Source organism: Neltuma alba, unplaced genomic scaffold, assembly GCF_004799145.2.
Source record: "Neltuma alba isolate B1F8T4 unplaced genomic scaffold, ASM479914v2 tig00003229_pilon, whole genome shotgun sequence".
Lineage (NCBI taxonomy): Eukaryota > Viridiplantae > Streptophyta > Magnoliopsida > Fabales > Fabaceae > Neltuma > Neltuma alba.
The window spans coordinates 1-72089 of NW_021633197.1; the positions used below are offsets into that span (position 1 = coordinate 1).

At 32.0% G+C, this 72089-nt stretch overlaps 6 protein-coding genes and 2 long non-coding RNA genes across 10 annotated transcripts; 3 read left to right on the top strand and 5 right to left on the bottom strand.

Annotated features, from left to right (window-relative positions):
- Positions 1–1458: 1458 nt before the first annotated feature.
- LOC114740999 (WD repeat-containing protein 53) lies at positions 1459–9130 on the bottom strand. Its single transcript, XM_028929260.1, has 11 exons — positions 8971–9130; positions 8378–8474; positions 6946–7007; positions 6700–6756; positions 5390–5449; positions 4536–4592; positions 4026–4068; positions 3496–3573; positions 2517–2838; positions 2296–2449; positions 1459–1937 (listed from the first exon to the last, which is right to left on the bottom strand). The coding sequence occupies exons 1-11, from the start codon at positions 9076–9078 to the stop codon at positions 1848–1850; spliced, it is 1128 nt and encodes a 375-aa protein (XP_028785093.1). The 5' UTR covers positions 9079–9130; the 3' UTR covers positions 1459–1847.
- Positions 9131–16755: 7625 nt separating this feature from the next.
- Positions 16756–17564, bottom strand: LOC114741004 (uncharacterized). 2 transcript variants are annotated; one of them, XR_003739738.1, is made up of 2 exons: positions 17484–17564; positions 16756–17392 (listed from the first exon to the last, which is right to left on the bottom strand). It is a non-coding gene; the product is annotated as an uncharacterized LOC114741004 (long non-coding RNA). The 2 variants fall into 2 exon arrangements; XR_003739739.1 differs by having other exon boundaries at positions 16756–17383; positions 17484–17524.
- A 4969-nt stretch (positions 17565–22533) lies between these two features.
- On the top strand, positions 22534–23215 carry LOC114740998 (uncharacterized). The gene has a single exon (XM_028929258.1). It carries the CDS (start codon positions 22704–22706, stop codon positions 23193–23195), a length of 492 nt encoding a protein of 163 aa, XP_028785091.1. The 5' UTR covers positions 22534–22703; the 3' UTR covers positions 23196–23215.
- Positions 23216–27132: 3917 nt separating this feature from the next.
- Positions 27133–31272, bottom strand: LOC114741002 (WAT1-related protein At3g30340-like). Its single transcript, XM_028929262.1, has 6 exons — positions 31024–31272; positions 30809–30871; positions 30581–30697; positions 29727–30159; positions 28772–28923; positions 27133–27310 (listed from the first exon to the last, which is right to left on the bottom strand). The coding sequence occupies exons 1-6, from the start codon at positions 31203–31205 to the stop codon at positions 27133–27135; spliced, it is 1125 nt and encodes a 374-aa protein (XP_028785095.1). The 5' UTR covers positions 31206–31272.
- A 4584-nt stretch (positions 31273–35856) lies between these two features.
- On the bottom strand, positions 35857–36975 carry LOC114741001 (ethylene-responsive transcription factor ERN2-like). The gene has a single exon (XM_028929261.1). It carries the CDS (start codon positions 36973–36975, stop codon positions 35857–35859), a length of 1119 nt encoding a protein of 372 aa, XP_028785094.1.
- A 5221-nt stretch (positions 36976–42196) lies between these two features.
- Positions 42197–43053, top strand: LOC114741000 (uncharacterized). Its single transcript, XR_003739737.1, has 3 exons — positions 42197–42350; positions 42739–42834; positions 42908–43053. It is a non-coding gene; the product is annotated as an uncharacterized LOC114741000 (long non-coding RNA).
- A 29-nt stretch (positions 43054–43082) lies between these two features.
- On the top strand, positions 43083–46844 carry LOC114741005 (large ribosomal RNA subunit accumulation protein YCED homolog 1, chloroplastic). Its single transcript, XM_028929265.1, has 3 exons — positions 43083–43105; positions 43138–43494; positions 46293–46844. The coding sequence occupies exons 1-3, from the start codon at positions 43083–43085 to the stop codon at positions 46699–46701; spliced, it is 789 nt and encodes a 262-aa protein (XP_028785098.1). The 3' UTR covers positions 46702–46844.
- Positions 46845–63031: 16187 nt separating this feature from the next.
- LOC114741003 (uncharacterized) lies at positions 63032–64123 on the bottom strand. Of its 2 annotated transcripts, XM_028929264.1 has the most exons (2): positions 63534–64121; positions 63032–63497 (listed from the first exon to the last, which is right to left on the bottom strand). In XM_028929264.1, exons 1-2 carry the CDS (start codon positions 63986–63988, stop codon positions 63182–63184), a joined length of 771 nt encoding a protein of 256 aa, XP_028785097.1. In that variant the 5' UTR covers positions 63989–64121; the 3' UTR covers positions 63032–63181. The 2 variants fall into 2 exon arrangements, with proteins under 2 accessions (XP_028785097.1, XP_028785096.1); XM_028929263.1 differs by having other exon boundaries at positions 63032–64123.
- Positions 64124–72089: the final 7966 nt, after the last annotated feature.

Genomic DNA, 72089 nt, shown 5'->3' on the forward strand with positions numbered 1-72089 from the left:
ATTAGCGTGTGATACCAAAGAAATACTCCTCCCGTGTTAAATATAAAACCTTTTTACAGTATAATAGTATATTTACACTATAAATGAGTTTTTATATTTAAAATCGACGAGTATATAATTATCCAAAAAGTCCCTTAACAAATGACTAGTAAATTTTCAAAACAAAATTAATAAGATTCATCCTCATCCTGCAATTCATTATTGGAATTTTTTTTATTATATTATTTTTCCTGGAATATAGTGATTTCTCTTCTTTCTTATTTTGGCAGAAACACACAGATTCTGACATGTAAGCTTCCTGGTAAGTGAAAAGTCGTGAGCTGGATGCTATTTATAAAAATGTATGTTAGTGTTTGTCCTATAATTCAAAGAGGAGGGAAGAAAAAGGACTTGGGACAGAAATGTTGGGAATTTTGCGGGAAGTGAAGCAACTGGTTCAGTTGGGTGGGGTTCATCTATGCTGACAAATCCATGCAAGATCGATATTCACGGGCTAACTGTTTTACAAAATCCAAAAAAAAAAAATTCTACTTCATCATCATATCATACTATAAAACTCAATAACTCAATATGTGGAGCTGATCTACGGAGCCGACTTCAGATTCATTTTACTGTGGCAGAAAAATGGCTTGCTCTCTCGTTCATTCGTTCATGTCCACCTTCGTTGAACTTCTCTTTGCACATTTCTCCCTCCTTGTTTCATGAGGTCTCTCCAAAATGTAACTTCAGCTTACCCCACCCCCCTTCTCCATTGTCCATCATGATGGCATATTTTAGCACGTTGTGTTCACCTAACAAAGCTCTCAAGGCATCAAAATACTAGCCCGTCGTTGATATAAAATACTATTTCACTTAACTAATTTGAATAGATTAAAAAAAATAACTAAAATTATTTGTTAAAAATATGTGTTGGTTTTTCCAAAATAACCTTTCAAGCTATTTGGATTAAAACTATCCTTTGATACAAACTCTTTTAATATGTGCAATCAATAGGGTTGGTTTGCATAAATAAAATGGAGATAAAATAAATGAAAGTCTTATATTTAGAATCAAATTTAATCCTCTGCTAACTCTTATATTAAAAACCGGAAGTTATATAATAGAGCTCTCTCTCATTCTACGCTTCCAATTTTTTTTAATTTTTTTCCTCTTGTTCTATTGTTTGTATTGCTTGTCTTTGTATTATCTCTCTCTAATATTTCTCCACTTCGCCTATTGTTTACAACAGCCATGTTCTTTCAAACACCATGTGGTTCTATAAATTGGTCATGTTTTAATAAACTTGCTTCCCAAAACCATGCCATCCTCACGCACCAAATTTTTTACTTCAATCGTACATTTTCAAAATATCAAAATAGCACAGTTTGGCCGCATCAGCATGTTAATTAAAAAAATTTTCCACCACAATGTCGTAAATATAATTTTGAAAAAAAATCTAAAAGAAACAAATAAAAAATATAACCAAATTATGGGAGCAAAGAACCATAATACAGCACTTAATAATCCTCAACGTGAGGATATCTTCAGTCATTGGTACACAAGGTAATGCAAAATAAATATAAAAGCTGAAAAATTCATCATTGTCATCTATCATATCCTGTACAAACAAGACAACCACCAATCACTGATAATCTCCTATACATCATTGACACAGCTAGAGAACCCTTAAGCAGTAAGCTAAAAATAGGCCAACTAAAATCCCTATAATTTAAGCCGCACTCGCAATGTTAACTCCAGGTTAGGAAGCACCAAGCTATCCTCAGAATAAGTACAACATCGTCACAAACTGTCACAACAAAGTTTTATTTCTTCCGAGATTCGGAGAACCATGATCATCCTGGATTTAGCTATGTTACAGAGTAAACCTTTACTACTTTTGATGTGTCGCACACAATAAGGTTGTTCGTTTCAGCTGGTCGGGTGCACAGCCAATTGACCTGCCAAATATAAATAAAATAAGTGCATAATAGCCACAAGGAGGAATAAGAAAACAGTTTCCAAGAAATTCCAATGAAAATACTACCTCCGGTCTTAAATATAAGAGGTAGGGAGTTTGCTTTGATCTTAAATATAAGACCCTGATTTACTTTGCCCTAAAAATTTATAATTTTTTGTCCAAAGTAACCATATTAATTGCACATATTAAGGGGGTTCCCAATCAAGAGTTAGCTCCAATGTATATGATTAAGAGGGGTAGCTTAGGAAAATCAAAATATATGTGTCACAACCTTAATATCCGCAATTTAATTATCTAAATCTTATATTAAGGACCAGAGGTGGCATAAAAAAACTCACTTTTTCAGGCAGAATGATGTTCAGATATAGGAAATCGCTATTGCTGCTGCTTGATCCAGCATGAAAATAACTAGAACAGTTCCATAACTTCACCGAGCAGTCGTTTCCACCTGATATTATGTACTTCCCTTTCTCTCCAAATAAAGAAAAGGCCCTGAATTTTCTAGTTGTTAGCACAATGAATCAGTCTTTATTACCAGTCACATCAGTGATTTGCTTACACGCAAGAAACAGCTGCCGAATGGCCACCCATTGAGGAATCCAGATGCAGCATCTTTCCACCTTGATCATCCACACTTGTAGTTGAACTGCCATCTTTTGATTTTGACTGAGATCCTTTCCGGGTTTTCAAGGAGCCTTTTGATTTTGGAGCTGCGAGGCCTGATTCAATACTTGTCACACTTACAGAACCATCACCCCTTGCAACAGCACATACCTTGTCTAGTTTATCGAGCATGTCAACCTCTGGAACAGCCACTGCATGAACGAAAGCAGGATTTAAACACTGGCCAAGGCTGCTAGAACTTGTTACGTCGGGCAAACCTGCAGTAAAGAAAAGGCACAATTGCAAAGTCAGTTATCTATTTTACCTCTCTTTTATTTACCCACTTGCATCATAACTTTAGTTAAAATTATTGTTTAGTCCCTATCGTTCTTCAAATTGATCCGTATAATTTAAAAATATATAATCCACTCGCTTATACCTTAAAACTATATAGTGTGTTGCCCGAAACCTAGGGAATGAGCTGTATTGTTCATAATTTGTTAATAGTGCAGCTGGCTCTTGTTACGATATGTTTAATTTAGTCTATATGCCCTGAAGCTTTCATCAGTGGTCCGCTCTACATTTTGCTACTGCAGCCACCACATGCCGTCATACCCCTCATAATATGCATGAGTTGAAGAAGAAAGGATACAAGTGAATAATAAAATTAAATCAACTCAGTTGATATATGATGCTAATTATACAAGTGACTTGTATGAGTTTCCTTCAATCACACTTTTTTGAATTGTCAAAATAGCAATAACCGGCCAAACTAAAAATGGAGATATAAAGACCTAATGAAATTTTTAAACTTCAACAACCAAACTAAACATTGAGGGAAACGTTAAGGACCAAAACAATAATTTAAACTTTCCTTTTCCTAAAGGCATGCAATAGTATATCTGTGCAGGCCTATTTACAGAGAAAGAAGTTACCAAAATCCATAACTTCGCATGAGCGCCCTTTGGAGAAGTCCCACATTAGAAGCTTAGAATCAAGACCTCCACTGATAACTAAAGAAGCACCCAAAAAAAAAGGAATCAGGTCAAAAGCATTATGATATATCAGTAACAAGGGAGAGAGAGCTGGTTAGAGTTAGTTAGTTAGTTAATGGATTAGAGGAGTTAGTCAATGGATCTAGGCCTGAGGGGGTCGGGTTGGGTAGATTGTACTTAGGCTATGAGAATGACACATTTTTGCAATGGTCTATGTGCAACTATAAAAGAGAAGAGCTTAACATAGTGTTTGATACGAACTTCAAGGGCCATTTTCAACTCGAATAGATTTTTGCGCGGGTCAAAAACTGGAATAGATATTTAACCAGTAACTGAAAGCATGATGGCATAATGGACAGACCCGCTATAATTAGTTAACTTCATCCACGATGACAATTGATAAAGTGCACCATGCGGCATGTATAAGATTTGGTTGTAAACAAACATATATAAATAGGATTATAGAAAACCTTCCCAAGATCTCCAAGGAAGAAATTGCACACTGCTGCAAATCTAGCAGCAAACGGTCAAGGTAACATTATAAAATGTTAAAAAAATTAAAATGAAAATAAAAGATGAAAATAAAAGCAAGCGTTGAAATTAAAGAAAATTAAAAAATGGGAACAAAAGAGAAGAGGTGCAAATGAATCAATGGCCCACAGAACATGTTCGACCTTTAAAAATTGGGTTAAAGCCAGTAATGTGATTTAATACTTGTTTCCTACTTACATTTAGTTTCTATTCAGTTTAGATTGAACCCTAGCATATCAGTTGTGATTATCAAAGATTTCAAAGAGTAAACGCTGATCCAACCTCTAGCACTTGCTTTGACCCTATTCAATGTCACCCAAAAAATGGCAGCGAAAGACTACACTAGCGAAAGCATTTTTTTCCCCCCCATGTTCATGCTTAGTTCCATCTAGGGAAGCAACGGAAAAGGACAAGGTTGTATTGTACAAGCAAGTAAAAAAAAAGGATACGCTTGTATGGCCAGATCGCAGTGTTTTATACAAGCATTGTTGGTGAATATCAATTATCTGCCCAAGAGATATCAAGTAACAGTTAAAACGTGAAACACGGTGCAACTCAGCTTTCCATAAATTTAAAAGCAAGCGAGCAATTCAGCTCTGATTTAAAGTCACAACTAATGGAGATCAGAGAAAACTCCCCGAACTCAATTACTCAAAAACAAGATATTGACTAGATCGAAACTTTCTTCAGATATAATTACTATCAGAAGAGAGAGTGTTTACGCTAAACAAGGGACGAAAGGCTGCGTGCATAAGTAATATACTACAGCTAATTAAGAAATCAAATTAATATTCTTCAGTTGAGTCACTGTTTTGGCATCACATACCACATAATCAAATAGTTTGCTGTACAGAACTCAATTTAAATTAAATATCTGATATCATGTACTCTGTAATAAAAACATGACGCGCTAAGAACTTTTACAGTTCAACAGTATAAGATTGATTCTAGAAATTCTTCCTCATATTATATTTGTATTGAAAAGCCTTGAAACAAATACTCCAGATACTTCACTTATGTTATGCCCATTTTTGTTTCCATATCTGATGGCACAACGATGAAGCCATGTAGTCAATGAGATTTGCAGAATGCATTGCTAGATTTATGGTGGTTAATGAAACACCATATCCACTTGGATATCTAATTGTCCCCAAACGGGATACTTTTTTTCCTTTTTTTTTTTTTTGCCATAAATTCCAAAATTGTAACTCTTCCATATTTAATTCAAAGCAAGAATGATAAGTGAAAAGGATATTTCTTGAAAACCAAAAGAAAAGGAAAAAGATGAATAAAAATTAGATACTTTCACTTCACCGCTATCATCTGCAGCAGCAAGAAAGGAAGACTTTGAGTTGCATACAATCTGCGCAGACACAAAAAATTATTCAATTAGAAAGATGGGAAAAGTTGGTAAGTAGACAGAAATTAGTATTATAGACTGGACACAAAATAAAGCTCTGGTATTGAACAAGCAATTAAGTATGAAAAGTTGAAATACCATAGAAAAATAGTAGACTACTGAATCATTGAAGTCACACTGTCATGCTTAGGTCCTTCAAACAATTATTTTTACCAAAAAAAAAAAAAAATCAGCCATTGTTTAGAGTTCAAGTCAAAGACTACACATTTGGTGAGAACAATTTGCCGATTTTGTAAATGTAAAAATGCTTTTATTTCAAGAACTTCCCCAAAAACAAACATTCGTGAACTGATTTAATTTATCCAAAGAGATGGTTGTTGACAGATTGATGCATGGATCAGTGCATAATTTTCAGAAATTTATCTAAACCCCATCTATGAAGTCAGGAAACAGGATTCTCAATAATGATTCATCAAGATTATTGCATAAATTTCAACGATATTTCCTTGAGAGTGAATAAACATAAAATATCAAAATCAATACAAAAGTAAAAGAATTTATTGACTGTCAAAGGGAAAAATGATAACATCAACAAAATGTTAGGAAATGAACTAACACAGACACTAATAAGAAAATAAAAAATCAGAAAGAGAATGGTTGTAAATTCCAATATTTATTATATGTGGAACTACGAAGACAGGTAAGTTTCTTCCAAACAAATTGATAATGAGACAATCTCTTAAAGCTAAAAGCTTAACGTTCTTAAATTTACTTGCGAAAAGAAAACAAATTATTAGAAAGCCAAGAAAAGCAGAAGAAAAGTCTTCTTACAGGTATTATCCCTGAAATTCAAGCCATTATTATTACAATTACTGATAAGTACTAAAGTGATAAAACTTGAACCTTGTTTTCATCTGCAACATCAATAAAGGAAAGATGTTCACAGTTTAACGTCTTCACTCTTTGTCCCAATAGCTTCAGGAAAAACCTTTACACCAGTTGAAATATTTTTCTTTAATTTACAAAAAAGCGTATAGAGCTAAAAAATGTATACAAGTTTTTTTTTTTTTTTTTTTTGGGCCAGAAAAAAAGTATACAAGTTAATGTCAAATAATCTGGCAAATGCACAGACAGATGTGTGTGAACCACTTTCTAGTATACCCATAAACAGGACAAAATTCAACTAATCCGGTAAATGCAGGACATTGTCATAACACCAAACTGAAATACAAGCAATAACATTTAACATCTACCTGATTTATATCCTCTTTATTGTAATTATAGCTCTGCAAAGGCTTCCATGAGGTGGCCTTCAAAAAATATATGCATAATTACATGATAAGTAGACCATTTAAGTAAGAAAACCTTGAAATATGAACGGAATTCAAGAAAGGAAAAAGTCCATGATAATCCAAAAATTTTGCACACATTTTCTATATGGAAAATAGAATTAGAATTGCAGAAACTCAAAGATGATGCAATTCCCATGAAGTAGTTACCAGATTGACATCAAAACACTTGACTTCCTTTCCTGAGGAGACATAAATGATATCTTCATTCCCTGACATGAGCAAAAGGCGTTTTCATAAGATCTAAGAAATATTACCATGTGTCAACAATCCATCAAAAACTTAATACACTGCATGGACTTATATATGATACACCACGCAAAAATCATACCGAAACTGAACTAACACCTTTGTGTGATACCATTTAGATGTGTAGTGGTTGATAGAACATGGCATAGTGAGCTCTTTGTTCAGCATGTTCTTCTAAGTTATAATTAATGAATAATGATGAGGGAGAAGAGAAGAAGAACCTAACTTGTGCAAAATCTGTAAGAAATAACAAAGTGATTGAACCACTGGGGCTAGACTGTCCAAATAGGATCTAAAAAATCCTCAAAAGCAGCAACTTTCATTTTTGTCCATGTTGGTTGCACCACACTGCACCAAATGACAATACCAATGCAGAAGCCATGGGATCGTGTTTGTTGAAGTGTTTGGGTGAATACGTAAGATGATTCTCCCTCTTACAATGCACAAGATGATTGTGAGCAGTCTTAATAAGATTCCGATATTTCTTCTCATTCACTCCATTTTGTTGAGCAGTAGGAGTGCATGAAGAATCATGAAGAATGCTATGTGAAGATAGCACGGTTTGGAATGAGGCAGAAAAATATCCACATGCGTAATCACCACATAAAATATAACAGTACCAAATTGATTGTTGACTTTAGCGCTAACAGATTGAAAATTTGAGAGAGCTTCACAGCAATTTTCATTAAATGTAACCACGTGCAACATGAATATTAGAATATGACTATGGTTAGTTGTATTAGAATTTTCCCCTTTTGAATTAGGTGCTGAGTCAATTAAGTATTCAATTTCGCAAGATTTGAAAATTATAGTAACTATATGTTATGATATTGGAATAAGAAAGAGAGAGGAAGAGAGAGAGAAACAGGCAAGAGAGGATCTGAGGGAGGGAAACAGCAAAATAAAGAGGAAAGATGAGAGAAATAGAGAAGCTACGTGAGAAAAACAGAGCAAACAAACTAATCCATATCATTCATAGTCAGGGTATTACAAATGAGTTTACATCTATTTACAGGCCATAAGACTTCTAACTGTCTCACATTCTTATAACTACCCTCTACCCATTCTGTCATGTTTGTTATTCACTTATTATTGTTCCATAACACCACATCAGCCAATGTGACATGGTGTACCTAAGACGTAAGATGATCTTTCTTGCCACTGATAAGGAATAATCTATAGCAGTACAGGCTAAGATCAGCATAACTAGTTTTTGCTAGCACTATTCACTCAACTGAAGATCAATAACATGCTTTCCAGGGATAAATTCAGAATCATGGTTTCTCAAACTAAAAAGGCTTGATGGATACACAAACAGATCAAAGAGATTCACCTGGCCTGAAACACATGGATGAAATGGGTTCCTCGCTGACATCCATAACCAGCTGGGCTTCTCTGCATCGCATATCAAACCAGCAAAGTCGACCATCCTGTTATATGAGAAACAAGTATAATTTAAAAAAAAAAAAAAAAAAAGAAAATACTACAATTCATATATAGAGCCGCAAAGCAATCCTCAGGATATGCGACAGATAGCATATTAGAAGCAGCATTTTGTTCAATACACAAAAAGAATATAAAGGCGGCAAGTAGCTTGGCTTTAATTTATTACGGACAGTCAAATGTAAACCACATAAAGATTCTCATAATAACAAAGCTAAACCATTTAACTCCCACAAAATCCTATATTTAGCTAGCCTAATGAATGACAAAAGAGACATCAAAAATATTAAATCACGCAAAGCTTCATACAATAAACTTGATATCGAGCATCGAGGAACCAGTAACGAGTTTTTCCCGTTTTAGCTTGCCCATAGAAACAAAATATTTCAAAACATCCCAGAATAAAATATATACACATTCTAAGACTCCTGGAATTAGAGTAAATGGAAGATAAAGTTAAGGGTAAGTTAAGAGAGAAAGTACATCGCCTGAAGTGACGACGACATCTGGTCGGGAGCCTGAAGCGATACAGCATGTAGCAGTGTCCTTGTGACCCCTCAGTCGTCTCGGTTTAGTCTTCTCCGTGGACATCTCTCCCCTCAATCCCGACACTTCACAACTGCCGGCGCCACGGTATGATCATGCCCCCGCCGCTCACCGGCGAGTCCGATCAAATATTCAGCCTCGAAGCGTGGGCTCTACTGGGCCTTCACGATATTGAGCAGGCTAGCCCACGATATAAACTTCACTCTTGGGTTTGAATAGGATAGGGTCTGTGAGGATCTCTGTGGGTTGTAAGCTTAATTATGCTCTTACGGTCCAGGCCGAAAAAATTATGCTCTGACAGTCTTATGAACAAGAATAAGTAAAAAGCCTCAAATTTGCTCTTGATCCAAAAGGATAGTATGGGATTGCAATCCCCTTAGTTTTGTTCTTTCTTTTTTTTTGGGATTTAGCATTCTTTGGTACCCAAAAAAAAAAAAAAGTAAACCTTCATTAACATTCTCATCTTTCTAAATGCATTTGATATTATTTTTTTTAGTTATATTCAGCATTCTAACATAAAATGCACTATATAAATAACATTAGAGTCATAAAAACAATAAAAAAAAGTAAAAGCATGAGTAAAATTACATCAATAAAAAGAATAGAATACTAGGTGCACCTAAGAAATAAGATTAAGGTAAAAAATGAGCATTTATCCCAAAAAAAAAAGGAAATTTTTTTAGTTAAAAGTATCTGAATCAAATATTGGTATTTTTTGTACTCTTCATATCTTTAATATAAAAGTTAATTAGAAATTTAATGTTAGTCCTATATATAAGACTTACTTCACATGTTTATAATTTTTTTTAAATTAACTCTATTGATATTCTCCTAATAATAATCAAGTAAAAGAAAAGGAGAAAGAATTAAGAAAAATGATAACGGTATTTTAGGGGAAAAAATGTATCATACTAACTAATTTAACTAATATCCTTAATCTACTCAAATCAGTTAATTAAGTTATTTAATTGAGGTTCTTTTAATTTTTGGGTATTTTGAAAAATCCAAATATAGTAGAGTATTTGAAATCCTATAGAGTATCCGTATTTTCTGTATATAAAAGCATATAAAATTTTGACAAATATAATTTTCGAATAGAGGCTTCCTACAAGTTCTCCCAAAAACTTGTTAAAAATTCTTTTTAAAAAATCCCCAAAAAATTAAAATTTTCGGGTTTTCCCCGATTCTTTTCTAATAAAGTTACCCCCAATTCTTGAACCTTAATCATAGCCACATAATTCGGAAATAAAAATCATGTTTTAATGTTGACGAAGTGTGCTTGGATCATTTGTCTAATCTGAACATCGATAATCTAAAGATAAATCTGATCGGAAGTTTAGGGTTCCTACTCCAGATGTAGAAAATTTTTTAGGAAAAGTGGTCATTTAGTCCTAATTAAAATTGTTTAACTAATAGTAGTCAATGTTGATAAAATGTTAATATAAGACCCGTTTGACCAAAATTGTTTAACTAATAGTAGTCAATGTTGATAAAATGTTAATATAAGACTCGTTTGATTATTTTTAAAACTTCAATAAAAATATAATGTCAGCCAAAATTTAATGATACCAACTGGACGTGTTAGAAAACTTTCAAAACAATTTTTTGTTTCTTTTAGCATTTTTTGAATTGTAAAATCTATCTTAGCTCTAATCAAGTTTTAAGATTCTTTTTTTCCTCAACCAAACAAAAAGAAGAAGAAAAGAAAAGGCATGGATGCTTCACTGGTTTTAGAAATCACACAATTTTATGGCCTTTTTTTTTTGGGGCCTACAAGTAGCGTTACTAGTTATCAAAAGCAAAGAATTTACCACGGCAAAGGTAAAACGACCATTGTCATATCAACTGTATTGAATCTAATAAGAAGGACTAATATATCATTAGCTAATAAATCAAGATTTAAATCTTTACTGAGAAAAGTACTCAGACTGTCCAAAACAAAATTGTTTATAATACTCTTCCGGTCCTAAATATAATACTTTTTTTGTAGTGTAATTTACACTATAAAAGTAATCTTATATTTAAGACCAGAGGAGTACAAGGACATTTGTGAATGAGGAGAAAAAATCATCATTACCATTCACGTTACCAAGTGCCAAGTCTCGAAATGTCTACTCAGTATCACCCAACAACTGTCGCACATAATAAGAATGATTTTTTTGATTCCTCTGGTCCTCCCTTTTGAAATTTTTCCCTTGATTATGTTTGGATACTTTCCAAACAAACTTCTGAAATATGGAAGTTATGTTATTATATTTAAATTTTCAAAGCTCATACCTGCCCAATTCCTGGAAACATTTTCTTTTTTCACCAGCAACCCGCTAATTACCCTTTTCAATTATATTTAGCACTTTTAAATAAAAATAACATATCACATTGTTTTAAAATTATTCTGGTTATAAATATCTTTAAATGTTATTATTCATGATGAAGAAAATTTTGAAATACATATACTCTAGATTTTAAAATTATTTTCAATCATCCGTCCTGTTTGTTTTCTTTTCCAGCTTATCAAAAAAAATTATTTTCAATCTTTAGCTGCCTGTAGCTTAGTAACATGTAATTATTATTATTTTTTTTAAAGGTAAGAAGTTGCGAGTTGAATTTTGTTCATGATCGCAAGTGGTATGATTTTTCTCTTAGATAAAATGAGTTTAATGCATTGCTAGAGTAAACTCACATTAACTGCAAATTGTTCTAATAATGACACCACCTAGAATCAAAATTTTAGTCTAGCATTGAAATGCTTATATGTAGTGGTATATTTAAATCGTATTAAATATAAGAATAAAGTGCTAAAATATTCTAAAACTACACATTGAGTAATATTTGCACTGAAAAAGTCTATTTGGTTAGAAGAGAGGATGGGAGAAGAGAGGGAAAATAAACCCCTCACCTCATTTGGTTAGAAATTTTAAAGGCGATGGAAGCCAAAATATTCCCCCTTCCCTCCCCTCCTCTTCTCTCTCTCCCCTTATTTAGCTCCCCAAATTGAGAGTTTTTAGAGGGGAGCTAAATTTTTGAACTATCATACCTTTATAGTTTTTTTGACATTCTACTATTACCCTATAAAATATATTATTATAATATTTATTTGAAATAAAAAATATGTTATCTTAAGTGAAAAAATAAAAAATATATAATTATTATAATTAAAAAATTATAATAAAATTTAATTAAAAATTAAAAAATTATTTAAGTAAAAAAATTATAATATTACAAAATTAATTTTTTTATAAATATATTATTTATTAAATATATTTTAAAGCTGAAAAAAAACATAGTCTAAAGAGAATAAAATTTCAATTTTTTTAGGGCATATAAAATTTGTTAATTTGATTATTTCAAATATATTATTATATTAATTAGAATAAAAAATTATCGTACCAAGTTTTTAATGCACATATTAACATGATAAGACTGAATTTTTATTAAATTATATAATTTAAAGTAAGATGTAAATTGATTTATATAATATATCAATAAAAAATATAAACTAATATATAAGAATAAAATGATAAATTGATTATTGCTATCCCTCCCCTTCCTCTCTAAAACCAAATAAGGAATCATTGAATATTCCTCCCTCTCTTCTTTTTTAATCAAATCTTTTTTTTTAATCAAATCAAACAAGGTAAGGTTAAAACTTCTCCCACCTGACCCCCTTCCTTCCCTTTTCTCCCTCAGGATGTGTTTGGTTAGAGGGGAGGGGGAGGAGGGAAAATGAGTCCCTCCCCTCATTTGGTTGAAAATTTTGAAGGAAAGGGAAGCCAAAATGTCCCCTCTCCTCCCCTTCCTCTCCCCATTTTAGCTCCTCTCCAAATTGGGGGTTTTTGGAATGGAGTTAAATTTTTGAACTATTATACCCTTATAGTTTTTTAATATTCCACTTCTACTCATAAAATATATTATTATAATATTTATTTCAAATAAAAAATATATTATCCTAAGTAAAAATAAAAAATATAAATTATTATAATTAAAAAATATATTATAAAAAATTATTTAAAAATAAAAAATTATAATATTATAAAATTAATTGTTTTAATGCACATATTAACATGATAAAACTGAATTTTTATTAAATTATATAATTTAAATTAAGATGTAAATCAATTTATATAATATATCAATAAAAAATATAAACTAATATGTAAAGATAAAATGGTAAATTAATTATTACTATCCCTCCCCTTCTCCCTCCCCCCTACTCTCCCTTCAAACCAAACAGGCCTTTGTTCTCCACTCAAACCAAACAGATCCTAAAAGTTTTTTTCTCTAAAATATTTTGAAAGTTTATTTTCATAATAAAAGCGTCTGATTAATTTTGACTGTTAAATATTTATATTTGATGTGCTTATGCTTACATGGCTTGGGAGAAAATTTAGACAGGTAGCTACTTGCCATCATCCTCCCTGCCTCGTTCTCTCTCCTGAAAATTCTTTCCCGATCCCTTCTCTCCCTCCCAAACCCATAATGCAACATTGATTTGGGCATAAGAACACTTTAAAATTCACACTCACAAAATTCGACACTGACTAAGAACAAGAAAGTAAAGATTATGGTTTGAGTTTGCCTTTTTATATTTTGTCTGGCATGGATAGGAACATTAGAAACGTGAAATTTGCCGAACTTCACTATATTTCATCATGACGCTGGTATTGAGGAGACGATGAACATTGAAGGAATTGATGGGTAAAAACGGCTGGGTGAAACAATTGAGATAAACATAAGCGACAATGAAACAAGCAGGATTAAAGTTAGTGTACTTGAATATTCTCTCCAGATGGTGGATCTTGGTAAGCCATGGAAGACAGATTCTCCGAGGTTGAAGATTATTGTTAGCGTCATTTGATTCAGAGACCCTTTTTAGCAGAGAAGAAATGAAAGTGATGAGATTCGTCATCACATTATGGTTCTCAAACTCTCTCTAACTATCAATCACACTTCCATTCTTCTTCTTTCTCCTTCCATAGAGGCACCCTGCACTTTGATTTGATTTCATACTAGGATGCAAATAGCATGCCCCAAACAATTCGGAGCACCAAGAACTCATAAATTTTCCAATTCACAAATAATTTCTGGGAAAAACCAAAACTTGACAAGAACCCACACTGAGCCTCAGACTCCGCCAATTACCTCGAAAATCAGAGGGCAACAGGTGCGCACAATCTCTCTGTTCAATGATGAATATGGGATGTGGAGCTTGAAGGACTTGGGTGTGATTCGAACGTATAGAGGCACATGAACAGTCAAAATTTTGTGGGTCTATCAGTGAGGCAAAGTAGCGGCGACGACGGTGACATGGGGTTGCTGGGATGTGAATCGCAGAAGAACAAGGTGGGGTTAGCTGGTACAGGTGAGAGCGTTTAGGACGAGACACCCCGCGGGGGGTAAAAGAGGAAGGAGATGATGATGTGTGAACAAGTAGCCACGTGTCTAAATTTTTTTCCCAATTCACCACCATGTCAGCATAAGCAGGTCAAAAAGAAAAATTTAACGGTGAAAATTAACCTCTGCTGATGCCAGGACACTTCTGTTACAAAAATAAATTTTCAGGACATTTTAGAAGGGAAAAACAAATTTCAAATTTGAGTGCTTATTGGTATATATTTCAAAGTGCCTTAGAAAAAATAAAACTCACTCTCGTAACTCACAATGATCTCCCTAATGCTAGGGAAGCAAAATATCTCCCTGATAAGTTAGACTAGCTTTCATTATAATTATCTCAAAATTAATATCTTCATTTATAATTTTTAATTAATTTAAATAATCAAAGCGATTGTGCAAATCTACTATTAAAGTATTCTTCATATGCAGCTAACATCATAAAGTTTTTTTGAGTGGAAAAAAAAAACACTTGAAAGTTTCAAAACAATACAAAAAATATCAGGACTATTACATATTGATAATTTAACAAACATGTTATTCAAGAAAATGGTACAAAAGTATATATAAAGCCTCTAAAATAATGTAAAAATGTCATAACCATTGACTCAACCAACATTAACTATTCGACAAATATTTTGCTCAAAAAAAGAACTGCTCAACAAATAATCTCTATGTGTGTTGAATAGCATTTTTACTCCTTGGCTTCATTTGATACAAAGCATTGAAAATGAGAGATTGGGATTGACATTGTAATTGAAAAAAATCAATAAAATAATATTTGGCATGAGTAATTGCTTATTATATGGGATTAGACAAACCCATAGAGATGAGATTGGGAAATACCACTTCTCTTCATAGTATTCTCTAATCTTACATGTATAAGTTTAGCTAATCTTATATATCAAGCAATCTCTTATACTAAACATTCTTTTAATATTCTTTTTTAATTATAATCTCAATCTCAATCTCTCACTTTTAATACTTCTTACCAAACGCAAGCTAGGGTGTCTTTCACCATGGGATTGATGTAGTGGTTGCACCTGCTCGTTGTCGAAGCTGCTTCTCTCCCGGCCTCCTTGATGTCATCCGCCTTTTTCATTTTCTTTCAGCACATGGCTAGTTTATAATAGCGGTGTCCTTTCTTTTTTTTTTTGGGCCGAAAGTGGTGTCCTTAATTTGGAACTCGTTAACTGCAAAACAAAACCATCAAAAGCCAAAAAAACGACTAAGGAAAATGACAATAATTGAGGAAGGGGCGACTCTGACATCAAAGAGGCATGGCTCTTATGTCGTGCGGAAGACCCTGCAGCGGTACACGGGGATACTATGGGCAAAATCATTATACAACGCATGTGGAGATTCGTTGCTAAACAGTCAACATCAATTAATTGTTATCACAGTATTTTGGTACTATTTCAAAACCTTGGTGTGCACTTTTATTTTTTTGGTTAATACTACCTCGGTCGTAATTATAAAACTCAGTTGATTTATTTAAAAAGATTAAAAAAATAAGTTAAATTAGTTATTTGTAATAAATAAGTATCGTTATTCCTAAAATATCCTTGCTAATTAAGTGTATTGACTAGAACTATCATTATTAGAAGGACTATCTTGAAAAAAAATACAGATAAAATGGATTAGGGTCTTATAATTAAGACCAAACAAAAAGTCAAATTGGGTCTTATATTAAAGACCGGAGGTAGTATATAAATTTATCTCAAAAAATTTTATTCAGAAATTCCAAGAGTTGAAATTTTTTTACAAGTTATTTTGTTTCAAAAATTTAAAATTGTAACAATTTTATCCTCCTACCATCAAATATATAAAAAAATAATGTTAATTATTAAAATAATGATCTAACTAATGATATTTTTAACGCCAAATGACAATATTACTGTGATTTTAAGTTTTTAAGACAAATTTATTGTAAAAATACTTTTAAATAGCCAGTGCAATAAAAACTTTCCGAACACGTTAGCGTCACTCTTTTTTCATTGGCGAGTTTGCCCAGTTGACTTGACCATCCTCATGTTTTTACACTATTTTTACACCGTTTTCAACACTCATGGTCCTTTTAATACGCAGAAAAATACTCTACGGTTAACTGTACGCCTTCATTTACACCTTTAGTCATGAATCCATACCCAAGCCTCTTTTAATTAAGGATAACATAAAATAATAGACGGCAGGACTTTCTACATTCTTCCAGCAACCACCAACACCCCGTATTCACTGTTCACTTTCCGCTTCAGCTGAATCACGACTCAGAGTTCAGTTCAAAAATTCAAGAAGCCCAGAATCAAAACCAGAAACTACTAATCTACATTGAAGTTATCAATTAATCATCTTCGCATCACCAGAAAATTATCAAGAAGCTGCTTCAGATTCTAGGTCCAATTCATCGCAAACAAGGGCAGGGGAATGAACAGAACAGAGTTACTGTAGAATCACTGAAAATCTTAACCAAAGAGCATCTGTGATCGAGGCCAAAACCAACATATTTATACAAACCTGGGGAGAGACAATATACACAGATCGAAAAGAGAAACTCGAAAAAAATCAAGCAAAAGAAAAAAGAAAGAAAAATGGAGGAGAAAATCGAGAAGAAAAAAGCACGAACAAGCGACACGATATTGTCAAACACGCTTCAACAAAACAAAATTTAGAAGCTCTACATCGAATTCAAAGAAAGAATCGAGTCAGTGCGGCGCAGGAGCCAGAAGCCCAGGGCGAGAAGAAGTAAATGGAAGACTATGGAGGATGAGGAAACGAACCCGCCGAGGAACAGGGGCAGAGCGGAATACTTGCTCCACGACCCTCGCCAGCACCGCCGTGTACTCCTCTAGCACCTCCGCCACGATCGCCACCAGTATCATCTCTTCCGATTACCTCTCAGAAAATGCTAATCCAAAAAACACGAGACAGTTCGGGTACAAATCGAAGCCGGCACAGCCAGAAGCTGTAGAAACTGAGCACTCAATCAGAGACGAGTCACAAGCAATGAGGAAGATGAGGTTCAAATTTATAGAATCTTGACCCGATCCGACCACACGTCTTACTTCTCAACTTGCTGTGTCTCCGCCTACCAGCGGCGCCACCATGGAGTCGCAATATTGTGAAACCGTGCAAATGAAGCTGGTATTGCAGATTTCAGTGTGCTGAAACCTAATTTAATGCTTCTGAAACTAAAATTTAATAAATTTGATTCTTGGCCAGCGTACGTAGTTTTCTGGTTCCGGGCTTATCTTCTTTCATGATATTTAATTTACTTTAATGTTTAAATATTCAGAGATGTTAGTGAATTAGTACTTCAATCCATATCGTTTCTAAAACTCATTTGGTTCAAAATACAAGTTACTTAAAAAATAATTTATATTTTTTTATTAATATTGTTCCTGCAATTATATATATATTTGGATGTAATTCTTTATATTTTTCTATTCCTTCATAATCTTATTTAGTTTGGGTAAAATTGAAAAAAAAAATAATTGGAAACAGATTTAAATGAGTTAATATTAATTAGTTAAAATGATTTATGTAGTCAAATATATTATGTAATAACCTTCAGAAAATTGGATAATTTTTAATGTTGGTTGTTTGGTTGTGCCGCGTTGCGACGGTGGGGATAGATATGCATGGGCTATTTGACTTTCTAGCATGTTCGCTTGTGAATGAATGAATGATGATGATAGTGATCAGTGGGCCAGATGATGATTTGGACGTTATCCAGGAATTGTTAAAATTTAAATATAAGATAGAGTACTGAAGGTAGTTACATCGAATGAGACAAAATCTTTTCAATTAAGGTTGCTAATTTTAATTCTTATAGAATGAGAAGGAAATCATAATAAGAATATTTATTATAATTAAATAATAAGGAATAGATTTGAGATTATTTTTATTGTAGCACAATCACAAAAGGCGAAGAATTCCCAACCTAAATTGGCGAACGTTAAAAAACAATGGTTTAAAATGTTAGTTAAAAATAATAAATGGCTAAAATATATACATATTTTTTTAATTATATTCTTGTTTGTAAAGAAAGTATATAAGAGATAATGAGTGAAAATTTATTATAAATAGATAATAAATGACATATATTTAATGAGAATAAAAATAAAAAGACTAATTTAAAATTCTCGATAAAAAGGATTTATTTTTGAAATATAAAGTCACCATTATGAGAAAGATTGTTTCTTATAAAAAAGAATTGAGGGAATAGTTAATATTGTTGAATGGACAAAATTTATGTATGATCGCTTACTAATATGTTTTGGAATTTGTTGGCAAAAAACTCTTTTAGAGTTTGTATATCACACATGGAAAAAGGGACCTTAACGGGTGAACATCTAGCTTGATTTACGGCATGGATAAAAGGGCGGAGAGTATAGTAAAAAAGATTATGAAAAATTACAACTGACGCTAAAATATCACTGTACGTAATTAAACATCTTTATCCTCTCTTTTTTTCCATAGTTCACACCTTTATCATATCTTTCACAGAAAGTTTTTTATTTTCATAACTCAATTTACCCATTAGAAAACGGTGTAAAATGATAGTAACTAGATAATAATTATTTGTGTAAACTCAGTGGTTTCGGCAAGTTATTTGAATGAAAGGGACAAAAGCTTTCAGTTTAGTGCGTAGAATGATATTTCACAATTATATATAAAAAGATAATACTTCTTCCCTGTTTAATATAAAACCTACTTATGAAGTTAGTGTTTAGTAATAAGTGTAAGATGTACTTTTTTATATTTATTAATTTTTTAAAATTATTTCATTGATACTCCCTAAGCTATAATTGAATAGGAGAGGCAAGAAAAATATTAAGAAAGATTATTAGAATATTTTAAAATAAAATACATATCATATATATTATAATTAACTAATTTATTTATTTTTTAATTTAATCAAATTAGTTAAATAAATTTTATGTTAAAGACAGGAAGAATAGTTTAAATATGAAATTAAAAATTAAATTGTTGGAATCCATGCAAAAATGCCTCTCTTCTCCAAGAAAGCAAAAAAGTACTTCCCTTTAATTTGGATAAAGATTCTTATGGAAAAGTGATGCAAAAAATTTTAGGTGGAGCCTACATGTGTACGAGTGGCCTCTTCTTTTATTCTTACGCGATGATTCTTTGAAATTGAAATCATGTAAATTAATTTCAAAATAAAAGTGAAATAAAAGGAGAATTGAGTGAAATAATGCACCTGGTACATTTTTTTTGGTATTATTCACTTTTTATTTTGTTAAGAATCTAATCTAATTAAACTTGAAATGCATATCTATAGTTCATTGATCGAAATACAATACCAAATAAAATAAAAAAAACTATGATATAATAGTGCACTCAAAATTGAATTTACTAAATCAAATTTAATTTCGAAAAAATGAAACCAGATCAAGTATTCAAATAATTAATCCCAAATAATCAAATCGCAGTGCCCACAAAATAAACCATTATTTTGTCTTTCTATGTAATTTATGTACTAATAAACATTATACTATTTTTTGGTCCTTAATATAACAATTAGATAACTAATCTAGTAGTATTCAGGTAACTAGTTAAGTTAATTATTTGTAACAAATGTGTGTTAAAAAATCATGTTTAATCATATACATCGGAAATACTTTTTAGTACAGGAACTCCTTACAATTAATAGGGATATTTTGAAAAAAAATTATATATTTGGAAGGCAAAATAAATTGATGTCTTATATTTAGAATCAAATTTAAATATCCAATTCACTTTTATATTAAAGACAAGAGATAACACATCGTACCATGGGTTTAGTAGTTAAAAAGTTGAACACTCACCAAAAAGAGAGGTTCAATTCTTGAGATTGTCATGGTGCCTAGAGATGTCCCCCTTCCTAAAATTTTATTAGGGAAAAAAAAGATAGGAGGCAGTGTAATATTACTTCGGGTTCTAATTATAAGACTTAGTTGACTAATTTGAGAAGATTAAAAAAGTAAGTTAAGTTAGTTATTTGTAATAAATAGGTATTATCTTTTCTAAAATATCCTTGCAAATCAAGTATATTGGCTAGAACTATTATTATTAGAAGGACTATCTTAGGAGAAAATATATAAATATGAGAGATAAAGTGGATTAAAATCTTACATTTAAGACCAAAATAAAAATCAAATAAGGTCTTATATTAAGCACCGGAGGCAATAATATATTAACTAATGAAAGCGAGTGCATGTACACAAATCTTAAATGAATTATATGAATATTGAATAACATAATTTCTATAGATTGTCATAAATTATGGATTTATGCTTTACACAAAGACTTCACTATTTATAGTTTATGATTATTTTAATATTTTATAATAATTTATCCCTATTAATTATTCATACAAATTGTTGTCATCAATTTATAACTAATAATTAGTACAAGGCCTTAATTATTTGATGATGAGCATGCAAATTGCAATCATTCATATTGGGAGAGCAACATGTGGTGCTATCATTTGATCAAGATTCACACACACACACAGAGATATAGTACAATGATAACTTAATAAGTGTAAAAACCATTACTCTTGGTGTGTTTAATTTTGTATTAGAAAAAGTGTGTTTATTTAATTTGAATGATTCCGATGTTATCTTTTTTTTTTTTTGCCAGCTATGTTATCTTGTTGAGTCATTTGAAGTTATTATTAATTAATTCCCATAATGCATGTCTCTGTCATCATTATTCTAATCATGCACCTATAACGTGTCTAACGTGATAGTGAGTGGATTCAGCTCAGATCACCTCCACAGCTCTGGGCGCGGGGCCTGGGAAGTGTCTTCATCTTAGCCGTCAGATTTATCTCATGGTTGGTAGAGTGATTGGAGTAAAATTAATTTACAGGAGCCTGCCAAAGCAGGAAAAAATGGAGGGATTTCAAAGCATTGTCTTCTTGATGGCTAATAATCTTGTTACTTCTCTGGGCTAAACCTCAAAAATTTTAATTTGTTATAATTTATTTTTGCTTATCTAAGTTTCTCTTTATCTTATTAAAGCTCGTTTCCATGATAATTTTTTGACTAAAATTACTTTATTATATTTCATTAATAACGATTGTTTAAAATAAGTCGTTTAGACCCATTTTAGCAATTATAATAAATTATTTTATAATTTTTAAATTAAGATTATAGTAATATTTTACTCTAGTTTCTTTTTCATCATTTTATCCAACCAAAGATTAATTCACCTGTCAAATTAAACACTCTTTATGTTTATTCTGTATCAGCTAGGACTTCCTGTTCAGTATTTCTCTTCTTTCCTTTCCTTTTTATTTTTTCAAACAGATTCTTCCAATTAAATGGGCCATTATTAGCTATAATTAGAAGGACAAAGGTGGAAGAAAAAGAAATCGTACCAAATGAGGTTCTCTGTCTTCAACTTCAATTTGATATCAATATATTAAGCAAATTATTCACAAGTCATGAATAAAATAGTTTACTGCCCAAACTCTAAATAATTTGTAAAACATGCATATTAATTTCAAAAAAAGTTGGAGTTTCTCTGTAATTAAATTAATTTTTAGCACACCAATGATTAAAGAAGAGAGAGACCACAACAATTGTCACATGGCAAACGCTCAAGTGTGTGTGTGTGTGTGTGTGTGTGTGTATATGGAATTAACTGGAGGTTAAAATTAAAGTAACATTAATTGGGACTGGCCGGGTGAGATTAAACTAAAAGATTTACGCAATAATCAAGCGTTATGTACAATTAGTGGTTTTAGTAGTTAAATACTTAATCTAATATTTCAATTCTTTGATTTCTAAGATTTAATTACAACGTTTAAGTTCAAAAAGACGAGCCTCAATCACGTAGAATATGTCTCTACTTTGGAGGAGGTCATGAACAGATTAGAGATAAATTACATTCTTACATGAGATTAATTTTGATAATATTTAATAATGATTAAAAACGATGATGAAGAAGTTGGGCCAAAAAAGGACGATGAAGAAGAATTTAATATTTATTTCACCAATTAATGCTCTTTTTTTAAAATTATTTATTACTTCGACAAGCATAAGAGTCACAAAAGAATATGAGTTAAACTCTTCCTCAAGCAATTCCTGGACCCTTTTTCCTTCTTTGGAATAAATCACAGATCGATCCTTGAATTGACATAGAAGTAATTCCATCATCAACTTTATTCCCAGCCACTTATTTAATGTACTGTCACACACATTCATTTGAATTTCACCTCAAAACCCAATTGTAGAGAAGAAGAACAAAATTCTCATTCCTTACAATTAAATATGCCTTCATCACAATCATCAAGTCTCAACCCAGAAGCTGAGAAGCATAAACAGCTTGATAAAGATATTAGAGAGATGGTCACTTCCATCACCAGCCGTGTCGCTAATTTTCACAAATCAGGTCATTATAAAGAAGAAGATGATGATGATGATGGTGTTAGGATCATAACCCTTGCCGGCACCAACGACGGCGCCACCTTGAAAACCGAAGTTGACAACAATATTCCGATGGCCAGCCATCACTCGGGGAAGCAGACAGAAGAGGAGGAATTGAGCACTTATGTGAACAGCAATTTTCAGGCAGTCAACAATTCAATCATGTTTAGCGGAAGCTACCAAGCCCATGATCCCGGTGTGAACATCGAGATCTCGGATTTTACTGAGCCGGCCGGCCACCATAAGGCCGAGAAGCACGGTAAGAAGGGGAAGAAGAAGAAAGAAAAAGAAGGATCCAAAAGTGACAGTGATCATCATTCTGGACATTCTGATTGAGATATAAGTCTAATTCATCACCTAAGGGAAAGTAGAGTGTCAAAGTATTAATAATTACTACTATATGTCCTTTTGTTTCATTAAATTTTTGAACGCATTGTATTACTTTAGGATCCAATCAGAAAAAATGGCTTGTGGGTGATTGTTTATGCATACATTTTAAGATGTGAGTGAGGTTTTCATCGATGTTAAGCATGATTGTGATTGAACACCATATCAAGAATATTATATCGAAGGTAAACATTGTAACATCATTGTCATAATGTATTTCTATATTCTTATTTTTATCATTGATGTTATCCCCAGAAATCTTTATTCTTTTTATGTATAAAATTCACACACACACACACGGGGATAATTTTGATTCTATATACGTATAATTAATATGGAGGAGGAGTTGCCATTAGCTTTAATCAGTGATGAAATGGGATGGCTCATATTGTGCTTATTAGAACGAAGCACATGAGTACTTTAATTCGTGGGGAGCCATAGCCCCGTGTATTTGGTCAAACTTTAGTTATAAACCCAAAAAACTAAGTACATCGATCAGCTCTTGTTGGAAGGCATCTCCGACCACTTCATTAGAATCAACAAAAGGTGGTTATGTAATACATTCATTTGAAAATAAAATTAAAAAAATTCATATTTATTCTTATTTAAAACATAAATTACACATTGGGAAATGAAAAAAAATTAAAGAAAATTGCATCAAACTTTAAATAGAAGTAATAATTTTGAAAAAAAGATAATGAATATCTTTGGTGACTTGGAATAAGGAACACTCTTTTCTCTGAGTTGAAAAGTAAAAAAGTGAAGTTCCTTATGTATTCAAAAAGCCTCATAAGAAATTATACTCCCTCACATCCTGAATATAAGATTGTAATAAATGTACATTGGTTTTTCTAAAATACTTCCTTTGGTTATTATCTCATTGATCGAAACTGCCTTTCATTTTCATATATGTAATTAATGAAGATAGTTTGAAAAAAAATTATAAATTTGAGAAATAAAGTAGATTAAGGTCTTATATTTAAGACCAAAACAAACATCCAAACTAACTCCTATATTAAAAACTGAAAAGAGTGATATCTATATCTTACGAAATAATTAGGATGAAATTAGTGCTAATTAACACGTCAGCATTATTACATTGTCATATACAGATGACAAATTAAAGATTATATTCCCATTCCATGTTGGTTGTGTTATCATGAATATATATACTTTTGACTTTATAAAATCACTTTTCACTTTACACCTAACGCATGTATTATATATATTATTTTGAATTAGGTATCTTTGCATTTCTGGCCATTTGCCGTCTCTTACACTAATTCCCACTCCTAAATGTAACAGATCAACCCAATTATGGTCATTTTGGGACTCCATATATGCCAACGACGAATCATGAGAATAATGCATCAAATAATTATCACAATCCACAAAAGGCTTTTTTTTTGGTTGTTGTTGTGTTTGTTTTGTGAGTGTGTGTGTGTGTGAGCCCACAAAAAATTTTCCTACAGTGTTTAGGATGAGAATCCATCAAGAAGGAATCGTTTTTCACACAATGCACGTGGCAAGTATATTTTTCGCTTCATTGAAGATATGCTGGTGGTTTATAGTGTTGTCATGCATTAATTAAAATCTCTCTTTGAAGATATTTATTAGTTTTCACCAAAATTACGCTTTAACCAATTATTTTTATATTGTTTTGATTAAAATAACATTTTGACCAAGCTCTAACACAAAACCAAACACACATTAATCAAACGAAGAACTCCAATAATTGGAAGTCATTTGTTCAATTAGTTTGTATCCTTTGTCTCAACATTGTTGGAGACCCTCCAAAAACTCATATGAGATCCCTGTTCATGAGAAGTTCGATACACATAAGCTCAGATGAGATACAAGGCAAAAATCCTAATTTCTTGAGGGGAAAAAAAGTCCAATTGTCATTTTCATTTCTTATGAAATTGTCACAGGTTGTTTGTACTTTTTTTTGAAAAAATAAAATTAGAGGGACAGGTACTAACTGTCTGAAATTATATTACAATTGATATTGGACCTGTGTCTATCTTTTAACTTACAGGAAAGTTTTTATGCCACGAAGCGGCCATCAGAAGTTGCTTATGCCTTTTAATTCACTGACGTATCTAGTTTAAGGCAATATTCGCTTTGCTTCTAAGTCTCCCTTTGAATTAATGCAGAGAAGTGCATAGAAAAAGGAAAAATAGTAAATACTCTTCCGATCCTTTATATAAGAACTAACTAGGGAGTTGATATTTGCCCTACATATAAGACTTATTTCACATTTTTATCAATTATTCTTTTCAAATTAGTCCTATTGATATTCTCATAACAATAATCAAGTAAGAGAGGGAGGAAGGGAATTAAGGAAGATTCTTAGGGTATTCTTTTAAAAAAATCATATTAACTAATTTAACTAACATCTATTCAAACTATTTAATTAGGTTTTATATAAAAAATCGGAGGATTTCTACATATTTAGTATAAGGAGAGATTTGAAATAAAAATTGAAGATGATGCTGAATTTACCGGTGAGAGAGCTCCAGAGAAGTTTGCTAAAAAAGAAACTTCTCATGTAGAGGAAAGATAAATGGAAATCCAGTATGTGAATGAGATCTAAGAAAAATATATAGAAGTCTTAAATCAAGAAATTAATTACCAATGAGTTCTTTAAATTTAAGATATTACTAATACTTCACAAGGGATTTGAGAGCAATTTTTTTTTTTAAAAAAAAACGATGTGAAACTACTCAAACGTCCTTTGGCCATATTAATCCTCCCCCTCGTCACTGGTTTAACTATCATTGCCAACCAGTCACAAGTTGACATTTGTATTGTTGAAAATGATTTATGAGTAACCAAACATTTAAATATATTAATATTCAATAAAACATTAAAACTGGTCAAACTGACAGCTTCAACATGATCAAAGGGTCTTTGGGTAATTTCATATTATTTTCAAATTCTTTGAGACCTATTAATAATAATAGTGCCGTTTCAGAACATTTAAGAAGCCAAATAAACATCATAGAACCATAGATAGCCTACCTACGTCAGTAGAAAAAGACCCAAGCACGAAGTAGAATGAAAATAAGAATTAAAAACACATTGCCTTTCCACGACTGTTGAATAATGCATCATTTTATGTATTTTATATTTTATATTATAATACCAATTAATATTGATCGATATTTAAATAGATGTATAAAAATAATATGTCGCCAATATATCAAAATGTTAATAAAAATTTTGAACAAGTTGTACTATTTTTTTTTTTGAACTTAGAGCTCAAGTTATTTTAGACTTGAGACTAATTTCTATTGCGCATAGGACATTAAAGTTAAAATCCTCCCAGCAAATATTTTTTTGGGATTTGAACTCATTTTTTTTCTTTACGAGGGTGTGACAGCTTATTATATCAACTAACAGCTTGTTGTTAGTAAGGTGTACTATTTTTTTTTGCCCAGCACGAATCACACTATCTTCTTTCTCCTCTCTTTTTTTGGGTTCCTTTCCTTGTCACTAACCAAACGCATCATGAATAGACTCTAAAGTCACTTTGGCTAATCTAAAATTTAAATAAAGGTTTGCGTAAAACAGATTCCAAAACTAGAATTATTATGCAACTTTTCAACGTTGATACCAATCACCAATACAAAACTGAAATTACATTCCAAAATAAACACACGTACATATATCTTACTGTTGAACCGAGTAAATATATATATATATATATATATATATATGATTCCGTTTACAACAATAATATTTATGAAAAAATAATTGAGAAGGAAGACGCAGACGGATGAAACCGTGTTGCCATTATTGATTCTCAATTTAAACACTAAATGAGGAGGCTTCAAAGTTTTTATGATATTGATGAAATGGAACACATTAAATTTAATGAACATTAAGAACAACGTGAGTCACAGGAGACAGTGATTTGTTGTTGAATTGGTGGGTCTTGTTCTTTGATTTCTTCAGCTTCTTGGACGACGACCAGCTTCGTCTTCTTATTCTGCATCTCCTTTTGCTTTCCCCACAGAAGAATATATAACCCCAGCATCACCAGAATGGATCCCAATACACTGCATGTATATAATTATCACGATGATTACACCTCACTAAGTCTTTATATTCATCATTGTTTGATCAGATCAACAAAATGATCACTAAATAGCCTACACGTACAAAACTTAATTTCTCACTTGCTTTTATCAACAACTCTTTCTGTTATAAAAAAATAATTGTTATTTTAGAGTTCTAATGCTCCGTTCGTTAAGAGCTAATTGGAGGGTCAAATTTGATTTTAAATATAAAATTTCAACTCATACTCTCTCTCTCTCTCTCTCATATTTATTATTATTTTAAAGCTAATTTATTTAACTTATAAATTGATATAAATGTTATATGGGGGTGTTTGAGGGAAATGATATCACATTTGTTACAATTAACTAATTTATTTGACTTTCTCAGTTTATTCAAATTAATTAAGTAGCTCTTCTATTAGGGCTGGATGGAGTATTGGATTTATTCCCTTCACCCATATCCTCATTCAAACTCTCTATCATATGTTTCATTCTGTTTCTAAACAATTGCATGGTATATTTTAGTTCATATGGAGTAATGTTTTGCATTAATTAATGATCTCTAAACCTCAAATGATGACAAAAGAATTATTTCCGCCTATTTTAATATAAGAGTTAGTTGATTTGGATAATTAATAATTAGGTGATTATAAGAAATGTGACATGATCTCCTTGAAATACTTTTGTGTAATATTAGACACAAAATTAATTGAGGTCTTCTATTTATTTGTGTCATAGGTTGTTCTGAGCTCTAGGAGTGTTCAATTTGTTCCATCCTAGTCACCCCGTCTCGGTCCCGGTGAGTTCAGGACGGGACAAAAACAGGACGGGATGAGACAGGATGTGGGACGGGGTTATCTTGTCCCGTCCTGTCCTGAGGTTTTTTTTTCCCTTTTAAAAATTATTTATTAATAATTATTATTAGATTATTCAATTTACTTATTAATAATAACTCTTATTTTTATGGTGACTTGTAGCTCTTAAATTGTAGTGTTATCTCAATAAAATCTCCTTCCTCAATAAAATAATTCATAAAGTCATTATATAGTGTTTTTTTTATGGTATTTTTTTTACAGTATTGTTTTTACACTTTTTTTTATACTATATAATTGAGCTTTCTACATAATATTTTTTTTATAATGTTTTTATCTTTAGAAGCCCAATAAAAAATAAGTATTATAACATAAAAAAATTCATATAAAAAATTATTTAAAAAATTCATATAAAAAATTATAGTATTGTTTTAAAAAAAAAAGGAAGCGGGATGTCCCGATCCCGTCCTTGTCCAGAATCAGGACAGGACAGGACACGAATCCCTGTCCCGTCCTTGTTCACTGGGACAAGACCGGGACGGCCCTATCCCGATCCCGTCCTGTCCCGTGAACACCCCAACTGAGGTAAGAGAGAATGGTAGAATGTACACGTTTTGAATGTTTATATGCATGAAAGCATAGAAGTTACCTTCCAAGATGAAGCTGTTCATGCAAGAGAGGGACATCGATCATGGCAGCCATAATCTGCACAAGAGGGCTGAAAGCTGCAGTGAAGACTGGACCCCTTTTCTTCACACACCATGACATTCCCACGAAGCACAATCCTGATCCTACCATTCCCTGCATGCATTTTCAGACTTGTCTTAGGAACTAGATTGCACAGATTTTGAAGGATCAAAGTGAAATAAAAATATTTCTTAGGGGTCAACTTTCAAATTGGTCCTTCTGCAAATGATGGAACAAAACAGAGCTTTTGGTCCAGAAATTATGTTCCGATGAGATTCATGAAGAAAAAAAGCAAGAATCTGTGACACATAGATATCTCACTTCACTGCACATTTGGTCCTAATGAAATCTTATTCATGTTACTAAATTCCTGTCGCTTCATTTCCCAAGATCCTTGTGAGATGCTTGTTATTCTTTCTTTATTTTCTTTTTCCCTTTCCTTTTCCTTTTCCTTTTCCTTGCAAGATTCTCAAAATCAGAACAACAGCAGCCTGCAGCCTTAAAAAGTTCCATCCCTATTTTTAAGCCACCAGCCATCATGTGAGTTATAGTTATTTTCTTTGGATATTGTTTAAATTTATTTCAGACTATTTAAATTTCATTCTTTCTTATTTTATAATTCAAATATTTTATTTATCAGTTGATGGTCCTGTAGACTGTGTACCGGATTCATGTTCTTCATTTCTCAACCAAAAACTAGAATATCAGTTTTCTCTCAGCTATTTACATTCAGGCACTCAGAAACAAGATAACGGGGAAAAAAAGCATAAATGTAAGTGGGATTTCTCATCTTATCTTTTTTTCCCCTTTAAATTCCTTTCAAATGCAAAATCTATATTTTCTTCTATGAATTCAAATGATTTGAATTGATATTTAACATGGGTCTTCAGATATACATAAGATAGAGAAGAACTTACAGAAAACAGAACAGTGACGATTTGCATCTTTCCCTTGAGAACCCACATGGACAAGTTCCTTCCAGTGGCTAAGCTAAGAACAGCAGATTGAATGGCCCCAAAGAAGGTCATTATGGCTGTACTAGAATACTGACAAGGGAACCTTTTGCTTATTTTTGATTGCACAATAAACCATGAAGACCAAAACAGTGTTCCCAGGATCAAAGCTATAACACCAAGGGTCCATTTCCCAGGGCTCACAGATGAAGCAACCAACTTTACAGCAGAACTCGTTGATATTGGTGCTGATGATGCAGAAGAATCATAGTGAGAATCAAAACTGAACAATGGCTTCCCTTTGTACAGTGTCAACATCAGTGCTCCTCCAATGCACACCACTGTTCCTAGGATCTTTGCTCTCCCACTGTTGCATTTTATGTTCACACGCTCCAACCTGTGGAATACATATATATATTTATATATACCATCAGCAACACAGCAGATAACCAGGTTGATATTCTGCATTTGGGGTGGGTTACTTGTCAAGCATCGATACTTTGGAGAATGGAGTGTTATATGTGTTCGATGTGACATGACGATATTCTGTCTGTCGTGCCATGTATGTTTATTAGAATTTGAATCTTGATTTTTAAGAAATTAATGGCCGAATTCATTTAATTGATGAATTCTTCAATGTGCACGGATCCTACACTAAATTCGATTTTCTACATTCACGTATTCTAAGACATGTTTGTACTCTATGAATGCACTATATGGATTTTCTTTTTGTGGAAGTTAGAAATCTGAAGTGGTTCTACACATATTGTATCTTTGTCCATATGAAAAAAACACCTATCAAATTTGTATATACATACCCAAATGGCAATGCCATGAGGAATGTGATCACAGGAACCATGTTGATAAAGGCACAAGCAAAGGTAGCAGAAGTATATTGAATTCCCAGGAGGAAAAAATATTGTGTAACTGATGTCCTACAATAATATCAACCTCAACATTCATGTGTAATTCCAAAGTAAAAGAGAAGATAGGGTTAAAAGAGAAATCAAAGGAAGAAACAAAACTTGGGATTAAAAATAACGAACCCAACAATGGCACTGAGAAAGAGGTAACATAAAATTCTAAATGTGAGCCTTGGCCTGCCATTTCTGCAACAGTGAACAAAAATGGTTAAAAGTTATAAGATCTGTCATATGATCATTCATCATAAATGGAAAGTTCCTATAACTATATAATTCGGAGTTCTAAAATTAGAAACAAAGGCTACCACATCTAGGATTGAAAGGGCCTACATATATACCTTTCCCAAAAGTAGCCGATCGGTGCCAGAAAAATACTAGAAGTAATCAACCTGTAAGTGATGAAAACCAAATGATTCATTCCCTCTTGAAGGGATTTCTTGAGCAGAATATTCACTACTGCAAAAGCAAAATCGATAGCTATCATTGCTAGAAAAGGCTTCCATTCATCAGAGCTGCTCATGATTTCAGCAAATGATGAAATTAAGCTCAGAAGAATTCTTAGAGCTGGGGAAGAAGTGTGAAGAGCTTCAAACCCCTTTTGTTTTTCTCAGAAAGAAAAAACATAAAGCTCTTATGTTTGCAGTAGAACACAGAGCTAGGCTTAGGCATATATAAATAATATTCTAGAATAAGTGCCAAGAAAGCAAGATTAAATTCTGCAAATCACATCAAGCCGCTTTAAGCAACCAGCTTTGACATTAGTTTAATGGTTATGCTCTTTTCTTTTGCTTTCTTTTGACTGATATATCCTGTTCAACAGAAGCAGACTATTCCAGAATAGTTTCTCCCATAAAGAATATATACGTTTTAATGAAATTTAACTAATTCTTGGTCTGATATTTTAGGCCACGAGTTCTATTTTAAGAAATCATATAGGCTGGAATATGGTTATGTTCTTCATGTTTTGTTCCTGATTAATTATTCCCATCGAGGGGAAAATAAGTTTTTTGTGATGGGTGAGAGGCATCTTTTGAGTGGAATTATAGAGAAGAAATTGTGCTTCTCTTCCTGTCGTGTGCATGGAATCTAATACTTCATATCTTTTGAAGCAGAGTGAGGGATATAGCTAGCTGCAACCTCACATATCTGATCTGATACCTGAAAAGCCAGAACAAAGTATCAAATCTAACCGCAATTTGATGAAAAGTTTGAGAAACAAGGACGAGAGAAATTAACGAGAGAATTTAGTGATGCGAAGTATTGAAAAGTTCTTCTTTTCAACACATGGGGTTACCCTATAGCCCTAGAATTTTGGAGTTCTAAAACTTGAGCCCTGAGAAACACCAGCAAGGTGGTTATTTTGTAGATGTCCTACTGAGAAATCCCATAGTTTTAGTTCATCTAGGGAAAATTATAATTATAAATCATGACGACCCAAGCCGCGGTTTTCATGACAATTGGTGAAATAATCCTCAAGACTACTTATATATATAACATTGATTATGTAAACTATCGTAGAATCCTAACAGCAATGATAATAACCATAGTAATCAAATATGTTTACCGATGGTTTAATAATCGCCTTAGGACTTGTACTAACGATAGTTGTTCTTAGTACAAGTTCTAATAAAGACAAATGACAATTATTAATAATCATCCGTGAGATTTTTTAAGGTGTCGTCCATCGAGATTTGAATTGCTGATTTCGAAGAGTTCAATCCTTAGTAACTCAGTGATTTTTAATTAGTGCGTTGTTTCTTTCTTTCACTCCAAAATTAACGTTAAACCTAAATGATTTGAATGCATAAAGTTGGCCAGAGATTATGAAGCCATGGCCTGGCCTACATGTGTCCTTGTGCTCAGAAACGATGCTATGGAAGATATCTTGATTGAGAATTAAAGCCACAAATTTTGCAACTTTTTGCATTTTAAGCTCAAGATTGACATATTAACCGTCTATGTCCTTGGCTTTTTGGCACAGGTTCCTAACTTCCCAGCTTTTTCTTCAACTATACTTGCACTACAATTCATTCACTTATTACCACCAACACATCAACTATTAATTGCATTATTCTTTTTGAATATTTATGAGTTCTTATGAAAAACCAGAACCATTCATTCTTAACTTGACTAATATCAGCGTTATAAATTAAAGTAGCTTTCTTTTTGCCTTCCAAAGCATTTGATAGCTAGGGTGCAATTTTGATTCTCGTGATCCAAGAAAATAGAAATCTTATTCATCTTGCAGACACAAAACTGAATGAATACGATATATATCTGAGGAGAAATTAAAAGGGAGAAAACCTAAAATCGAGGAGAATCCAAATCTAACTTCTTGCACAAAAACAAATAATCTTTCATGAAAAATCAGACAATCTTTTCCCATATAAAATATAGTCCATTAGCTTTGTTGGGGATAGGGCATCGGACACTAGACAGCTTCTCTCTAGAAGTACTGAATTTGGGAATGTAAGCTATGATGAGGTTTTGATTTAGCACTCCTCCGATACTAAATATAAGACTTTACACTACAAAGTGGGTTTTATATTTAGCATAGGAGAAGTATTAACTTTCTTCTGAGGTTCTCAGTTGTCATTGTCCATTTTTCTTTTTCTTCACATGAGCATAATTGAGGAGTACAAAATCTCGCACCCCGCCTGGAAAATTTCCCTTTTCTTCAAGTGGATACACATGTAGATTTTAGTTTGAGTTTTCATCTTTATCCAATGTTTTTAACAAAGCCTCACTCTAATACCATTTCTTAGACTCTAATTATGAAAGCATAACTAATTACAAAGGCATGTAAATCTCATTCCATATATAATAAGAGAATCGTTATAATCGAACCAATACAATCATGCTAGCAAAGAACTTCATTTTTTTTGCGCGAGTAGCAAGAACAGTAAAATACAAGTGGAATAGAAAAGGACAAAGAACAAAGGAATAATTCAAATATATACAAAAGACTAATTAAGGACAATGAAAACTATTAGACTTCAGTAATATTGGGTGTTAAATTCTCTTACAAGCCTCAAGAAACTTTTTCCCATGATTGAAATCAGTAGAGCTTGACCCAATAACTGGAATATATATTGTATTGCAGGATCGTTAGCTAAATCACAATCTTAACCGTAAGATCAGGCCAACAATACGATTTTGTAGAAGGGAATTAGCTTTACCCTTCCTTCCAAAGCAACTAATTTCAATGTTTTATTTGAATTTTGATGATCCAATAAAATATAGATGAAATAAAGTAAGTTCGAAAATGCACAAAAGTCTCCCCCATTGTGACCCTAGATTGTGCCTCTCATAAAATTTGTCTTGATGGACCCTATATGTCCTAGAAATACACTCCCACCACTTTATTAATTGGCCTTTAACCCCATCCTATTTCCTCAAAGATCTTGTCACATCTCACCCAAAGCCAGACAGCCAAAGCAAGTTTCTTTTGAGAAATCAATTGTTGTACGTGTGGGGACCAGTTACATGAATTCGTGGACAAGAAATTTGTCTAAATCTAGGATGTTCTACTTTGGAATAAATAGTAAAGTGAAGCATCTTCCAGAGACGTTTTGGTATTTTTGGCAGTGCAATCATATTCCTCCACCCCACTTTTAGATTTATGCATTTGAAGTGGGACCTACTGTTTAGAGCCATAGAAGTGTTCATCAGTATTCTTTGTTTATAATAATCACAAGTGTTGAATTTTGAGTTCGAGTAAAGTTGAAGCCAAAATGATTCAAACTATAACCATTATATTCTATTGCCACAGGTTTTCCCATTGCTAGGAGCTTAATTATTTCCCTGTTCATGCTCTGTAGCAGCTTTTTTACTTTGAGTTTGAAAGCAAATATATGTTTTTGCCATCTCGACAAAATTTATTAGACTCTCGCCGAAGATGATAAACACGTGTGAATAAATGAAATTGGATTTGGATGTTAAAGTTTTAAAATGTTACATCTAAAATCTCAAATTTAAGATCTTTTGTTTGGGTTATAAAAAATTTTAAATTCTGATACTTAGGTTATAGAGTGAGGATTTGAAATTGTAAAGAATTAAAATAATAAAGTCAACTTAGATTTAGATCAAATTCAAATCCATGAATTTTTATCTACTCAAATAATGGATTAGTCCCAAACCCAAATCCGAATCTAAATAGTCCCTTATCCAAACCCAACGTTAAAGTATTCAAAAGTTTTATGAACTCCAACCCTCCTTATATCACAAGTTCATGTTAAATATTATTTATCCTCATTAATTTGAATTGGAATCGTATTAAGTCATTCATGCTTCATGTCCTAGTTATATCAAAAGTTCATATGAGTTATTCATACTCCCATCATATTCTGTCAAAAGGAATTATTGTAGGCAGGAATAATGTTTAATTAATCAACAGCAATTTATTTGCTTTGAGAGTATCGGTAATCGCCATTCAATATATAGAAAGATAAGAAGGTACGTGTAGTGTAGTGACCATACATTGAATCGATAAATAACTACTAGAATAAATAATTACCAGAATAAATGCATATCATTGCACCCACTACTTCTTTCGGAGCTCATTATGAAAATTTTCGTGGGATACACAAGAATAAGCTTTACGGAGCACATAAATATAGTTTTTGACATGAAAGATTTATGACTTGCACATACATTAAAATTATAAAAATAAAAATAAGGGTTACATGCACCAATGTCAGAAATCAAAAACTCAAAACACACAATATTCGCTAAAGCAGAAAACTGATTATTTGTCGATTATCTTGTGATCTAGTGGTATGGAAACTTTCTTATAAATGAAAAGTTGTGAGTTCAATTCCACTTGTAACAAACCTTAAGCTGTTAATGCCTCAATTTGGGTGGATAATATTCTATCACAAATAATATTTGTGACAAAAATTGCAAAAATTTTCTTATCGCAAATTATTTGCGAAGGAGTCAAGAATTCTTTCAAATTTCCATTGCAAATTGCCTATTTTTATTCTAGTGATTCCCTTCTATATAACGAATCTGAATTTGAATGCACAAAGAAAGGTCTTCTATATATATATATATATGTATGTATGTATGTATTAAAATAATCTGACTTTAAAAGAATGATTATTATTTGAAGACGAAGAACAATCAATATACATACAGCTTAATTCCTTTGACTTCTAAAATTAAAACAATCAACCGAATTCAGACGACATAAAAAGCAAAGGATCCCACGCACCATTATTATTCGAACTAAACCAACTACCATTATTGTCACACTGCACAAGAACTTGCTGCTGCTGATGATCTGTTGTTGTCCATAACCCTTCGGCGAATCCTCCAATTTGAGCATTACTTCTGCTATTTGAAGCCCCATGATTATCAGAATACATAATCATATTTTGGTTATTACAATCAGAGTATCCTAAGACTACTGATCTATCTGAATCATGTTCTCTCTGGTCGATGTTAATAAGGTTATTCTTGTCTCCCACATCGACGTCAGAATACATCATACTCATCGTAGACTGATCAATAACGTTGACCCCAGATAGTGGCCACATTGGAGAATTACTTGAAGATGCAAACAAACTATTATTTTCAGGAACTTGGTTCATGATCTGTGTAGGACCTGTAGGCCAAGGCAATTCATAGTTATTACCTGTCTCGTTGTTATTGGACCATGAATTCATTAAGGGCACCGAAGAATCATTTGCTGCTATAGGAACCCCATGATGGTGATCTGAGATGAAGATATTACTACTATTATCAGTGTGAATATTCTTCGCACCTTTGCTTGTGCTTGGTGAAGACGTGCTTGAAAATCCAGGATTATTATTAGGGTTTACAAATCCCGTGAAGACTAAGCTATGATTATTAGATAATTGAGAAGGAAGTCTGACTTCTCCCTTGTCATTAAGTAGCTTGGCCTTGAGGGCTCCGAGGAGGTCATGATCACCTCCGGTGTCCTCGAACGAGAAGGGCTCGAGATTCTCCGGCTTGTAGCTGAAACTGCCACCGTGTTGGGTGGCGCCGCTGCCGCCGCCAGGGGCAGAAGGATCCGGCAAGTCGAAGTTGGTGCGAGCGTTGGCGCCGCGCAAAGCACGCGCGGCTGTGTCGTAGGCGCGAGCTGCGTCCTCGGCTGTGTCGAATGTTCCAAGCCAAAGACGGACCTTCTGAAAGGAGTCTTTGATTTCAGCCACCCACCGTCCGGACGGCCTTTGACGAACTCCGACGAACCGGTGGTGGCCTCTGGATGATGATTTCTTTCTTCCCTTCATGTTCCTATTATTTTCTTCAGCTGATGCTGCCATGTTGTTTCTTGATCAAGCTTAGTTGTGGGGTGTGTGCGTATATAAGCCTAAAGATGGAACTTTTTAGGCTTAAGGCTTACGAGGTTTGTTTAATGGAGCGTAGGTGTTCTTCGCCCAGCTGGACCAGATAAGAACATGTCAAAGGTTAGAGATTTAATTAATTATTCTATGACAATGTGCGTGTTCTTTCAATATCTAGATATATTCATCCTTCTTTTAATTTAATTTATCTCGTTTTGTTAACATTGTTGTTGGATTTCGTTTTAAATCTGAAAGTTCAGGCAATGGTTGTGAGACAAAGTTTTATGTTCTGAATTTCTTTATTAATTATTAAAATTGTCGGACCCAGTATATATATATGATGAAAAGATGTTTAGTTAGAATATGTGTGTGTGTGTGCGCGCGCGCCCTCTATTATTAGCTCTCTTTTATTATTGCTAAATTGTATCTTGAAATCATTTAATCCCCCCCCCCCTTTTTTTCTTTTGGGCTTGGTACAAGATCGTAGTTGATATGTGTCAAAATTTTCGCACGCATGTATAATGATTAAGTGATAAATTGTCCGTTCAAAAAGCATCGGTAGTTAAACTGAAATAAAATGAAAATGACAATATGATTACAAGAGATAAGAATTTGTATATAAAAAATGAAATTAAAAGTTTAACTAATAAAACAATTCTCTTACTTAATGGATATATAAAATTGGAATAACATCGCTATTGCAGGCGGTGTTGTGGATATCGACATGAAGCTAAGGTGTATTAACAAAAGACACACAACATAGTGACATTGGTATATAATTAATTAATGTAAGATATTGATGATTGCTTCGTGCTTATGACGCGACAATTGTAATGATCATAGAAGTTTGTCTTGTTTTTGTTGTATGCATCCAATTAAAATATTAATGGTGACTCCATTTGAAAAACAAAATTATTATCTGCCATCAAGAAGACAACTAAGAGTACATATAAATAAATAAGAATAAAACGAAACTTAATTAGCCGGGAGTGATATTAATGCTTAGCTCAAACGTCATTATGAAATAATTTAATTAAGAATGAGAATGCGGTCTGCGGATTAAGATTAGATGAAGCTTTTTCTTTGACCTTCTCTAATTTTATTTCCTTCACTTTTATTTTGTCATCCATTATTATTATTGGATGATAAATGTTAAAATAAAGGCAAATAAAAGTAGATTTTTAATCCTTCAACTTCACATGCTATTTCTATGATTTTATAAGGTAGAGATAGAAGATATTTTTTAGTCCTATTTATAAGTCATGCTATTAAATTTTAACATAAATGTATTACTTTATCCCTAATTTATTATTACGTAGATAGTCAATTTGTTGGAAAACATATATACTAACTAAGAATAAATTTGAAAATTTGTTAAATTAAGGGAGAATTAATGAGGTTTAAAATTTTTGTTAGTTATAATGAAAACATATTGGAAGTAACTTATAATTCATAAATAGGACTAGAAGAGTATTTGACTTTGATCTCTTAATTTTATAAAGTATTTTTTTTACCCTAATGCCATTAATAAAAAGGTGCTGCTGAAAGTTTAAAGAGAGAAATTACAATGAGGTCATAAAAAAAAGAACATAATTACAATAAAAGAAGAAGAGAGGTTCTAGAAGTTGTTATGTTTTACTTTAAAACTTGTTATTACAAGCTGTTTTGGTTGTTATTAAAATTTTTTAGTAATTATTTTTCTTGGTTAGGACCTTATCGTAATTCTTCCAAATTTAAATGCTAACAAAACACCCTCAAATAACATGTTAAATTTAATTTTTAAAATATTAATAATTATTATAAAAATTTATTATTCGAGGCTAACTTTATTATGATTAAAGAATTAAAGAGATTAGCCCTTTTTAAAATTAAAGATCAAACTGAAAAAATACGTAACGTTAGAGAATTAAACATGTACCTTTGCCTAAAATGAATGGAGCATCGAGACGGAATTATAGGAGGGTCTCCCATAGAAACCGAGAGCTACGTTGTCTGTCTTTTTATTATTCATCTGTCGTCATCCCATATCCAACGTTTTCATTTCCTTTTCAGTGGGTGGCTGTTTCTTCTTAATCTCTTTGTTTTTGACTAAAGCATCTTCCCATGTTTACACTATACTAAAACATTAAACTTGTGGTTTTGTTTTGCTAAAATTTTAAAATAGAGCTTGCTCTACCAGATATCATGTAGAAAAAGAGGAAGAAAAAAACAATGCTCCAAGATTACCAAGGCAAGAACAAACTTAATTTTTAAATTATTTATTAAAATTAATAAATTAATTTTCTTATTGAGTGATAATTATAAAATTATTTTTTATTTTGGATTATACATTTATTAAAATAAAAAATTATTAACAACATAAGAATAAAACCCAAGTAATGTGGGAATCAGCCGAAGGTGTTATTTTGCATTGGGCTGGATTGGGCTCAAATTCTAAGCAACACATTTTCAAACCCAATCCAAGTCCCACCAGATTGGGTTGAAGTCCAACTTGCATACCCTCCTGCTCATGAGCATGATAAAGACTGAAATTTCAATAAATATTCAAATTATATTATAAAATTTAAATCTATGTTCTTGTAGCTCCAATGGGTTAATACAATCTTTGATCTTTCAAGTTTAAAACTATAGATTTTGGTCCCTTAAGACGTAAAATAGTTTAGGCTTTTATTAAGTTATCAAATCTAATGTTTTAAATGGAAAGAACCTTGAAGAACCAAGACCTATGGTTTGAAATTTGAGAGACCAAAATCAAAAGAAGGGCAAATTTGAGAGATAAAAAATTATATTAACCTTATATATATTTCTCCTTTTTCTCCCTAAACTCCCTTTTTAAATTTTAAAAAATAAATTCAAACCCCCCAACAGTGTATTGTAGGGGGCCAATGGTAATACCCTTTCATGATGAAACCACTTTACCAGCATTTTATCTCTGAATTGATCTTAGTTTTCTTGAAAAGTGCTAGGTTCTATGTTTGAGAGAGACAATTAACTTTAGTTATAAAACCCCCGGATTTTGACCTAGTGACCACAGTATCAATGTTCTAAAAATAATTATTACTATTTCTGTCCTAATTATAAGATATCATTTGTAAAAGTACAAACAAAGTCTTATAATTAAAACCAGAGGTAGTATTATTTTTGGAGTATATGAAAATGACTAAAAAATAAATGTTCTACCATATTATATTACCAAGCTTGTCTTTCTTACAAAGTTGGAAATGTTGGCAGCTTCCATAACTGGGAGGTATGGCTTGTAATCTTCAATGAATTAGAGGGTGAGCGAGAGAGGACAATAAATTTTGGATCCCTGTGGCAAACAAGCAAAACAGATGGAATAATAGAGAAAGTATACCTTAAATTTTTGAAAGAAAGATTCAACCTTACTTACACAGTTGCTTAGAAATCAAGTTTTATCCTTCATAATCAATCAACAACCAGTCGCCTAATGCCTTTGCCACTCTACCTTCCATCCACTCCCAACCACTAAACTTGCATGTAAACTCAATCAAATTCTTCTCTTTAATTCTACTCTTTGTTCTCATCTATAAATTGCAGATCAATGACTCTGTTTCTGGGGCAAACAAGACCGTTTCAGACTGGATTTTTAGTATCTTCCTTTTACTATCAGTCAAATTTTCTTCCCTGCCTTGCATCACATGGATGCCAAGCATGGCACCGTGGAGAAGAGAAAACCTTCTTGCTTTGTGGTAGCTCTCTGCCCTTGTCTTGTTTGCTTCATTCTGTTACTCATTGCATTGTCTATTCTTCTCATTGTGAAATTCCATTTCTTTTGCCGTACTCCTATTTTGCATTCCTTGCTTCACAGAAAAGGCTGTTGATTCCCCATTATAGGTTTTTCAGAAAGGTTAATATCTTTGAGTTTCATGGAATTTGCTAGTGTGTTAGTGGAGGTGGTATAGATTCTGGGAATGTGGACAATAATAGCGTTCAATGATGTTGGTGGTAATATATAACTGCAACTTCTGATAGGTTATGCAAGGTGATTGAACCATCAAAAATCAACAAATTATGAAGAAGTTTCTGTCCTGAATATGATATGTACATTGTTCATTTGAAGACTCCAGAGAAAATGACAGAGAAGGAAATGGAAGCTCCTCAGCTTGATTTGTTTGATCAGATGAGAAGTTTAGGTGTGAAGCAAATCGTGGGAGCTCATCAGGGACTTACAGGGGAAATAACACCTAGAAATGTACTTACTTGTTATTCGTCAGTAACGAGGTTGTCATATAAATAACAGGATTTAAATATTTTGGGTTATGAATGAAATTCTTGCCAACCATATCAATATTAAGGGTCATAACAAGTTTGCTGTTGAAATTTCAAGAGGTGGGAAGGATGATATGCCTAAGGAGTTAGGTCAAAAGATGAAATTGGACGACAAGTCTGAGGTATCCAATGTGTTATGTTTGATGAGGTTGATGTTAAAGTGTGTCATCATTTGGAAGGCCTCGCCAATATGCTTGGACATATCTATACTTTACTCTGTTGCAGACTAAGTATCAACTCGGTTTGAGAAAGATCACCGTTCATTATGTCTGGTCTTTAAGCATCGTCCATGCTGAAACTCAAATCAATACAGCTGATTATTCTTGGAGATTTTCAATGTATCTGGGAATGTTTCAGTGTAGTTTCAATATACCTGTCCAGTTCTTAATGTAGGATCTAATTGAGAAGTTGATATTAATTTTTATATATAAGATATATTTTACATATTCGTCAATTTTTTTCTCAAATTAATCCTATTGATATTTTCTGGAAAATAATCAAGTAGAAGAGAGGAAGAGGAAATTAAGGAAGATGGTTAGGGTTTTTTTTTTTAAAAAAATCAGATTAACTAATTTAATTTACTTAAATTAATTAATTAGTGTATATATATATATAAAGTTTGAGTTGGAAACAAACTTAGAAATTTAATTTGGGCCGTTTAATTTTTCACACGAATTTATTAAAAAAATAACGTAATGTGAAAAAATTTTAATTATAAATTTTAAAAATTATAATTATAAATATAAAATTATAAATATATCCATAAAATATATAATGGATTATGTTGGCAAAAAAAAAGGGATTATGCTATTTAGTATAGCCACGTATTTTTTGGATTTCATGAGAGTCCATTATAGCTATTCATTTACAATCTATAGTTAACTGTTAATTATTGATTAATAATTTTTTCGGATGATTTGGGGACGTTTTAAACGACGTCGTTCTGTGCGGCCGACAGGATGAAGAGGAGGTAGACGGCAAGGGCCATTCTTTATCCCCGACTTTCTCAGTGCTATCGCCTCCGGTCTCTGCTGTCTCTGCCTGCGACGTGCTAGCTTGGTCATGTAAGTTATTTTATCTGAACTATCTCCCTACAGATCCCAATCATAGAATCCTAGTACTTTTCTTCGCTTATTGTTACTGCCTTTCGACAGCTGCTTTGCTAGTTTCACAAATTTTCTTCCACTTCCATTATTCGAAGAGCACAAAAAGGCTCCCTCTGTTTTTGCCCTTTGGACTCTCGCTCTGTTTTGTTTTGTCTTCACCATAACTTTTGTGGTTTTTTGTTTTCACTTGGGTTTGTTGCATTGTCCTGATTGAATTCCTTGTTTTAAAGGGAATACTTTTGCTTACCTGTTTTTTAAGTTGTTGCTAATTAATTGTACTATTTGTCATTCTCACTTAGTCACGGCACCTTGTGGCGACTAATTTTCACTTTTTGATTTCCTGTAGAATTCGTTGCCTGTTTTCTGCTTGACATAAGTTCAAATCGTGTGAGCTATCTTGCATGGTCGCAGAGAAAGCTGCGGTCTTCGTCATATCTTGAAGGTGCAATTTGACATCATTCCTCTTGTTTTTTGTACAATTTTCTGAATACTGTATGACATTTTTTATGGTTTAGGTCTTACCTTCACTGAAACGAGAAACTAAAATGTCGCTTGTATTCCCATCGTCCTCTACTGCAGCTTGGCATTTTACTCGATGTAAAATATATAATTTGGATTTCCATAAGAAATCTTCATATGTTTCATACACTCCCTTGCAACATAGAACGGTTCTGTGTTGTACGACCGAAAATGTCCTTCCCAACATCAGAAATGTACGAAGTATTCTTCGTAAGTATGCTTTTAGATGCAAGGGAGCTCGTAATGAATCATTTACTCAAGAAAGCACAATATCCTTGGATTTAGATGATGAAGAAGACCTTGAAGATACAGGGTCACCATGGGAAGGTGCAGTTATATACAAGAGAAATTCGTCAATTTCTCATCTTGAGTACTGCACTACCTTGGAAAGATTAGGTCTAGGGAAACTTTCAACTGATATCTCTAAATCTAGGGCTTCTGTTATGGGATTGCGTGTTACAAAAGCTGTGAAGGACTATCCACATGGGACGCCCGTTCAGATCTCCATAGATGTGACCAGAAAGAAAAAAAAGTTGAGGCTTGATGGGATTGTAAAATCTGTCATCACTCTTGGTTGTAATAGGTATTGCCTTCTTGAACTCATCCTGTTTTTATACAAATATGAGGGTTTTACTTGTATGTTTGCCATCTCCGATTTACTCTGTTATAAATATGTTTTTTCAGGTCTTAAAAGCTTAGTGTCTATACTCTATTGAAATTGTATATTTGCTTCTCTCTGCTGCTCGGACCTTCTTCATTTTAGTAAAGTTCTTTTATGCATCATGGAGCATACTTGATTAACTGAATGGTGATTCCATTCCAGCCTTTATGCAGTGGGAATGAGGATTCCTTAGTCTGGTGTGAAAAATCAACTTGGGATTATGATTCGATTCTGGCCTTGATTTTTGGGGGATTGAAATGTGAGCAAGAATGGTCATTGAAGTCCTTTGTAGATTATGTCAAAATTTATTCTGCATTCTGAGCTTAACATTAGGTGTTTAGATAATATATTTGGCCTCCTGCCCTTGCTCAATCTCTCCTTTTTTAACTTTTTAACTTCAGGCAATAAACCACAAAGGCAATTCAGTTTAGGTAATTATAAATAAAACGAAAATTTTGTTTATTTTCTTAGTTTAAGAAAAAACTCTTGAATAAAGTGGCAACATAGTTTATATCCAATTTGGTCTATTAATCATTTTTGAAAAATTTTCTTTTATTTTGCAAGTCAGTTTAAGAATTACAAGAGATTGCTTAGGATGACGTTCTCTGTGTGTGCGCGCGTGCGCGCGTCTTTGTTTGATCCTTTTGGAAAAGTGCAACTTCAATTGGTGTGATTTTAATCATCATATGTCTTGAAGATATCTTCAATTTCTCATGCCAAGATCAAAGGTTAGATTGAGGAAGGAGTGTTTGTAATTATTGGTGGGGGAAAATAAGGTATTAGCCAACTTTTGTGTCTCATAGAATGATAGAGTTATATTTTTAACCATTTGTGGTTAGGTATATATTATTTGGCCTATCAGTAGTGCTGGTAAGATATTTTTTTTTTTTTTATTTTTTTTTAAAGTAAGCTTAAGAATTATAAGAATGGCTTGGGATGATGTTCGACATATGTCTTTGTTTCTTCTTTGATTTTTGACAAATGTCTTGGAAGTTATCTTCAATCTCTCACGCCATTAACAGAGGCTAGATTCAGGAAGTTGTATTGACGTTGAAAAAGCCAAGGTATTAGCCTACTTTAGTGGGCTATAGGATTGATAGAGTTATGGTTTTTTTTTTTTTTTAAATAAAAAAAGAATACACTAGAGTTATGTTTTAAACCTCTGGTTTGCTGCCTCTGTTTTTTGTGTTTCTCAGGTGGATTTGATGACACTGTTAACAACTTCTTTTTCTAAATTCTTTTCAGTAATAACTTTTTCGAATGCTTTTTTGCACTACCTCATGAAACATACAACTCTTGCACTGATTCATTGTAAATTACGATTAGATGATTCAGTTGGTTGTTTGTCTGTCAATGAGAACTGGAATAATAGTGCTGAAAAATGCAACAAGCTATGGTTCTACTTTTCAATTGGTAATGTTACTGGATATTATATTTAGGTATTAGGCATATGGATGTCTTATTTTATTCCCTGGCAAGTCACGGTGCTGGTTTAAGTTTAGCAGCTGACGCTGGGAACCTTGAAGCATATAAATTTTAAACCTGTAGAAAGGTTTTAGGCGTGAGTACTTTTTCTTTGTTTCATTACTTGTATTTTTTTCACTTTTCTCCTTTTTTGGGGTCAAAGATGGGTGTAACTAAAATTCATTGACACCCCATGCAAGCTCAAACTGACGTGAACAAGGTGATCAGCAGCTGGCTACTAACCCATGAAATTTTGAAATTTTTTAGGAATTTGAAATCTTTCAAGTGGCAACAATGAATAATAATGCTTCCCTTCCGATCATAGTGCATGCAATACCCTTGAAGAAGTTTTAAATCCTGAAATTTGTTGGCCCCCTCTGTTTCGTTTGGCTTGACATCTTCCTGGCTTCTCAACATGTTATGCAATTTTTCTTGGGGTCTAATGGTTCATTCTCAACATTTTATATTCTCTTTGTGGTCTCCTGTTACTGCTTTTAATGAAAATTCAGGTAAATCTTAGTTTTTATATTGTTTGAGCACACTATCTTCTCTAGTTTTAATACATCCTGAAGCAGCTTTCTGATCTCCATATATGAATACATATTTATTCGACCCGCGTCTCCTACCCCTGAACTGAACAGATGTGGTTGGTTCGTTTATAAAACCTTTGATTTCATACACCCTTAACCAGGTAATGGACAAGGCAACTGTGAAGTCAATTCCGCAAGTCTATATTCCCTCCACCAAAACAAATACTCTGAACTTGGTCAAGGCTAACTCTTCATTGGGTTGTAACAATATTGTAAAGACTTGGATGGTTGAAATAAACATGAGTCTGCACGATTTGATAAGTTATTTTCCCTCGAGTGACTGAAAGCTGCGTAACGTAACTGTCTTGTATGTTGTAGAGTTTACTGATTGACCAAGACCGGCCTAGATAATCACACCAATCATTTCATCATGTCGCCAAAAGAGCAAAAAAATAGGCTCGAATTGTAGATTGAAGAAGATACGAAAAGATAAAGAGAGAAGACCATGTGTTTGCTTGTGGTAGATTAACCTCGTACGAGTACAGCTATGAAATATATCAGGTTCTAGTTTCTTAATGTTCCACAAATTCATTGAATGTATATTAAGCAGCAGAGCCCTGGAGTATTTTATCATTGGCGCGGTGAACTGCATAAACTATTTTCTGTACTTCCTCTCTGCTTCCTCTTTCATCAAATAGCTTGTTTGAATGTATTGTTCAATTGAAGGTGTGGTCAGCCAGCCGCTGAGGGTATATTCTCTGAATTCTGCCTCTTGCTCACTGATGAACCGGTCGCTGAACCAGAGACTATTGACTTGGGTGTTTTATATGGGAAAGACATTTACAACGATGATAAAGAAGATGATGACGAGGATGATGACAATGATGCGTTGATTGACTTAGATGATCGGCTGCATTTTCCTCCTGAAAAGAAAGAAATTGACATTTCTAAGAACATAAGAGACAGGATACATCTTGAGATTACCATTAATGCTATCTGTGATCCCAGATGTAAAGGGTTGTGCCTGAAATGTGGTACGAATCTGAATACTAGCAGTTGCAATTGTAGCAGAGAGGAAACTAAAGAAAAAGGCTTAGGCCCTCTTGGGAATTTGAAAGAGCAGTTGCAGCGATAAGGTAGGTGGAAGCTTGTGTTTCACTTTGTAAGTTTTTTTAATTAATCTTTGAAGATAATGTCATTAGTTATTCTGGAGAAATTTCTATAATGAATAGAAATTAATGCAGTTTTCCATTAATACATAGGAGGGGTTCGGTACTTTATTTCAACTTCTTGAGTATAGATGGATTTATTTAATATAACTCATGTTTGGAATGGGAACTAAAACTGTCATGAAAAGAATATAAAATGTCCGAATGTTATCCGGAATACAATAAAATGGAATGAAGGGCGTTGCGTGAAGATAGAAGGAAAAAGACTTGTTATTGTTTTTCTTTTCTCTTAGTTCACAACATATGAGAGAGATGAATCAGATGTTATAAAATTTGATTAAAAAAGATAAGCTTATAACAATGAAGCTCAGGGAACAGTTACTATATCAACTAATGAATTGTAATGCCGTTTGAACTCAAGCTCTTAATATCAACAACAGTTAGCCAAGAGCTCATATTGTAATGATTTTAACAATTTGAGAAGTGTTTAATAAATATTGACACTGCCAAGAACTCGTGAAATACTAGTAGTTTAAGAGTAATTCTTAATATAAGTCACTTGCTCATTTGTTGGTAACAAAGTCCATTTTCACATATCAAGGAATGTATTAAATTGAGATTTTTCAATTTTATTCTCATTAATAATTCCCTTCTTTCTCTCTATATATTTGCAAATCATTATCATATTTCTCCTTTCTTTTTCTCTTTCCAATGAGAATTAAATAAGAGTAAAAATTTTTAAAAAAATAAATATACTATAAGTGACTATATTTAGGGCATAGTGATATTTTATTTAAATATGAAAACCTTGCTTAAATACTAATAATTCATCCAACGTCACATTCAAGTGAGCTTTCTGAATTATTGGCCAAAAAAGAGGAAGCTTGATGAATCACAAACAAATTTTAGAGACAGCCTCCGGTCATAATCAAAGTTGGGAAGTTTTCATCCATATCCATGCAAACTAGCCCACCCGTGCGCCTTTATTTTATGTTTTCAAACTTTTATAAGATATATTTCTCCCCGGGATGCTTTAAATAATTTTATAAACTGGTCAACACGGTACCGCCATTAATGATCAGCCTCGTTTGACTAATGAAAAGGAAATTAGAGTGTAATTTTCGTTTTGACTATGACATGTACTTTAAAAATACCATCTCTGAAAATAAGTTTTATAATTAGGATAGTATATGTTAATGATATATATATATATGCATATATTTTTGTGGAATCCTGAGAACTTACAAAGACAAGGACATACTTTTAAGTTCAGATAGCGTTTACAAATATACTTACAGATCACCCACCAACAAGATCCTCACATTATCAGTGGAATCGAATTCACTATTTTGTAAATTATAAGTTGACTCCTTACCAACTAGATCACTCTTGTTTGATTCAAATGCACTTTTAATTTAGTTTTATACAAAGTATCTATACTTCAATTATTTATTTCGCTCCATAAGTTTAATGTTATTTTTAAAGACTGTTTTTTTATTTTAATTCTTTTTATATTAGTTTGCTTACTTTACAAACTTTATTTTATACTAATATTATTTTTTCTATGGCCCGGAAAAAATTGGTTTTCATATACCTGTGACACTTTTCCCCCAATTCCCCTAGGATCAACAAGATTCTCTACGCATACGTGTGTCTATATCTTATTATTACCTATATATAAACAAGAGAGAAAGATAACACTTTTTTTTTATTTTAAATTTATTTCCAAGAGAAGTCTAATTGAAGAAATTTGGAGAGAAACAAAAAAAAAAACTTCAATTTGGTGCCTTTACAAATTACGAGGCCTATCTCTTATACTTACTTTGTACAGTATAAAATTACTTAAAATAAATTAAATCAAATACTCCCTAGACCTCCAAAGAAGCCAAATTAATGTGTAATGGAAGATAAACACCGTCATGCTCACTGTTAGGATAGGATTCGCACAGTATAAGTTCAATTTTCAATTGCCCAAATTTTAAATTTTCAATTGATATTTTTAATAAAAGTATTTTTTAAAAAAACTAGTATTTAAAAGATTATCTTTATTTTAAATTTTATACATATTAAAATATTTTTAAAAAAAATTAAATCTACAAACGTTCAGGCATATTTGATATATGAGCACAACAACTCTCCCTGATTAACAGTGCTATCTCTGTTATAAATCATTGAGACCCATTCAACATACAAAGGATCCCCATCTAGTTTACATAATATATTAAATAAATGTTTGTATAATGCTTTTTTTTTATTAATAAAGTTAATGTCAAGCATAAACCCATATACACTTCCCTTGTTATTAAAATGTCGGCACTCTATATCTTCTTTTTTTATTTTGACCCAAAGTCAACACTCAATATCAAAAGAAGATTTTTTTTTTCTCCCCAAAAAAACAACCTGTTTGTTACTTCATGTCTTTGTTTGTCATGTGAATTTTTTTGACCAACAGTCTGAAATGTTTTCACTTTATAAAAAAATGAGAAATATATATAATGCCTATATATTTCTGATATTGTTACTTAATAACTTTTTCTAAGATTATAACAGACATTCGCCACTTCCAAAATCATATTTTTGTTTGTTTCCTTTTAGATAACTTATTAACTTGACACACCCACGTGTACATATATATTGTGTCATGAAAATAGACAAAAATTATGTTAAATTTCTTAGAATCATCATGTCGATTATTCCAATCAGATTTAGCCATGTGTCTTGTCTTTCCCATCTCAGCATTAACGTAAACCCCAGTGTCTCTCTCAAACTACTTTTAGCCCTCTAAAATTTCTTTATAACCTCCATATATAAAAGAGCTAGTTTGATTTGTAAATAAAACAGAGAACTAGTTTCATCATTTGCTTGCCTTTTTTCTTTCAATAGATTATTTATGGTTTTATTTGCAAATGCCTTAAAGGTTTTTTCTCGGTCGGTAATTTCTTTTTTTTTAAATATCTATATATTTTATTATTATATGAATATTAAACTAAATTGACGTCAACGAAACACATTTAACTTCACATGTCGACATAGAGTTTGAACGTGAAGATGCGTATGCTGATTTTGTTAGATACAGTTTCACGAAACAATGGATAAACAAATATAAAACGTATCATCACAAGACACAGTTTTATCTCGAAAAAACATTTCCTTTAAAGAAGGGTTCAAATGAGTGAATGCCTATAAAGAAGGGTAAAAAAAAAAAAAAGCTCATACACATTTTGAGAATTCATTGTCTAACTCAAATAATTATTAATCCACAAGAAAATAAAAAAAAATGTAGCTGCATCTTTTGAGAAAGAATATAGCCATGCTTTAGGTACTTTGAGGAACAAGCATAAATTGTCGTTTAGAGAAAGATTTCTAGCTGACATTCAATTTCTAAGGAGCCGGCCTAAAAACCTTAGGAACTATGAAATAGAAATTAGAGTGAGGAAACTTGAAAATGTGGAAAATATAATTAGCTAAAACCCTAGAAAAAAAATTTGTTTCTAGAATTCTTGATAAAGAAAAGATTTCTCAATGAATTGGTCATATTCTTACAACATGAAAGTATTCTATCAAAAAAATAGAAAGTGAAAGTAATTGTTTGTCGATCAAAAGAAAATTTTTATTCGTAACTTGAAAATAACGACTTGCCTAGTATTCAAATAGAAAAAATTTCCAACATTCTATGAAAGATAAGATGTCATCTATATCTAAATTAAATCAAAATGTTAAATAATATCCTTAGAAACTTATATATTTAAAATAATATATCCAATGAATTTTACACGACAATAAGATTTAATAGATAGAATTTAATTTATTTAAAAGTCACTTCATATTAAAAAAATCCTAAGTGAAAAAGATGAAACTGAATTTCATCTCAAATATGCATCTTGTAACTTGAAACAAACCATCTTTAATCCTACTAATAGTCTTCTTCCATACACTATTCCTGTTCATGGCCTTCAATTCTATTCAGTATTCGCAATAACAACTCAAATTTTATAAGGAGAATATAGTACTCAAACTGAATCATTATTAAACAACCATACGAAATACTGTTCCATCAAAAAACGTAAGAACTAAGGAGAAGTTGAGAAAGCTAATAGAAAGAAATCAATTAAAACGCCATTCTCTTTTGGTCTCTTCTAGTGGCTTAGCCTCTTCTTCTTTCACGCAGGGTGCCCCTCAATTATATTGAAAACCCAAATTTGACCAAAAACAAAACAAAAAAAGAAATCCTCATCAGAATTCATTCATGGTATGATCTTCCGAGCGAAGCAACGGCATAAGCCCATAATTTCAGATCATCTTTCATCTCTGCTTCATTGCTCATATCCTCAGGAATTTTCATTTTCAATGGCTTCTCTACTTTCTTCTTCCAGTCCAGAAAGTCCCATGTTTCAGAAAGGTAAGGTCTCTGAATATATCTCTCATCAATCTCTTCTTCTTCTTCCTCTTTCTTCCCCAACCTCTTCAACCCAGGAATGATCGAAGCCAATGTCGAGTGCCTATCTTCTTCTTTGAAGATAAAACCCAGATCCTTGAACCCTTCCACTTCTTCTAATTCAAGCTCTCTTATGCTCATGTGCTTTCTTATCTTTCTTGACCTCTTCTTTGGTGAGATCATGGAGTTTGAATCTTCGGTTATATCCTTCTTCGTTGGAAAAGGGTCTGGCAAATGAACTGGAAGAACAGAAGTTGGAGAGAAAGAGTCAAGCATCTTGAAGCTACTCTCGCTCATTGACCTAGAATCCATGGCTGGAATGGTCAAAACCTTGAAATCAGAAGATTCATCTTCAGTTTGTTCTTGATCTTTGTTTGTTCCTTCAGGATATTTTATTCCTGTGATAACTAAATGCTGGAACCAGAGAGAATCGTATAGCTCAAGAACCTTCTTGTCAGCTTTCATGGTCACAGCAAAAAGATAAGCACCTGATGAAAACTAATACTGGTCAGAATATGAATATCAAGAGTTGGCGTGTTAAGATTGTATATATGTGTGTGTATATGTATATATCGCTAGGTTTGATATTACTATACTACCCTTAATCTCTGTGAGATTACCGGATATATGTGGAAGGTCAACCAACACGACGCTACAGTGTGAATAGAAACAGGATTAAATCATTGGTTTCATCGTTTGACCACTGCGGCTAAATGAATAAAGAAAGGAAGAGTCCTCAGAAAGGAAGAGGCCAAGGAGGATGAATGAATTCGTTATAGAAAAAATTAGGTACTGTGTACTACCTCCGGTACTTAATATAAGACCTTGTTTGACTTTTAGTTTGGTTCTAATTATAAGACCCCAATCTATTTTGTCTTTCATATTTATGCATTTTTTTTCTAAGATAGTCCTTTTAATAATGATAGTTCTAACCAACACACTTAATTAGCAAGGATATTTTAGGAATGACAACACTTATTTGTTACAAATAACTAACTTAACTTATTTTCTTAATCTCTTCAAATTAGTCAACTGGGTGTTATAATTAGGACCGGAGGTAGTATATTATAATAAATCAACCCCATTAAATATATAATTTATGATAAGTTTCATACATAATTTTAGTACTGATATTAATAATTAGTTATGCATAAATTACTCATATAAAAAGATTAATATTTTGAGAATATAGAAATATTACAATAATTATATATCAAGTTTCAAGTTCTCCAATCATGTATAATCATATGTATTATTTTTAAATTATTAACATTTAATTATAAACTCGCCTGAAAATAATTAGAATATATGGTCATGAGTAATTGGAAAGCTATAATGGATATAAGAAAGGATTAAAGTGCATCCAGTACTTCAAAATATTTTCTTATGTGCATTTAACATTCTAAAATATTTTGTGGTACATCTAACAACCTGAAATATGGTTTTAGGTGTGTCCAGTATTGTGGAGTATTTTTTAGTACATCCAGTACTTTAAAATATTTTTTTAAGTGAATCTAGCAACCAAAAATATTTTCTAGTACATCTAGCTCTAAGACAAAAAAAATACTTTGCACCTAAAAATTACCTCAAGATACTTGATACACCACAAAATATTTCGAGGTGGTAGATGCATGAACTTAGCCTATAAGAAACTTCACCTGAGTATTTTCCATAAAAATATTTGTATGATATAGAGATAATGCTTATTTAATATAATGAATTATCATGGATTTTACTGGAGATTTATTATTCATTTACGTTTTTTATTTCAAAACTAATATTAACCATGATCCAATTAGTTGAATGATAAGATAGATATAATATATCAAAATTTTATACCATTTAAATTATTTGAATTTTAATTTATTTATATTCGTTATATGCTTTTTTTTTTACTTTATTTTGAACAAATTAAAATATTACAGATCATTCAGTTCTATTTTTTCATCTTTCAATTTTCCAAATTAATAATAAAGGTTTACTTGTACAATAAATACTAAAGATTTAACAAAATATGAAAATATTGAAAATTGATCCCAAAAATAAAATATTGAAAATTTAGTTTGTCAGTTGAATCTAGTCGAAGTTTTAAAAAGCAAATTATAATTTAAAAAATTTGAAAGAAATAATGGAAGAAAATTTCTTAGGATTCAAATAATTTAATCACAATAAATGTGTTCAAGATATATACAGAACCTTAAAAACGTAAAATACAAAATCGATATACAATTGCACGCACGCATGCGCGCATAAGTGAATTCTCATATAGTGATATAGCCACCTGAAAATCGGACAAAGTTTTCTTTTCTTAAAAAGACAAATAGACAACATACTGAGGTGAGCATTTTCATAATTTATAACTTCATCTATATTAAGTATATTAAAAATATCAAATGTAAAGTTAATGTTATGATTCAAATGTTATGTGAAAATCCAGCATAATATAAAAACAAACCACGTATATTATTTTTTTTACATAAATATACAAACAAATAAAATAATGAAGTGCAACAAATTTAATATGAAATTTATATTTCCTTTGATATTTGTTTACTCATATTAAATCAATTCATTTCAATTTTAAATTTATATTAAAAAATAATATCAAATTAAATTAAACTTGAATATAAAAATTAAAAAAAATTATAGCTCCAATTGTTATTAATTGAGGGTGCTACTTGTTAAAAAATTAGAATATCACTTTTAGAATCTGTTTACGATTGTTCTTTTTATAAATGGTATAGAAAATTATTCTGATTTACTTAGCATTTTGTTTGGGCATCAAAGGCAAAAAAATCAATGGAAGAAATTTGATTACATTCCAGATGATATCAAGGTAAAATATCTTATCGTGTTCTTTTATTTAACGTGAAATAAAAAGAAAATGGACGGAGGCACAATAAATAGGTTCAATGTTCCTAAATAATTAATACAAATATATACAAAATAATTAAAATGTGTGAACTAGATTTAGATGTCATGAACTAGCTAGAAATAAGAAGATACTACAAAGCTCATGATATTGTTCATAAATAATTAAAATAAATAAACATGCATGTATGTTAAATATAACTAAAGCCATCCTCACTAGCAGAACTATTCTTAACCAGAATAATGATATAATACTTTTAATTAATATAGAAGGATGACTTAACATGGACAGGTGCTTGTGTCTTGATAATACGGTATGGAAGCGCTTGAGTCAATGAAAAATGAATACGCATATTACTGAAAAAATAGATCCGCCCATTTGAGAAAGAAGAACAAGTCAAGTCAACTTAAACTAGTTCATTAAATTAAATAATTTTTTAAAATCTAAATATATTTTTATTAAGTTATTTTCTTGGTTGTTAGTTAAAAAAAAGGTTCATTAACTAATAATACCTTCAGTCCTTAATATAAGAAATTGTTTGACTTTTATTTTGATCTTAAATATAAGACTCCAAATTAGTTAATACACTCAATTAGCAACGATATTTTAGCAAAAATAACACATTTATTACAAATAACTAATTTAACTTCTTTTTTTAATTTTCTCAAATTAGTCAACTAGATCTTATAATTAAGACCAGAGGTAGTATAAGTTAATGTGCATGTATGTGTGCATTATGCTTGAATGTAATTTTCAAAATTAACTCTTACATGTTACATTGATTAAGAAAGGACACACAATAAACACAGTTAAACGTTCCTAAATAATTAAAATAAATAAGCATGCTATGCTTGAGTGTTAATATATATTTAGATTATTAGGATAACCATTAGACGCAAATATAGTTATGTGAACAACTTAATCAAGAAGAAAATTATCTATCATTGTCATCGTCTCATGCATATTCAAATAATTGTCTATTTCCTTAATCATTCATCCTTATCTATGTGCGTTTTTTGGTTTAATTATGAAAAAGTCAAAAGTATTAAATTTAATCCATCTGTGTCCTAAAAAAATTGAAGTGTGTCCAAACAAATTTAATTTAATTATGAGCATTATTTTTCTATCAAGGTTGAATTATTGTCAACTTTGTCCTTTCAACTTGTCTTTCATTGCTCGTGTGTTCTAAGGTCTATCTCGGAGTGCAAGAATATATCACAACCATTAGAATTTTTTAAATTTAAATTATTTAAAATTTTATAAAATTATTATTATTATTTTACTTAAAAATACATAAATTAATTTAATTTGAACAGTTCATGGTTGTAGTAAAATTAAGTGAGAAAAATTTATTTTATGATAATAGTCTACAGTTATTAACCATTCAAATCAAAATTTAACTTTTTAAATTTATTTATATATTTATATATAAAATTATAATAATATTTTTATGAAATGTTAAATCTGTACTATTAAAATTTTAATCCAACAATAAGCGACGCGAAAAAGAGGACAGGAGAAAGGATCCACTTTCAAAAGGGTAACAAATACACATACGGCATCATTTTAGGAGGAAAGGGGGACAATAAAAATAATGTAAGCAGAAATTAAAATTTAACTTAGGTGGAAGGAAAAGAATAAATGGAGAAAATTAAATTTTTTTAAAAAATGCTAATTTTCCTCAAAAACGGAAATTTAGCATCTTCTAATTAAATCAACAAGGAAATCAATGCTTCACATTTAATCTTCAGTAAAATATAATTACAAATATTAATCCACATGGCGATTAGGAAATTAAAAATATTTGCAATTTCACCCCCACCCTCCTCATTATTTATACTTTTTTCCACAATTATCAACAATTCAAATAATTTCTAATAAATCCAAATTAAATATAAATCATCAAAGGTCAAAAAGCAGAGCATATGGTCCATTTCTAGCTACCAAATGACTCCTAATATTTTGCATGATCATCCGGTTAGTTTTACATTCAATACTTTGTATGCTTGGTTTATACACTACTTATTGTCATGTACAGGGTGGTCGAGATATGAGAGTGGCAGAACACAACAGAAAAAACCAGAGAGCAGTTTCATCTCGACATTGACTATGTCTCCAGCAACGTTTAGTACAGTACAATCAACGAGTTGTGCATCTTGTCGTCCTTAGTACAATTCAACAAATAAAACACTTTCAAAACCTTCGTGTAAAAAATCAATAAATCATAAGGCACCGAACCGTGAACTACTTGCTCTGTTTCAAGGCCCTGAGGGAAGCACAAGTTTTAAGCACAGAACACAAAGGAAACTCATAAGGCACCAGGTGCTTCCTGAGGATGATCGTGCCGTAAAAAATCAAAAAGCAAAACATTCCAAGTCATCAAATCATTGTATTCCATCTCTTCAAAGACCAACCATTCACTTATAAGGCCGTATTTGGAGCACATGTCCATAAGAGCAGTTTCGACCACAGTTCCACAATCACAACCCATTTTGATCATGAGAGCATGGACTAGATAACACAGAACAAGCACCCGAAACAGGGGTGAACGTATAGACGTCAATGTCGGAACGCACATGGCGCATACGATGAAAGATTGCCCGGGCTGTGACAGGATTTAAAGTTCAGGAAGGCAACTATGAAGCATTTCGTCGAACACATGCGCATCCTCATCCTGAAAATGTATGGCCTTGACGATGGGGATTGTACCGGGTAAATTAAACCAGCATTTTGAGGGATAAAGTGTGGACAATCAAATGAACATACGAAGCCAAACAAAGTTGCTACCACCGATGAAGTCAAACTCCTCTTTCCCAAATGCTTACAATTACACACTAGAGTAAGAATTTTGGAGTTGGTTTCCTTGTTGGTTGGGTTGGTTTACACTTTACAGATGCTCTGTTCTTGTACAAGCAAGTTCAGCTAATCGATATGAATAAAGAGCAAAAGCTGTCAAACAGGCAAGTAAATCAAGCACCAAAGATAAACCAGCTAATCGATATGAAGAATATTCAAGCTACTACAACCCTATTCAATGGTTTAAGGCCAAACAAGGAACCTTTTAAGAACTTCCGTTGGGTACAATACAGATCATGTATAATGACTAAATTTAAACAGGCCAAGGCACTAACTCACAGCAGACAAAAGACCAACCAACAAAGTATGCAATTGACACCAATCAAAAGGCATAATAAAATTTTCAGTTTTTTGGGGGCGACTAACTAATTGCACAATAAATCCAAATGTTCGCAAGTTAACGATATACAACGTAGAGCCGCATTAGGGTGCTTAGGGCGAAAAAACCGGGAAAAGGTATTACGGTGCACAATGCATTAAAGGTTAAGGGTTGGGGTTAAGGTCTCCTTTTGATATAATTAAGGGTAAAAGTACAAATTCACTTCAATACCCCTAATCTTTCTAGTGGTGCAATTTTACTGTGATTTTTTTTTTGGGTGAAATTTTACCAAAGATTAAGGGTGAAATTACACTAAAAAAAAGATTATGAGTAAAATTGTACCTAAAAAAATCATGAGTATAATTGCACCAGTAAAACATCAGGGTATTGTGTGCACCTAAGGTTGTTCAAATAGGCCTTTCCTAATTGACTTGTCCAGGTCCCAACCATATTGGGATGGGACGGACCCGCCTCAAAAATTTTTTTGAAATGGGACAAAAATTGAGATTGGGACAAGGCGAAACAGAAGACAGGGCCGTCCCGTCTTGGTAGTATTATTTTTTTATTTTTTTATCATATTATAATTACTAAATGTTAAAAATACAAAATGTTTAAGGCATGTGTTATACAAAATATTTATATTTGTAGCTTTCAAGACATATGTAGTTGAATGATTATTATTTACTTAAAGTTTTTATAGTTGTTTATAATTTTTGAAATAATGAAAATGAATTTTAGAGTTATTATGTTACTGATTATTATTTATTTGGACTTTTTTTTAACAAGAGCTAAGTCCAAAGAAATAAAAAAGAAAAAAAAATGCTTTCAAAAGGACTAAGCCCAAAGAACTAAAATAAAAGGAGAAAAACAACCAAAATCTATTGTAATAGATCTAACAACAAAACAAAAAATATTTTTAAAAAAAACAAAATAAGATGTTCTTATCTTGTCTCGATTCCGTCCTATCCTGTCCTTATCAGGACCGAGACAACATCGGGACGGGATTGGACACAAAACAGGATTTCCTGTCCTATCCCTATTCAAGACAGGATCAAGATGGGCAGGATCAAGATGGGCTTATCCCAATCTTGTCCCGTCCCATGAACAGCCCTAGATGTACTTAGAGCCGGGAATCAGGGCCAGCCCTTCAGGGCTGGCGGGCTTAAAAGGGCCGGCCCTCCAGGGCTGAAATTTTAAAAATACTCCAATTTGCTAAGCCCGGCCCTTAAGCTACAGGGTCAGGGCCGGCCCGCGGGCTTTTGGCCCGTTTAAGGAAAAATACTATTTTTTTATATTTATCAAATTTTTTTATAAAAATATAAAAATAAACCAATGAAATTATTAATAAAAGACATAAATATGAATAAAATTAAATCACAAATATAAAATATCATCATATATAAATATTCATCAACATCTAAGAACATGTAAAACATTCATTAACAAGATAACAATATCTAAAAGTTTATCTATAATGCAATTGTGCAATAAATAAACACTATCATTAATCTTTTGAAACTTCATCATCACTATAATTAATTACTTTTCTTCATAAGTATGCTTTTCTTTCGTAACAAAAATATCAAGTTTTTCTTCTTTATAAGAATTTTATTTTTGAATTTTGCAATCTAACTATTATTTTACTTTAATGTGAGAAACATTGTTGTTGAAACTCATGAATTTCTAATTCAAATTATAGAATCACAAGTTATATAAGTATAAAAATATTCTATTATCAAATATATATATATAGTTTAAAATATCAACGCATATAATATAAATCAAATCATTATTAAAGTCTAAATTAACCGATTTTTTAAAAATTTAATTGGATAAATTATTGTCTAAAACTAAATTTAATTTTAAAATGATAATAATAACTAAATATTTGAAATATTATTAACAATGTAAAAAATTAATAACATTAATATTATATAAAAAAATTTAAAAAATAAAAAAAATTATAAAAGACTTAAATGGCCGGCCCTTTTAAGCCCTCGGCCCTCCAGGGCCAGCCCTCCAGGGCTTGTTTCTCATTTTAAGAGAAAAATATCAAGCCCGGCCCTCGTAATTTCAGGGCCTAAACGGGCCGGCCCGATGGGCTCGGCCCGTTTTCCCGCTCTAGATGTACTTGAGAAATAAGATTAGGGCTAACCCTATAATTAAAAGAAAGAGCACATTAAGAATGTTTTTGTTGAATACTATTTTTTGTTATATAATGTGACTTTAACGTTTTCAACTTTTAGGGTGGTGAATAAATTATTTTAATTGGGGAACGTTTCCCAATTTTTCCAATATTCAATGATTTTATCTTCGAAAAAATATTTAAAAAAAAAGACGACAACAACAATACAAATTACAAAATAATTGTAAAAACAAGACTATTATGTTTAAATAGTGATTATTGCGGGAAAATCATGAGCGCCTATATTATCCACATGGCAATCACCATCTTTTGACTTTTTTTTCTTTTCTTTTTTTTTCTTTTTAAGTAAAAGCACCATATTTTGTACTTTAAATTGACTTTGGAGTTGTGGCCTTGTTATTGGATTGGCTTTTCATAATTTTACTTTTTCATGAAAGAATTTATTCCTGCAGGCTGCAGCAAAAGAAAATGGACCATCACATCTTTATTCCCTTCCTATCACTGCTTGCCTCCACCAATATTCCAGCAATTCTGTGATTCCATTTTGTGCCATTTAACTTCTCTCTTGTTGCCCTCGTCATTTTTAACGACAATCATAATACTATCACTGCGACGTTTACAACAACCCCGAATTTTATAAAAATAGTTTAGAGTTTGAGATAACTTGCATTTTCGAATTAAAAACATTCATATTCGAATATTTTAAAAATTGAACTTATTTTGACAATGATAACAAATAGTTAACCATATTGTGTTAAAAAAAGGTTTAGTAAGTTGTATAAGGTTCACATTAATTATTCTAGACTCTGCAAACGGCCCCACCCCAAACACCCACATACACACATTACATTTTGTGACCATGGAGACTAATCCTATGTTTGAGGAAAAGAAAATTAAGTGGAAAATAATATTAAGAGGTAAAACTCGTTAAAGTAGTAATTTTTGAACTATTTTTGAAAAAAAATTTTAGTATCTACTCTCTTCTTTTTCTTTTATTTTTCCCACCATTCAAGTATAGCCTAAAGAATTCAAGAGCAATAGTGGATTTTACTTAATTAAGTTATTAGATACACAAAAATTAGAATTCAAAGGCCACATCACTTAGGACTTATTTGAAACCGTGATAAAAGCTTTCAAAAGCAATCTTTCAATTATGATTTATAAAATATGGGGCGAAAGGGAAAAAATACCTATGAACAATTACCATATGTGCAGCTGGCACCATAAACAAACCGTAGGTCAAAATATGCTTATGATGATTTCAAAAGGACTCTATTTTACCACAGCCATTAGACCCAAAAACTGTCTGCCGATTTTGAGCTGTGGGTCCTATTTTCCCGTCCATGTGTCATCTAGGCTGGCTTGTAACATTGTGTGGTTGAAGGGTTTGACCAAAATGAAACGGTAAGGTGGCAAAGCTGAGTGTATGCATGGCAGGGAAGTCGTATTATTTTTATGCTCCCAACTCAATAAAAATTACTCTTAAAATACTCTTAATTATTTAAAAAAATACAATCAACTCCTTGTCTTTTCTTAATTAAATATGTAATTTTACTGTTCAAGTTTAGCACTTCAACGGTCCAAAACCGCATTGACATTGCCAACCTACCTTCAATTTTCACGAAGCTTGTATCTTCATCTTCTTCAATTTCCATGGCAACAGCGTCATCTCCAATCACTGCCACTGACCTTATGATCGAGCCAAAGTGGTCAAGGAGTTCGACAAATCCCAAGTCAGAGTCAAAGGCCTCATCGACTCTGGTATCTCCATCATCCCTCCTTTCTTTGTGTTCCCTCTTGACTTTCGATCCCACCTCAAACCTTGTCCTAGAAGTGAGTCCAAAATCCCAACCATCGACCTCTCTGGCATTGTCAACAACGACTCCCCCGATCGCCGCTCTGCTGTCGTGGACCAAATACGCTCTGCCGCCTCCACAGTTGGCTTCTTTCAGATCATCAACCACGGCATCCCCTTGGAAGTCCTCAACTGTACAATCTCCTCCGCCAAGGCGTTCCACGAGCAACTGACGGAGATCAAGGCGTGACTGTACTACAGGGTGCTGATGACTGGCGTGAACTTCATATCATATGTAGATTTGTACAGTTCACAAGTTGCAAGCTGGAGGGACACACTGCAAGTACAGCTAAACCCTCCCGTGGATGCCTTCTGATCAGATAAAAATAATACGACTTCCTGCCACACGTACACTCAGCTTTGCCACCTTACACTTTTATTCTGGTCAAACCTTTCAACCACACAGTGTTACAAACTAGCCTAGATGACACATGTACGGAAAAAAGGACCCACAGCTCAAAATCGACGGACGTTTTCTGGATCTAATGGCTATGGTAAAATAGAGCCTTTTTGAAATCATCATGAGTATATTTGGACCCACAGTATATTTATGGTGTCAGCTGCACATATGGTAATTGTTCATGGTTACTTTTGCCATTTCGTCCTAAAATATAGGATAAGTATATAAGAAAAATTTTATTCTAACTTATATGAAAATGCTCACAAGCATTTATCAAAATTTATACCCCAACAGCTTGAACTGGCAAACCATCTTTATTAATTTAGCCCATTGAGGTATGAATAACGCGCGAAACTAATTATGGTATTTTGTTATTATAGGATGTCATAATATTTATTAATTATTTAATTTAGTCCATTGAGGTATGACCTCATGTGGACTAGAGCACGCAACTACCCCTCATAAGGGAGGATTTTATAATGCCACGGTGACCACATGCCACTGGATATAATATAATTTTATGAAACATAGGGGATAAATAATGAGTACTCCCTCCATTCCTTATTATAAAAAACGAATAACCGAATTACGTTGATAAAAAAAGCAGTTAAAATTAGTTAAGAACAATCAATGTATAAAAAGTATAATTTCTTTTCCAAAAATACCCTCATTAATAAGGAGAAAGAACATGAAAGAGAACAATAGTAAATTATTAAAGAAAGAGAGAAGTGGGAAGGAGAGAGAGTGTGAGTTGGAGACAATAAATATGGGTAAAATAGGAAATCAACACAAAAAAGTAGAGACAACTTTTAAGTGTCTCTTATATATAAGAACATGCCATAAGTATCAAATGTCTCTTATAATAAGGAACGGAGGGAGTACTATTTATGACTAAATTTTACTCCTCTGGGCAGAGAGAGAATGTATTTTTTGATCCTATTTATAGGACACTGAGAGAAATTTTTTGTATGGATCTACAATTTTAGCCCTCGTTTATTATTATGTTAACTTTGTTTATATAAAGTATAATGTATATTAAATAAGGATAAAATTAAAAAGTCATTAAATTTTAAATAAGAGTTAATAAAGTTTAAGGTTTTTTTCCGTCTATGCGAAATATACTGGAAGTGTTTTATAAATATAATCAGAAGAGTATATTATATAATGATGCATTCATATCAACCTATTAATTAATTAATTTTTTTATTCCTAATTAATGTACCTGTTGGAAAATAACAAACTGTACTTTATTTAAATACTATATACTATACTAGTATGACAAGGCGGCTAGCGCCATCCACTACGACTAAAGAGGTTTGATTTATTATCACTATGTAATATAAAAATATTAACAATGCGCAGCAATCAAAAGCCATGACACAACTTGCGCTAATGGAGACCACTAAACCCATCATCTGAATGAAAACGAAAATTCGTTTCCTCTTATATTACAATTATAATTTACGAATTTTTGTGTAGTAAATATTACAATAAAGTTAATTAACAAGCAGGAACAGTATATTACATTATCTTAAAAATTACAAATCGGGAACTTGAGATTTATCATCTAACAGTAGAAGCAACATTATGAGCCCACAATTTTAGACTATCTTTCACATCGATTTCATTGTTGCTAGAAGGGACTCTCCAGTTCATCAGAAAAGGATTCCGATTTTGATTATTCTCTTTCTTTCTTCTTCTTTCCTGAAACTCCCATGCTTCTGAGAGATAAGGTCTTGAGATTTCTGAGTCATCAGAATGTCTTTCTTGTTCTTCTTCTCCTTCGTCTTCTTCGTCAGCATCTTTCTTCCCCAATCTCTGTAACCCAGGAATTATAGAAGCCAAGTTCGAATCTTTATCTTTTTCAGAGAAAACAAAACCCAGCCAAGTTCGAATCATCTTTTTCAGAGAAAACCCCAGATCCATAAACCCTTTTAGTTCCTCAAACTCAAGATCAGACAGGCTCTTTCTTTCCTTCTTGTTCATCCTTCTTCTAATATCTCTCTTCTTCTTGCTAGGCAGATCTTCAACATGGAGAGTCATCTGTTTTGGGGGTTCAATTTCTGGGTCTCTGTCTGTGGCTTCTTTTCCAGATAGAATGGTTTGAAGCTTCGAAGGAGCAAGAAGAACGGTGTCTGGGGAAAAAGAACCGAACTTGAAGCTCGTTAAGGAGTCGCTCATGGACCTGGTGTGGATGGTTTCGATGCGAGAAAGCTTCGGTCTTGGTGAATCTGGGATTTGTTTTTCTTCAATTTGATCTTCTGGATTTTCTTCAGAACTTGTTGATTTTATTGAATTAGGGATCTCCTTCAAGATTTCGACCTCAAACCAGCAAGAATCGTAGAGTTTTAGAAGATCCTCTGCTTCCATCAGCGGCGGCTCTTTGGAAAAATCAGCAGAAGAACCTTGCGCCAAATTCGGACCTATCTCTAATTTGCGTGGAACACTTCCCCAGGGATGATATTTATATACATATTATGCTTTTATTACGACATTGCCCTTCCCCGTGTTCTAATAATTAAAAAAAAAACAGAATTTTTTTGACCAACTAAAACTCAGAAGAATTCAACTTTTAACCAGTTAATTATATTTGTACACGTTTTACATCTGCGACGTTTTCAAATTTCAATGCTAATTTTTGTGGACCTACTTTTTTTTAATTTAAATTAAAAGATTGTAAGAATTGATTTGAGTGACATGCGGTAGTAGCGTACAGTGCTATTTTCGGAATGGAAAAACAAGCGTAATCATACATGTGATTCCTTTCAAATTTAATAAATGAATAAAAGATTAACCTATAGCAGAATAACAAAATTGAACTTACTATGTTGGAATAGATTTTAATAAAGATTATTTTTGCCAACAAGAAAGATGTTATTATAATCTCCAGCAGTCTTCATAAATGTTAGTTATAGTAAAAGAAGTATTCGATCCAAGAGTTAGTCATATATTTCATAAAAAATTTATATCTTATTATGGATTAAAAAATAATTTAAAAAGGCGCTAACGATGAAAAAGATTCAATACAATGAGGAAGAAATACATATGAATCTGGGTAGAGGAAAAGCAACTTTCTGAAACGGTGTGATGGAACATGGAAGTATGTAGAAGGAGAGGGAATTAAAGACGGTGAAAGTGACACTTTAGGACCAAATAAACTGAATAATGATATTTTAGGATTCAAAGCTATCTGAAGGAAATATCCCTATATTAATGCAAGTTCAAAATCATAAGAAAATAAAATTTAAAATTTTGGAAGTTAAATCAAAATCCATAAAACTTAATTACTTCCTTTGGTCCTTTTTATTATTATATTTCCTCCAATTCTATTTATAAGTTTCAAATTTAAAAAGAAGTGTGGTTCATTTTATAAGTTTTAATTTAGATGTTATTCTTAATTATTTTTTCTTGTTATATTTTTTCGTGCATTCTATTTTATCTTTTTTCTCATTCATTATAAGGATATATTTAAAAATAAAAGTATATTTTTAATTTATTTGTTGTTTTTAATTAATTTTAACTAATTATTTATTACCCGTAAATTAGTTATTTGAAACTCATAATAAGGACTGGAGGGAGTAAATGACCAGATCACATAAATTAAATTTTCTTAAAAAATTAATTAAAGCAAATAAATATGTAAAAAGTACAATTTATTTTCAAAAACACTATTATTATGGAAAGTGAGTGGGTAGATAATTAATGTAATAAGACTAATTAATATAATTACTTAAAATGTTTTACATGATGTTAGTATTTTTTTTTTTAATAAATAAGGACAAATCATTCTTAGAAAACTCTCTTGTACATAGGATAAAAGGAAGTAGAAAGATTGTGAATTAAAGTTTTCATATTTATTCTTAAGGTTTTTTTTAAGAAATAAGGAATCCTAATTTGTCATTTAGCCTCAAAGGAAAAGGAAGGGGTGGAGATAACAAGGAAATAAATGGTGCGGATGTCATACACAATGCATAATAAAATGCATAAATTAATAAATGAGAGGGCCCCCATAGAGACAGATGTTTAGTTGGCGAGTGGTTGATATCATAAAGTATGTACAAAGGGTCCCATCCTTTTCTGTGACCTTATACATTGACCCTTGGTGGTTCCATCTTTTTCTTATTAATTCCATGATTGCTCACACACAATCCAACTTATTTCTGCTTTCCACACATACCCCACTAATTAATACTCTTGCGCCCTTTCTCACTTGTCTCATCTTAATCAATATTAGTACTACATCTGTATTTCCATCGAGACTAAATAAAAAATAGGACAAGAAAGTATTATTACATGTTTTACAAATCACTTTGATATGAAAGCTCTTGTATAAATAAGAAACGTAGGTCTATCGGATTTTTGTTCAAGGTATATTATCATGTATTAAATATGACTATCTCTCCTAACAAATATTATGAGAAATTAGTTCATTCCATTAGACTCAACCTCGCTAATAATGCCAATTGTCTTTAAGAGCTTGTGTATTTTAGCCTTTAATGTATTGGAAGGGATAGACTTTAATCACAAGCATGCACGATAATAATCCAAGGGGAACAAACTGAGTTGCCTTTATCAGTGGTTAGGATAATTTGTCGCTCGTTTTGAAATTAGACAGAATTAGAAATTTTCTTTTTTCTTTCTTTTTTCCCCCCACACATGCCTCATCAATATACTTGCTTCCTTCCTCACCTGTATCAATCAAATATTAATCGTCAAATTGACATACATCTGTATTTCTATAGAATAAAATGTATAGTGAAAACGCCCCCAAAAAAAAAAAGGTTAACTTGTGGTGGGAAAGATAAGAGAGAACGATTGTACTGATCTATACTATTACTAAACGAAAATAAAAATTTTAGTTATACCAAACTGGCTCGGGTGGTACGAGATGGATTCATCAAATCCTAATGATTCAAAACTCAAAAAAATTCTTGAAATGGTTTTAATAAAGACGTGTGTTTGTGTGTGTGTGTGTGTGTGTGTGTGTGTGTGTGTGATATAAGACTTTAAAATTAATGTGAAAAGAGATGGAGACTGAAATTTATAAGATGATACGATAAATGGGACAATTCATAACAAGTAGGAGTAGGAAGGATAATAATCCAAAGCGAACGACTAAGTCGGCTTTATCAGTATCAGTAGGTATAACAGTGCATGTCGCTTGATTTCAAATTAGACAAAATCAAGAAATTTTCTTGGAATCACTGTGGTCGGCAGCTTTGGCTCTTACATATATAACATCAGAATTTGGTGTTAATCATAGGCTTCTTGAATTGCCTAAAACACCCCCCAAGTACACGTGGAGCTTATCCTACTGTAAAAGGAAATAAAAATTAGTTATTTAATTATATTCTTATAGTATTAATTTAGTTACAACTTGATGTAAACTTAATCTCTCAAAGTTTTAGTTATTTAATCTATTGGTCCTTATATTGTATTGCTCAATTATAATTCAATTACTGAAGGATTATTTGATATTCTGGATAGACAGGGTACCGATAAATTAAATGACTCAATCACACACTATTATAAGAATTAAATAATAATAATAATGATAATAATAATAATAACAATAACAATAATAATAATAATAATAATAATAATAATAATAATAATAATAATAATAATAATAATAATAATAAAAGTCACGTAGGACAGAGGTATGGTCAATATATACCTATGTTTGAAAATGTGTTCTTGCCCCAAATGACTTTTTGACTAAAAAAGGTTGCAATGATCACATGAAATATGAATTAAATTGGATATTATTATATCCTTTTCATTTAAAATAATGAAACACGCATAGCACACAAACACGTTAATGTTAGGTTTTGAACTGACGCCTCATCCAAACATACATAGTGAATATATAGCATTGTCGCTAGAATAACTAGCCATTGATTGAATATTTATCTGTATCAATCCAACTAGTTCAGGTATTTGTATGAATATTAAGTGGAGTATGAATAAAAACTAAGCTTTCAAATCTTGTAGTTGGCTTGCAGTTAAAATTCTTAGAGGTCTTCGTCTCTTCGATATGCAAAATATGGACATGATACGATGATATGCAACAATTTTCACTCGTGTAATGATTCTTTTTTTTTTTTTTTGGGGTGGAACTGTTAGGTTAGAAACAATTTTCAAAATTGGGAATTTGATCAATGTAGTCATGATTGGGTTTTGGGTGGTGTTAAAGCGAAAGCTTATCGTTATAATAATGCAGCTATATATATATATATGATGTGTAATTACTCCTCTGGTCCTTATTATAAGACCCCATTTGACTTTTTATTTGGTCTTAATTATAAGACCCCAAGCCATTTTATCTCTTATATTTATGCATTTTTTTCCAAGATAATCCTTCTAATAATGATAGTTTTAGCCAATATACTTAATTAGCAAGGATATTTTAGAAATAACAACATTTATTTATTATAAATAACCAACTTAACTTACTTCCTTAATCTTCTCAAATAAGTCAATTGGGTCTTATAATTAGGACCGGAGGAGTATTATTTTTCTGGCAAAAAATAATGTATGCTTTACGAACCATATGATCAATAAATTATGTATTATTAATTAAAAATCATACATATAAATATGAAATATCATCCTGCCAACCGATTTCATATTTTATTTTTGAATTCCTTAACAATGCGCTATTTCTTACTTTCACTTATTTTTCGAAGAAATATAGTGACAAAATATACAAGTTTTTAAATGGTTAAAAGAATGGGGATAAGAACCAAATATAATGTTAATTATACAACCAATCTTAATCTTATTTTTCTTTAAATGTTGGAGAAAGTTTTAAATAAGGCCGATCGATATAATAAGTCCTAGTATTTCAAATGTGATGTGTTTGTGTGTGTGCACGGCAAATCGTCCATAAGCGCATCCGATTTCACATTTTAATATTCAATGATGTCCAGGGCATTTCAGTAAATGAACAATTGTTGGCAGAATATACTGATTTTGATCCCGTGTTATTTATTAATTAACTAATCATCATTATTGACTAGCAAAGTTGGTCCATCAATATATTATTTTATATCAGTATAAAATTTTAAAATATAGTATTTATTTCAAATTTTATTATAACTACACGTGATTCACTTTATTTATATTTTATATAAAAATATTGAAACTTGAAAGACTGAGAGCCGTGACTCGGAAGTGCAGTATAACAGCATAACTACACGTCATTCACTTTCTTTATATTTTATTTAGATTTTCCATTTATTAATTTATCTTAAAATTCCTACACATAAATAGGGCATTTGATAATTTTCGTTTGGTCCAAGATAATTTTTTTTTCCTTCTTATCTCCCATATAAAATTTTTTCTCATAACATTTCTATTTATTAGGACATTTTTGTCTCTGTGCAGTAAATTTTAATAGTTAAATGATACAATTATTTTTTAAAAAACTTATAAATTTTTGACATATCAATTACAAAAAAACTAATTTACATTTTTTTAATTATATGAAGTAGTTAACAGGACCTTGTTATATTACTAATAGTACTTTAATACCTGTAAAAACTGTTTTAATATCGAGAAATACTCAACATACAATATGAAACGCGTTTATAAATAATTAATGGGTTGAGAAAGACTGATTCCGCACGTGACTCATGCCTCCGCGTGGCTCATAATTAATGACTTTCGAATGTAATGCGTGTTTCTTTCTTTTTTCCCCCCTAAGGATAAGTATCCTCTTATTAGATGAGCATTAAACGTCGACATCCTCTCAATAAAAATTCAAACCTCAATTATTCATATTATGAGAGAAGAGTTTCTTCTGCACCCGTTGATTGTGATGCATGTTTCTCTTTCAATGTGTTTAACTCTTAACTATATCATCTGCTTGCTGACCTCTCTTAATTTTGTGGGTAGAAAATTTTCCTCGCACTATTTATTAATATTTTCTTTTACACTTTTCATTCTTAGATAACATGTACGTCCATTTGCAAATGGATATACTTTTATTGTTAGTACACGTATTCCTCCTGAAAATTTTCTAATTCCAGCTGTGAATTGTTTCTCCAGACTTGTATATTATCATATTCAACTTTTTTAGTTATATTAGCCTATCTGCCAATGAACATATTTCTATTGTTAATTTATGTACTCCTGTGGAAAAATGTTCATCTTTTTCATTCCAAGTACTTCACTCACGGATAGATTAGTTCTTATTGTTAATGTGCATACTTGTGTTGGAAATTATCCAATTCTTGTTGTGAATAGTCCCTCTCTGACGAGCCTTTTTATATTTCAACTAGTTCACTTGCAAATAGACAAGTTCTTGCTGTTAATCTATGTATTATTCTTATAAATTTGTAAATTCCAGTTGTCAATAATTGCACTCAGAGTAGAAAATTCGTGGGGAGAAAAATAGAATATTACAATTAATTGACATATAATATACTCATGATATATATTTCCTCACACTGAATTGAAATTAAACTTGTGCAAAATCCCTATACACAAATTTTCACACATTCTAAACTAGTTTGAATGACATCTTGGATTGAAATACTAAGGAGTTGAGTCCAATCACCATCTGTAAGCGCGGGGTTAGATTTGGGAGAGGCTTTTGGTGCACTTACTGAGTTTTTATGTCCATCTTTATAATTAATCTGGCTAAAATTGGTATCACTATGCAGTTTCCCCTGATAGTTATTGTCCTCCGAAGGTTTTTCTCTTCAACTGATCCTTCAAAGAGATAGCACCGCTTGTCTTGGGAGTAGAATCTATTATAGGTTCCTCAGATCGAACCCTCTCATTCTTGCGAAGCGACTCAGCTGCTTGATTATCGATCTGAACCATTCGCTGCAATACAGTGAAATGGTATGAACACAATATGAAAGAAAAGGTAAACTAACGATCTTGAGAGTAATTAGTAAATAATAGACAGCAGATAAAAAAATTAACGAAGAAAACAAGAAGTCTCCCATTGTTCTGAATCAAGAAACGCCCAAAATTAACCCCCACACCAGTTGTTTTCTGAAAAATGAGAAACGAAAAAGAAGAAATAGAGGAAAAAGAAGAGAATTGCCTGCTTGAGAATATTTTTAGCGGCAGAGTTTGGAGGAGATCCAATTCGCCATTATCTCTTTTATTCAGCTGGGTATTTCTGTCTTTTTCCTCATCAAATTAATTTCATTTGCCTCCTACAGTCCTGCAGTGAGGTTTCAGAATTATAAAGAGACTTTTGGCAATTAATCAGCTACAGTAGTTCTAAAATAAATTTTTTTTAAAAATAATAAATTAGTTATTTTGCAAAAAATATGCGTTAATGTCATTAAAGTATCATTTTTTAATAATTTTCGTTAGACATTATTTATCATTTAATTAAAAAACTCTTTTAAGATGTACAACGAATAAAATAGAGTTTAGGAAAGTAAATGAAGTTGTAAATTTGAAAAATAAAGCAATACACTTATAACAAAAAAAAATTCTCCACTAACTCTTGTATTTAGAACTGATAAATAGAATAGAAAAAAAAAAATCAAGATGATCCATCAGCAAATAAATACGAGTAATGTTGAAATTTGGTTGGGTGGACATTGAAGTCAACACAATTTGGCTTATGAAAATGGTTATATATGGAGCAGGAACAAGATCCAGAATCGTCTCGCCCTGTCTCTCTGATCTGACGAGTCTGATGCCAAAAAATAAATAAGTTTTGGAGGATTTGAATCTGAGATTATGAAGGGAGCTGTGAATTGCGGGGCAAAACTCCTTTGGCAGTGAGCTGCTTTAATTTAATGGTGGCCAACGTAACTGCCAAAGGAGTATTGCCCTGTAATTCACACCCTCACATGACGAGCTCGTGAGCTTTCTGGTCTTTCTCTAAGTCCGCCATGTCTACTTATATGCGTAGGGGATGATAATAAATATCTCAGCCAGAGATATTCCCAAGCATATCTTCTATATATATTCCTGTGTTTCGCACCCTACCATAAACCTAATGGTCCATTCTGCTTCCTCGTCTGCCTTCACCCTCCCGTCTGTTATTGAAGTTTGAGATTTCTACGCACCACATTTCGTAAAATTTACGGATCTTTTCCTACATATTTGTGTCGTCTTTTGTCTGGAAAAGATTTCTGAAAATTGATTAGGTGTTTATATGGAAGTTTTTAAGTCTTTTACATTTCATTCACCAGGAAGGTTGTCCTTTTATTAAGGTATCAACATGTCATTTGAACACTTGTGATTTTGTGCAAAATTCAAATCGTTTTCTTTTACAAATGAATTTTGAGTCCCTACAAGTTTCTCGGCTATCCTTGAAGGGGTAAATTTAACGCTTTTTGTGTAAAAATGTTAAATATATTTTAAAAATCAATACATATTTATTGCCGTTTGTTTGATTTAAGTGTCCGGTAAACGCTTTTAATTTCATTTTAATTTCTTTATGAAAAATCTTTGATTATTGTTATATTTAACTGTTATATAGTTGTTTGTT

Excerpts from the sequence above, each read along its gene's own strand:
- LOC114740999 (XM_028929260.1), bottom strand. The coding sequence starts at position 9,078 with ATGTCCACGGAGAAGACTAAACCGAGACGACTGAGGGGTCACAAGGAC. Across the intron at positions 8,475-8,970 it reads TCGTCGTCACTTCAGGCGAT|GATGGTCGACTTTGCTGGTT; the intron begins GTACTTTCTCTC and ends CTCATATAACAG. Across the intron at positions 5,450-6,699 it reads ATAAAGAGGATATAAATCAG|ATTGTATGCAACTCAAAGTC; the intron begins GTAGATGTTAAA and ends GTGTCTGCGCAG.
- LOC114740998 (XM_028929258.1), top strand. The coding sequence starts at position 22,704 with ATGCCTTCATCACAATCATCAAGTCTCAACCCAGAAGCTGAGAAGCAT.
- LOC114741002 (XM_028929262.1), bottom strand. The coding sequence starts at position 31,205 with ATGAGCAGCTCTGATGAATGGAAGCCTTTTCTAGCAATGATAGCTATC. Across the intron at positions 30,872-31,023 it reads ATCGGCTACTTTTGGGAAAG|AAATGGCAGGCCAAGGCTCA; the intron begins GTATATATGTAG and ends TCACTGTTGCAG. Across the intron at positions 30,698-30,808 it reads TTTCTCAGTGCCATTGTTGG|GACATCAGTTACACAATATT; the intron begins GTTCGTTATTTT and ends ATATTATTGTAG.
- LOC114741001 (XM_028929261.1), bottom strand. The coding sequence starts at position 36,975 with ATGGCAGCATCAGCTGAAGAAAATAATAGGAACATGAAGGGAAGAAAG.
- LOC114741005 (XM_028929265.1), top strand. The coding sequence starts at position 43,083 with ATGTCCTTCCCAACATCAGAAAT. Across the intron at positions 43,106-43,137 it reads TCCTTCCCAACATCAGAAAT|ATGCAAGGGAGCTCGTAATG; the intron begins GTACGAAGTATT and ends GTATGCTTTTAG. Across the intron at positions 43,495-46,292 it reads ATCACTCTTGGTTGTAATAG|GTGTGGTCAGCCAGCCGCTG; the intron begins GTATTGCCTTCT and ends GTTCAATTGAAG.
- LOC114741003 (XM_028929263.1), bottom strand. The coding sequence starts at position 63,988 with ATGGAAGCAGAGGATCTTCTAAAACTCTACGATTCTTGCTGGTTTGAG.